Source organism: Zingiber officinale, chromosome 10A (assembly GCF_018446385.1).
Source record: "Zingiber officinale cultivar Zhangliang chromosome 10A, Zo_v1.1, whole genome shotgun sequence".
NCBI lineage: Eukaryota > Viridiplantae > Streptophyta > Magnoliopsida > Zingiberales > Zingiberaceae > Zingiber > Zingiber officinale.
The window spans coordinates 31,676,657-31,748,745 of NC_056004.1; the positions used below are offsets into that span (position 1 = coordinate 31,676,657).

Sequence of the window (72,089 nt, forward strand, 5' to 3'; positions counted from 1 at the left end):
GCAGTACATATTGTGGAATTTGTTTCAATTGCAAAATTAGAGAACTAAAATGGTCATTGATTTTAGTACCCTTAGAAATTTTAGTTATATTCAAATGAATTTTACAGCATTTGGCTAATTTATTGTACAATCAGTTCCATGACATAAATCCAGGAATTTTCCAACATGGATTTACGATTAAAAGGATTCAACATGAAAGACTTTTTAAGTTGATCAAATGATAACCAAAAACCAGTATTTTCATTAAGTTTGCTGGCACTTCAATCATGAGCTACTGCAATCACTATTCACTGCTGAAGGCATTAATAAGACTGACTGATCTCACTAGAACTAGAATGAACATGCATTTTATTTGGAAGTTTCACTGACAAATATCATTTACAAAGAGTTTAAAATTTGCTCTAAAAAAAAATTTAAGCATTGTTTGGAACAGATCAACTCGGCACTTTATTAGTTTGAAGCATGATTTCGGTCCACGTTGCAATTTCATGCTAAAAAAATTGGTGACAAAAAGGTTGTGGTTCAAGAGAATCACAATCCAGTACCTTTTATTTTGCCAAAGTTTATGACATCTGGGGAAGGAAAATCTTGACCAATTGCAAGAAACAGATTGGCCAAAGTAACAAAGGATAGTTATGCCCAAAGCAAGGTCAATCCAAAGAAGAGAGAAAGAGCCAACCCAAAGCATACACATGCAATTGCTGCGAATGCCTGAAGAATATTGATGAGAACATGAGTCAACAAGACGCATCTAGTAAAACCAAAGAACGTTCATGGTTTCGCATATCCATCTTTACCTTTCCTTCCGATTCAAAGTTAAACTTCACCGTGAACCATGATAATCCTCGGTCTACAACAGGAGCTAATGCAAGAGCCCTGAGCATGGAATAAACAAGATGAAGGCATTAAAAACCAGGTTCACAACTATTCATGTAAACAACTAATTCAGATTCATTAGTGTGATCCAGCTATTTCCAGAAGGTAAGCCCTTATTGGGGAAACTGAAAATAACATTAATTACTCATTAAAAGCTAATATTGTAGTTCAGTAAACAGAATTTACAGGAAAACAAGTTTAATATTAAATATCATTTAGGGAAAAGTTTACCCTCCAGCTCTTATGATCTTGGTAACTTGGCTCCCAGCCCAAACCATCGCCATCATTTTCAGAAACCTATTATTGGATGCAATGCCAATAGTGTTCACAAATGCTGATGTAAAGAGAAGAAACTAAGCAATCATTATGATCATTGCCTTTTAACTGCTGCAGGATAACCCATTTTTCCAGGCGCAGGTGAGAAATAAAACCTGAAAGGTGCTCAGTGGTTATTTGCACAATTAAGTCCAGCAGCTTAGGGAACAAAAGGCTATTGGTTCTTTATAATTTACACAAGTACACTGAACATCAGAAAATTGAGATTATTCAACTGAATGAGTCAAGCTACCCTGAAATAAAAGATTACAGTATCTCCTCTCATGATAGAGGATAAAACTTTGCAGCTAGTTAAGCCACCTGTAGTAGCCTTTAGTTCCCTGCATATATGCAAGCAAGTAAACCGAGCCACACTGACAATAACCAATATCAAGATTATCAAAAACTGGAAGCAATACGTTTGTTTGGGGATAAATTTGTGAGAGGAATGACCAAAAAGGAACAAACAATTACATAAATTCTGAACTAAAATGACAGATGCCCAAGTAGCAGACTGATATCAAAAAAATTTAACCATTGGATATCCTTTAGTAAAAATAAATAAAGCATATAAAAATAAAGACTTATCCAAAAAACAATCTCAAACGAAATAATTCAACAATGAATGAAATCACAATCTTCCATTACATTTATTTATTCATCTCAAAAATAAAAACTAGAAGAAATTGGCTAGCTATTTAAAATTGATTTCCAGATAAGCAAATCTTTAGTTTAATGCATTAAAAAAAATTATCATTCACATTTTTCCACTAGAAAATCATACTTTTCAAGTACATTTTACAGGGAGTACGCAAGCCAGGATATGAAAAAAGAAAGAAAAACTAACCAAACCAACAAAAACGTTGTCAGATAGTATACGGTGTTAAGTAGCCCATAGGAGAGTACTCCTGCAACTCCATATCTCTTTAACCTCTGCATTATCCTATGTAATAAATACCATAGTTGATATAAAGAGAAGAAAACATGTGCATGAAAAACACTTGGAATAATAAACATACTAGAAAAAGGATTGAATGAAACACCATTGAGATGATAAACACATGATGTGCATAAAAATTTATTCCATCATCTATTTAGTTGAGCTAAGAAATTGAATGTGACACCATCAAATAGAAGATAAACGGTATACACAAATTGTCAAATTATATAGCTGGACAGGCAGTGCAATTGATCATTTTTTTGTCAAAATTTTTTGCAGCAGTTCCTGTGGAGTGAAGCTGCATTTAGCTTTAAAATTTACTTGCACTTCCAGAACAAAGAGGAAACCCAGGACAGAGATAATTCATTGCAAACAACAGAATTGGCAAACATGGAAAAAATGCAAGGAAGCTAAAGAAGCTAGTATGTTTTGTATCAGACCTATTGGCACTAGTATGAATCCAAATGTTATATTATATTGGTTCCATCAGAGGAAGTCAAAATTTGATCTAGAGAAATACAGCAGATTAATTGGGTAAATAAAGACCTGATGTTTCCTTTGATGCTACCTTGCATAGAGCTTAACGGAGGGAAAAAATTAATATAAATGACCCCATATACTGGGCGCAAACATGTCTTAATCATGATGATGAGTAGCTACTGCTTCCTTTGCTCTATGTGTAAAAGAAAGATAGCCCGGTACACAAAGCTCCCGCCAATGCCGGGAAGAGTCTATTGTACGCAGCCTTATTTTACTTTGCAATAGGTTATTTCTAAGACTTGAAGTCGTGACCTCTAGATTACATGGCAACAACTTTTCCTTTGCTCCATGTGTAACCAACTAATTTATTGTGTCTCAATATCATGGTCATTAAGATGTACGTCAGAGTTCTTTGGTACCTTGAGGTTTTCTTAGATACATGTTTTTTAATCGTGATTTAGGTCACCTTCATTAACTAAATATGATAACGCAAATTAGGTAGGCTGTCTTATAGACTGATGATCCACAGGTTATTATTCTGGTCTTTTAGAAAAGACTCGCATATGGGAAAAGTGAAAGGCATGAGACCAAGCATCAAAGACAAGTTAGAGATAGAATATAGAGCTACCGCTTTTCATCACATATGAGTTTATTGGTTCAAAAAGCTAATGACTAGGCTAGGTATTCGTCCTACTAATCAATGAAGTTATATTGTAATAACAAAGTTGCTATGCATATTGACTCCAACCAGCATTCCATAAGAGGACAAAATAAAGAGATATTAGCATTATGTTGTTAGAGAAAACGTACGATCTAAGGAAATCATTGCATTTTTTTATTAGTTCCAATCACCAGATGCTACATCTTTGAGATGTCTTATAATTCAATATATTTTGTAACTAAGGTGGCGTTTGATTTAGGGGTTTGGGAATGAAAAAATGGATTCATTCCCAAACCTTATGTGTGGTTGATGGGAATGGAATCAAGATTTTGGAATGAAACCCAAAAACTTGGGTATTGATAAAACCCACTTCTTCCCTTGAATTTTGATAAGAATGAGAATGAAAATTAAGTTTTAGATAAAAATACCCTTAATATATTTGTTCAATTTTTCTTTCATTTCACTCTCTCCTTGTTCTCTCTCATCATATTTTCTCTCTCCTCATTCTCTCAACATACTTTCTCTCTCCTCATTTTCTCTCATCACACATTTTCTACTATTTTCTCCCTATATTCTCTCCCATCACATACTCTCTCTCCTCATTTTCTCTTTCTTCATTCTCTTCTATCACACTTTCTTTCCCATTACACACTCTCTCCTCATTTTTTTATCACACTTTCTCTCTCCTCAATCTCTCCTACCATACTCTCTCCTCATTTTCTCTCATCATACTTTCCCTCTCTTCATTCTCTCCCATCACACTCTTTCTCTCTTCATTTTCTCTCATTACACATTCTCTATCATTTTCTCCATGTATTCTCTCATCACACACTCTCTCCTCATTTTCTCTCTCTTCATTATCTTTCATCACACTCTCTCTCCCATTACACACTCTCTCATTTTTTTCATCACACTTTCTCTCTCATCACATTTTCTCTCTCCTTAATCTCTCCTACCATATTCTCTCTCCTTATTTTCCTCATCACATTTTCCCTCTCTTCATTCTCTCCCATCACATTCTCTCTTCTCATTTTCTCTCATCACACTTTTCCTCTCTTCATTTTTCCTATCATACTTTCTCTCTCAGCATTCTCTCTCATCATACTTTCTCTCTCCTCAATCTCTTCTCATTTTCTCTCATCATACTTTTTTCTCTCAATCTTTCCTATCACGCTCTCTCTCACCACAGTTTCCCTCTCTTCATTTTTCTTCCCATCACACTTTCTCTCTCATCATATTTTTTTCTCACATCTTTTTTTTCTCTTATTTTCCTCTAAGGGTAAAAAAGAAAATTTAGGTTTATTCCGATTGAAAATATTCAACTACCAAACATTATTTTTTAAAATGATACCTAAGCTCATACTCATTCTCATTCCATAATACTATGATATCCATTCCCATTCTGATTCTTAGGAGTGAACCAAACGCCACCTAAGGTAATATGATATATATGTACCAGCTTAAGGGGATATTCAAATGTATAAGGGCCCATAGGCAAATAACCTTAACCTAATCAATGTATAGATAGAGGGGGCTCCCTAATTGACTATCCCTTAATCAACACTCACTAAATTGTAGACAACATATCTATGCTCAATCATAAATAAAAAATCACAAAGAAGATGAAGGAACGATACCCAAAATGACAAATTTCTCATAGACTTGTTAGAAAAGAGAAATCCTCATATATTCATGAAGAAACTAGGTACTTCAAACACAAGGAGTTATGAGAACTGCCTCGCATTAGATGAAACTGATACTATATTCTCTATGAAGCTTTGCTCGAGTTATCAAGTTGAAACAACAACCTAGATCGGATTATCTTTTGCTAATTCTTTTGTTCCTTTATGTTTTACTATTAGCATTCTCTTTTTCTTCAAACTAACGCCATTGTCTTGCTAAGGTGGCTCTTATAGGCAATACAACTCTATTTTGTGGACAACACCTCTAGTCATTCCTTCGTGGGAGAACATCAATATTTTCATAAAAGTAAAAACAAATTTTCTTAATTAAAAATTCTTTCACAGTGAAATTAAATATCTAAATGATGATAGAAATTTTTCATTCTTTTGGAAATTATTATAAAAAGCAATTGACTCATTTTTTGCTCATGGCCTCCACCTTTCTTTCTTTGATTTTCTTTTGATGAATTAAATATAGTTGAATTTATTAGAATACAAAATGTGGGGTATTGAGGGAAACAAAATAAAATCAAAACATTAGTTAGTATTATATAATAGGCAAGAGTTCTCACACCATAGGACCGCTACATCTCCATGAGAACTTGGGTGTAGTGTTAAATAGACAAGAGTTCTCACACCATAAGTTGGATAAGAACAAATATGATAGGAAAACTAATAATCTAAGATTTGAAACATGGAACATAGGAGCTCTCACTGGTAAATCAATGGAGGTAGTAGATATGATGATTAGGAGAAGAATTAGTATTTTGTGTGTACAAGAGACAAAATGGGTAGGTGAGAATGCAAAAATGATAGAGAACTCGGGTTTTAAGTTATGGTACACTGGAAAGAGTAAAACAAGAAATGAAGTGGGTATTATTGTAGATAGTTTGTTAAAGGATGAAGTTGTAGGAGTAGTTAGAAAAGGGGATAGAATTATAACCCTTAAGATAATAGTGACAAAAGAAACTATGAACATAATTAGTGTATATGCACCACAAGTAAGATTAAATGAAGCTACCAAATCAAGGTTTTGGGATGACTTAGATGAAATATTACAAAATATTCCATCAAATGAAATGATTTTAATAGGAGGTGATATAAATGGACATGTCGGAGTGAAAAATGAGGAATATGAGAGGGTACATGGGAGTTATGGGTTTGGAACAAGAAATGAGGAAGGAAAACTATATTAGATTTTACGATAGCATATGAACTTATATTAACTAATACGTTTTTTAAGAAAAGAGAAAAACACTTAGTCACATTCAAAAGTGGGAATAATAAATCGTAAATTGACTTTCTTATGGTTAGGAAGAAGGATAGAAAGATTTGTAAATATTGCAAAGTCATCCCTGGAGAAATTTTAACTACCCAATATAGGTTAGTAGTGTTGGATATACGCCTCAAACATAGTATCAATAGAAAAAAATATATATGATTCCTAGAATAAAGTGGTGAAAGTTAAAGGATGGGAAGCAAAATATATTTAAGGAGAAGGTATAAGTACAAGCATTAGGTGAAATATACGATGACTCTAATACAACATGGGAAAAGATGGTATTAAAGTTGAAAATAATAGCTAAGAGTGTATTCGGTGAGTCAAAGGGACATGCACCACTAAATAAGAAATCTTGGTGGTGGAATGAGAAAGTACAAGAGAAAGTGAAGGAAAAAAACGAATAGCTTATAAAGAATTATATATTTGTAAAAACGAGACAAACTTAAAAAAATACACAATAGCCAAGAAAGAAGCTAAGAAAGTAGTGAGTGAAACAAAAAATAAAACTTTTGAACTATTATATCGAAAATTGAATACAAAAGAAGGGGAAAGAGACATTATAGAATAGTTAAAGTGAGAGAAAGAAAAACAAGAGATCTTAGCCAAATAAAATGTATTAAAGATGAATGTAATAGGATATTAGTAAACGATGGAGAAATAAAAGAGCGGTGGAAGAGGTATTTTCATCAACTTTTTAATGAAGGTTTAGATGACCAACTTAACTTAGGTAATTTAAGTAGGTCAAATGAGTATAGAAATTTTAATTTTTATCGTAGAATTCAAACTTTATAAGTAAAACAAACTTTAAATAAGACGCATAATGAAAAAGCTGTTGGACCAGATGATATTCCGATAAAGGTATGGAAGTGGCTAGGGAAATATGGTATTGAATGACTTACTAAAGTATTTAACATGATATTGAAAACGAAAAAAATACTTGATCAATGGAGGATAAGTACTCTAGTTCCCTTATATAAGAATAAGGGAGACGTACAAAATTGTGCAAACTATAGGAGTATTAAACTAATGAGTCATACTATGAAACTTTGGAAAAAAATAATAGAAAAAAGATTAAGGTTCATGCCTTGAAAGTCGACAATAGAAGCTATACATCTTTTTAGATAACTAATTGAAAAATATGCAAAAACAAGATTTACACATGGTATTCATTAACTTAGAAAAAACTTATGATAGAGTCCCAAGAGAAATTATATGGAGAATTCTAGAAAAGAGAGGTGTTAGCATAATATATATTAAACTAATCAAGGATATGTATGAAGATATAACGATCAAAGTAAAGACTTCAGGCAGAGTAACTGAAGCATTTCCAATAAAGATATGGGTTACACAAAGGATGAGCTCTAAGTCCTTATCTTTTTACACTAATTATGAACGAACTCACTTCGCACATTCAAGACATGATGCAAGTTGTTGGCAAATGATATTATTTTGGTAGATGAAACACGTGAAGGAGTAAATGCTAAACTAGAATATTGGCGGGAAGCACTATAAGGAATGGTTTTAAGCTTAATAGATTAAAGACAGAATATATGAAATTTAAGTTTAGTAATATTAGAAGTAATGAGACAATTGTTAAGATAGGAGAGGACGAGTTGTCCGGAACCGAGAGAGTTAAATATTTAGGATCAATTTTGCAAAACGGTGGAGGGATTGAGAGAGATGTCTTCCATAGAATACAAGCAGGATGGTTGAAATGGAGGGGAGCGTCGAGTGTTTTATGTGATCATAAAGTACCTCTCAAACTTAAAGGTAAGTTCTATAAAACCACAGTTAGACCTGCTATGTTATATGAAGCTGAATGTTGAGCTATGATTGGAGCACATGAGCAGAAGATGAGAGTTGCAGAAATGAGGATGTTAAGGTGAATGTGTAGACATACGAGGATGGACAAAATAAGAAATGAGAGCATTAGAGAGAAAGTCGGAGTTGCATCTATTGAGGAAAAACTCCGAGAGACACGTTTAAGATGATACAGACATATACTTAGACGACCAATAAATGCTTCAGTTAGGCGATGTGAAATTATGATAAGCATGCATATCAAACGAGGAAGAGGAAGACCAAAAAAGACTTGGTTAGCAACAATAAAATAAAATAAATTTTATTTAAATATAGATGATGATATAGTAGGAGATAGAGCTCAATGACGTAAAAAGATTCATATAGCTGACCCCACCTAGTGGGAAAAAACTTGGTTGTTGTTGTTAGTTAGTATTATAAAATAATTTAATTGATTGAAATATTACTAATGATATTATCTTGCATAGAGGTCCATAAGCTCAATGGAGTGGTTAGATCCATATAGCTCATCCAAATTAGTTGGGAAATTTGTGAGCCCACTTCATAATTTCACAATGAGTAGATAATCAAAACCCTTATTTTACTCTCATGATCGACCCAAAGTGAAATTTAAATTGCCAGACTGTACTTTCAACACACTTTAAGAATAAACTACACAATAGGTGGACAAATTTGAAATAGTCATCTCTAAGTGTAATTCAGTATCGAAATAAGTTTCGTGATATACGCATGCACTGTAATCCTAGACTAATCCTGAACAAAACCTAATTTAATTTACAAATGGATTTACGCTAGAAATTAGAGGACAGATTAGGTCATTTTCTCCTAAAACCATAGTAGTGGTTTGTCATAAGACTGTTGAAATCAAGCACTACCTAGGGTCTCCTATATTTAGACAGTCAACTACTTCGAATAAAATTGCAACAACCTTTAAAGGGAAACCATTATTACGGAAATCAAGTAGCTCAATTTGTCTTGCAAGTGTCATCCAACGATTCAAAACTACAAAACAAAGAAATGAGAAAGACCTAATTCTAATTGTAACCTTAATTTCAGCATACAATGTTGTAATTGTCATCATACAAAACACCTGGTGTCAAAATGTCCATATCATAATCATCAAACCTAAACATGAATCTCATGGAGAAGATTATTTTGGAAATCCAGGAAGTGATGAAGATTTTGATACCCTTGATGAACGCCTATTGATTGAGGAAGGTGCTCAACATCCTACCCACACTCACATCTTATCACATATGGAAATATTCAAGCATGTTAACAAAAATATGCATCATGTAGAAACAAAAAGGATGCATGTTAAAAAATTTAATATGATTAGTTAAATTATAGTAAAGTTGTAAAGAAGCTTATTCATACCAGCATGTATTGTATTTTGGCACAAAAACAATTACATTTTATTTAGATCTTTGATCAATTTGTTTAGCTTTTCAACCATAACACGACGTATCACATATTAATATATATTAACCATTTCATCTTAGTTACACTTGTATGCAGGACCTCTCAATTATATATATATATATATATATATAAAAGATTTACCCTATCAATTAACTAAACTTTTACCTTATCATGCCTCTCTCCCCCACATGAGAACCAGCTTCATTTCCCTATCCACATCTTCCTATCCTTTGCCTCTAGCACCACTCTCTTTATCCTTCGGCTCACTCCACCCTCTACTCTCCAATCTCCACCCGCCCTTGCGTCCATTTGACCTCACCCTTCTCCAAAGTCCACCATCTACTCTTTGTGATGGAGACAAGTGGCAAGCTCCATTAAAAGTTTATAACATCCAAATAAAGATTCCAAAGCTCCAATTTTAATTTGGCATCCTTTGCAAAATGATGAGTCTATTTGGGAAATAATATAAAGTTATTCTAAAGGGTTTTGAAAGACAAAAGTCGGCTATAAATTTCTAGCAATTCCAATGTGTTTTAACATCCAATGCTTGAAAATTGCAACATAAATTAAGAGTTTTTATATTTGCTGTGAGTTTTACGAGTCCTTTATATTTCCTATGTGAGTTTCTATAAGTGCTTTATGTTTCCTATGTGAATCTTTTACGAGTCCTTTGTGTTTTCTATGAGGCCATTGATAAGTATGAAATATATAGGGTTTTCATCATGTTTTTGCACTACATTCGACCCACTTTTGCATGCATAATTTGGTATAACTTGGTTTTATGCTTCATTTTCATATTTTATTGTTCCTAGATACTGCTCATGTATATTTTTGATGATAGGAGCGAAACGGGGAGTGAAAAGACCAAGCCAAAAGTCATGCCCTACCATGGGCGGTCGTGGCTAGTGCCACAGCCCGTGGCTCTGACGCCTTGCCATAGGTGGCCGTGGCCAACGCCTCCGCCCGTGGCAGGCTCTGTCGCCACGCCATGGCTTGCATGTGGCCAGCGCCATAGGTCATGGCCGCTAGATCTGAGCTTTCTCACCGACACAACCGCTCGTGCCCAGCGGCACGGGCCGTGTCACGCGACTGACCTTAGCACCTATAAAAGGGGATTCGATCAAATCGGCCCGAGGCTGGGACTAGGGGATTTCGTCCCCCTCCTTGGGAGAGGGTTTTCCCCTCTTGGGGAAACCCTAGAGCCATCGTGATCTGTCCATCTCCGGTGCAAGGAACTACTCCAAAGACAACGAGAATCTTTTCCCTAAGCATCTCTCTATCTCTATTAATTATTTTCATCTATATGAATGCTTTCATTTGTGTCTTTGGATTGTAATGCCTTTGTTATGGAGTAGTTCTCATGATTCTAGGATGTAGGGAGTAGCTCTTTTGTTATGTGAACATTTTTTCAGGTAATCTTTATGTTTGTATGTTTCTTGTTCGATGAAATGTATGTTTATGATCTAGATCTACCGTGTTAACACGATCTCGATACCAAAAGTACGAGATTTGTATCCCACAAAGGATTGGGGATGAACCGAAGGGAGAACCTGACCCTTCGACCGTATAAAATCGAGACATGGAAAGTTGGATATGAAAGTGCAACCCGATTTGCCGGGAGGAACCCTAGGCAATCATAGAACTTAATGGATCATACCTAATACGTTAGTTGATTAGGGTTGATACGTCATTGTAGAAGCAAAAATTTACATCGAATACCATAGGATGATCTATCTATATAAATGCACATTGAGGAATGGAAACCAAACATAAATTAAGTGTTTACAATCATTTAGGTGAAACTGAAATCCTAGAATTACCTTCATCACTGCCTTCTCTTGGTGATCTCACCGTCATTTCCTGTGATAACCCTCTGTTCTCTCTCTCTTTGTGTGATCACCACTGTTGTCACCCACTGCCTTCTCATTGAGGTCTTACTGCCTTTCTATTGTGATCTCTCTGATTCCCTCTTCTCTGCCTCTCTAGTCACACTCTTTCCCTCACTTCTCTCGCTCTTTCCTTCACTTTTTGCTCTCAATTTCTAGTTTTCAAGCGCTCGTAAACCAACCTCCAATTGTCTAAATAATTTGCTATGTGAAGTTAACTAGTGCTTAATCAATAATCCCCGTGGATTCAATTTTATCAGTACTTGACGATACTTTTGTGCACTGTGGATTTGCCACAACATCAAATTTTTGGCACCATTGTCGGGAACTGTTTCGATTAACATTAGTTGATTAACATTTAAGTTACTCTAGACTTGTTAATAGATTTTTCATTTACTTATTTTTCTTTATTTCTGCATTTTTATTTCTTACAATTTAAATTCTGCATTTCAGTTTTTCTAATAATTGTGATTTTCTAAGATTCAATGAGCACTAACCTTTCAACTAGACCTTTAGGAGAATTTTTCGTACCCATTTCTAGAAGATTCAGATCTCCCATTGTGCAATCCCAAATTGAAGCAGACAATTTTCAACTTAACCCAGAATTAATTTTCATGATACAAGGTCACAAATTTAGAGGAGAAAATTTAGAAAACCCTTATGAACACCTGGAGATATTTCTTGGATATATGGTGAATTATGAGGGAGTCTCTACTGATGTTGTTCGGTTGATTGCATATTTTTTAGCATCAAAGATAGAGCAAGGACTTGGTTTTATTCTCTCTCTCCGCAAAGCATAACAAGTTGGGAATAATTGGAGCAACGATTCTTGAATTACTTTTTCCCTCCAAGAAGAACAGTGTACATGAGGAATTACATTACAAATTTTACTCAGGAAGATGGAGAATCACTATTTGAAGCATAAGATAGATTCAAAGGGTTATTAAGGCAGTGTCCTCACTATGGGTTGGAAAGATGACTAACAGTGCACATATTCTACATAGGGATTTTTTTTTCAAGTAAGAGATTTTTAGATTCAACGAGGTTCCTTGATAAACAAAAGTTTAGAAGAAACATATACATTAATTGATCTAGTGACAACGAACCTCTAGGGATGGTCAAGTGAAAACTTAGTGACATCTCCCTCGAGAATTCTAGAAGTGTGATCCATGAATGCAACTGTGTCGATTGAACAAGATGCAATGTAACTTTCCATGAGACTTGAAAATAACAAAACACAGAATGAGAAGTCGTAAAAAAAGAGAAGTCCAATACAGATTGTAATGCTTTCAAGTTTAGATGTGACGAGAATCTTGAAGAATTTATGAAAGATTTGTATAGAAATGAGGGGGAGAACAAAGGGAAATCACAAAAACTCAATTTCAACACTCCAGAAAATGTCTATAGGCCACAAGTACCCTTCCCTCAACGGTTGGTCACACTATAACATTGGACAAGCAATTTGGATCTCCGCCACTTGGTAAAAAAGGGGACTGAGGATAGGAATCAGAAATCCACTCTAATGACGCAGCAAGATAATTTTGTACTATAAATCCCTTTCTCACAAAGGCAAGATATAATTATGAGCGAAGACAAATTGCGTAGATTATGTGATAATAATTTAGTTGCATGCAAATTGGTTGAATTAAATCAGGATGATGAATTTTCAAATGATGATGAATTAGTCACTTGCAGCCAAGATTTAAAATCTCGATATGTGCCAAGGTTTCGATCATAGACCGAAACGATACGGTTTGGGTATCGTATTGTGCCGTGCCGATACAGTTTCGATATTTTTTTTATTTATATATAGTAATTATTAAATAAATATGTTTATGGTATATTAATAAGTTGTATATTGATTTTATACAAGTTTTTGAACAACCTAATATGATTAGAAAAAATAATTAAATATAGTTTTCTTTAAAGCTATATTATTAACTCGAATTAAAATTGATATATCATAATTATATAAATTAATTGTTTATGCATTTAATTAATTATTAGTTTAAATCTTATATATTTAAAATAGTAAAAAAAAAATCAAAATATCAATTAAACAGAAACAAAATATAAATAGTAACAAAAAATTATCAATATAAATATGATTTATTAGAATTTTTTTTAGTAAAATTTAAAACAGTAAAAAAGAATTTTATAATATCAATTAATATTTTTTTATTTTAAATATATTTATAGGGATAATTTAATTAGGCTTTATAAAAATCTATTCAAAATATCACATTTTAGTTGGAAATTGTTTAAATTAATTAAATCTTTTTTCTTTTTAACAGTACGACATAACAGTACGCACCGTCCCGTGAGAAGCGCTCACGTGGCGCTTCCGACGGCGGCGTCACTTCTAGTGCCGGTGGAGGCATCCCGCGGTGCTTCCAGCGCCACCGGAAGCGTTGCGAGACGCTTCTGATGGTGCCGGAAGCGTCGCGCGACACTTCCAGCTCGCCTCCGCGCCACTAGTGTCTTGCGACGCTTCCGGTGGGGCGGAGGCGTCCCGCAGTCGTCGATTGCGTGCAGATGACGCACACGAAATTTATTACGTGCGGTGTCGATTTCGCTTCCACACCGGAATGGTAAATTCTAGCGGTTTCGGGCGGCATGGCTCAGCACTTCAAACCTTGCTTGCAACTTTATTGGACTACTTAATGATGAAGATTTTTATGATAAGATGATCATTTTGAAGTTTCTTATGGAATTATTGATTCTCCTAGTGATGAAATTGATCTTAGTAAATTATCTAACGCTATATGTGATGAAGTTAATGTTTTAGAAGGAAGTGTAGGGAACCGTGTTATGGAAGCAGTATCTCATGAATCACTTCCGGTGTTCCCACAACCACTCGATATTATGGAAATTGTAGAAAATGATCAAGTTGTGGATATAAGTGTGGGGACTCATGCAGAGAATCACCACTTTTGGTGTACTACCACCTGAGCCAGAACCATCATTTCATCCAAAAGAAGCCTCATCCACTTGTTTAGTACTCCTCAGCAATGCAAGGTCAACATTTCTTGTGATCTTTTAGAAAATTTCATAGAGATACCTATAATTGATCTTGTTGGATGTGACTCAATTTCTGATGCATGTTTCATCAAATTCAATATAGTTCTAGCTCTATCTTATATAATATGCATGTGGGAGGTATATTTTCCCTGTGAGTGTGTAGATTTTCACAAAGCCAGGATTTAGATGCTCACACTAAACCGTCTCCGACCACTAGAAAGAACTCGCAAGGAGACGAAGATAGTTTGACCATTACACATGCCTACTTGATAGTTGCTATCATGTTGATTTGTTTCCGAAAGGTTGACGTAGTACAACATAGTAATGATTCATTTTGTTAGACTAGTACCATGGTGACCATAAGTGACCCCTTTCTCAATATTTTAGTTACTGAATCATGTTCAGTTTGTGAAAGCTCATTTGGAAAAATTGAATTCCTAAATGAGAAGGAAACATTTGAAATACAATAAAACACTTGAGTGACAAAAGGAATAAAAATTAAAATGAAAGAAAATGAATAGTGGAAATAAAGGGATAAAAAAAAAGCTGTCATGAGTGGAAATGATAAGATGCCCCTCTAAGACCGAGTTAGGTGACTGGGGTTATCTATCCATTTCTCTCAATACTGAGCATACTTTTGAGACTTTGTGTTGGGAAGAGAGGACGAACCTTGCGTATAGCAGGTATGTGCCTAATGCTAGAAACTATGGAAACACACTTGAGTTACAGAGGAACTTGAAACCTTAGGAACAAATTATATACTGTGCACCTAAGCTAGCTCGTTAGGCTTGATGAAACTAATTGAATACCTTTGCTTAAAGATGATACTACCTGATAGGATTAGATGAACTTATTAAAATTTAGGAGATATGAACTCACATGCATTCTTGATATTGATATTTGCTTGAGGACAAGCAAGGGTTAGGTCTATAGGATTTTCACACTACATGTAACCCACATTTGCATGCATAATTTGATATAACTTGGTTTTATGCTTCATTTCATGCTTTATTGTTCCTATATACTACTCTTGTGTATTTTGGATGACAGGAGCGAAACGGGGAGCGAAAAGGCCAAGCCAAAAGCCATGCCTTGCCACGGGCAGCCCTGGCTATCGCCATGGGTCGTGGCAGGCTCGACCACCAAGCCATGGGAGTCCGTATCCAGCGCTAGGGGTCATGGCCGCTAGATCTGAGCTTTCTCACGTGACACGGCCCCTGGTGCCCAGCGGCACGGGCCGTGTCATGCGGCCTACCTTAGCACCTATAAAAATGGATTCGATCAAATCGGTCCGGGGTCGGGACAAAGGGACTTCATCCCCCTCCTTAGGAAAGGGTTTTCCCATCTTGGGGAAACCCTAGAGCCATCACGATCCATCCATCTCCGGCGCAAGGAACTACTATACCGGGAATCTTCTCCCTAAGCATCTCTCTATCTCTATTCATTGTTTTCATCTATATGAATACTTTCATTTGTGTCTTTGGATTGTAATTCATTTGTTATGGAGTAGTTCTCATGATTCTAGGATGTAGGGACTAGCTCTTTTGTTATGTGAACAATTTTTCAGGTAATCTATGTGTTTGCATGTTTTTTGTTCGATGAGATGTGTGTTTATGATCTGGATCTACCGTATTAACACGATCTCAATACCAAAAGCACGAAATTTGTATCCCACGAGGGATTGGGGATGAACCGAAAGGAGAACCTGACCCTCCGATCCTTAGAAAACTGAGACGCGGAGAGTCAGATACGAAAGTGAAACCCGATTTACCGCAAGGAACCCTAGGCAATTATAGAACTTAATGGATCATACCTAATGCGTTAAACAATTAGGGTTGATATGCTGTTTTAGAAGAAAAAGTTCACATCGAATACCATAGGATGGTCTACCTATATAAATATACATTGAGGACTGGAAACCAAATATAGATTAGGTGTTTCCAATCATTTGGGTGAAACCGAAGTCCTAGAATTGCCTTCACCACTGCCTTCTCTCAGTGATCTCACTACCATTTCCTGTGATAACCCTCTGCTCTCTCTCTCTCTCTCTCTCTCTCTTTGTGATCACTGAGGTCCTACTGCCTTTCAATTGTAATCTCTCCGATTCCCTCTTTTCTGCCTCTCTACTCATCATACTCTTTCCCTCACTTCACTAGCTCTTTCCTTCTCTCTCTACTCTCAATTTCTAGTTTTCAAGCACTCGTGAACCAACCTCCAATTATCTAGATAATTCGCTGTACGAAGTTAACTAGTACTTAATGAACAATCTCTGTGGATTCGATCTTATTATTACTTGACGACACTTCCGTGCACTTGCGGATTTGTCGCACAACAACCATCTACTAGTATAAATATGTATGTTGCTATATTGCTCGGATAAGAAATAGAAATTTTTGAGGATTCTCTTTAGATTGTGTAATGCAATCTCCCTATGGTGTGATGCCAAGGAACCTTAAGTGGGAAACCTATGTTTTTACAATCCTTCTACACTTCTTTCCCACCTAGTTTCAGATTCCCATTCCACAATCCTTCCAACACTCAATCTTGCTTCTTGTGCTGCATCACTTGTCCTTACCCTTCTCAATCGTTTGCAATCCAACCTCCCCTTGCCTTGCCCTTATCATCCGATTCACTCTCTATCCGATCATTGTTCTTCCTATACTCTCTGGATACCCAAGTCCATGGATGCATTTTCTATAGTATCTTTATAGTATGATAATAATTTTAAGAACTTGAAAATAGAAAACTCATATGACTTTCTTGAAGCATTTGAAAATAGAAAGCCTTACAATTAGCTGAATTTGATTCATTATTTCTTATTCCTGATATCATAGAATTGGATTGTTAACTGGTTATTCACATTCTTGGCATGCATTTAATTAGTGACTTTAAATAAATAAATAAATGATCTTGCTACTGAATTGGTCCAGAGACAAGCATACAGCTGTCTTCTAGTTTATTTACTCATAAAGCAATAAATAGCATTGGTTTTTCCAGTTATTCTAGCAACCATGGAAAAATATTTCCAACTACAAATATTATGAGGAACTACTTATGCAACTTATTGAACGCTAACGAATGGTTGTTTGGTTACTTATTCAAGAATGATGTATTTGATGGTAAATACAATAATATTCTTTTACAATTATTTTGAAATATGAAAATGTATCAAAGATGGTCATAAAAAGTCACACTTATATGACAAAAAGTAAAAAACATCATCGTCTTCCTTAAGTATGCACATTATTATATCTCATATCTTTTTAGATCTTATTGTTGCATTACTTTAAAATTTCACTCATTATTTCATTCAAATTAATTTTAATCTATGTCACTGATCAGATGAGTTGATTTACATCACTACTACTGATATCTAGTAAGGTAATTAGGGAGTGCTTTCCGCCTGCGGATTAGGTAGGCTTGTGACTTTTTTTTTATGAACAAATCTGTTAGAAGAACTTTAACTACAAGGATCATTGACGTTGTTGAAAGTCCTCCAATAATTATTTTTTTTAAAAAAAAAAATAGAACCTGAATCAATATTTATCAACCTTAGTTATAAATAGCAGCAGGTCAGTTACCCATATATTTAGGTTCTATTCAAACCCTAACCTGAATCAATTAGGCAATTAACACTTAGGATGATAAGCATATATCTGAGACAGCAGGTGGTGCCCAATCCCTTCGCCTACGATCTAGTGGTGGGTCCCTTCATCGCATGGCGGTTGTCCCATGAGAATCTTAAGATATGTTATTATTTGTACACTGTATGTAAGTATAATAAAAGTGCAACCGTGTTTTACTAAATTAATGCACCATTTTTACTAAAACAGTGCATCTTGAAATACAGAATTGGTGCACTTATAATCTGCAAAACTTTCCAACTGTAGACAAGTCTGCAAAACTATCACATACGTTTACTAAGCTAGCACACCTTGCAATATAGAACTGCAGCACTTATAATCTAGTAGAATACTCCTATCTCATTGTATACAAGCCTACAAAATTACGATACCTACATCTGCTAAACTAGCGAACCTTGGTATATTAAACTAGCACACCTAAAATTTGAATAAATAACCATGCATTTTATAATTGTTTCTTTAAGATTCCTGCACAAGTATAACATGGTGAGGATGAACGGTGCCTTCACTGAAGTTTTGTCTTATTCAAAGGTATCGACTTAAATGGATAAAATATGAGGGCAATGGCTACTTTGAATCCAACCAGGACCTGATTATGAAGCACAATTGAACACCGAAAATATACTTAGATGGTTGGATACTTGCGAGCACTTGATTATTAGGTACCCATTGCCATCCATATCCTTCATGCTTTATACGAAGTAGATTATGGAAGTCATACAAACTTTCAAAGCAAATGGTCAATTTGGTGAATGAAAGACTATTATGATTTAGCACAATGAGAAATTAATAGGGAAAAGGATAATCTGGTTGCAAATAAATGTACTATTAGGCCTTTCTCAAAATAATTCTAGGATCGGAGGAGTGTTTGTTATCTAGCATGGAGAAATAACATAACACTAATTGCTGCAAGAGAAGCCACAAACTAAGAAAAAACAATTAAAGCTACAATTTAGCAATCTTCCATGCAGTTGAAACAATGCGTACCATGACACGACTCAAAAGACAAAACAAGATATGAATCTTAAAATCCATCAATTTCTTGAAAATTCAACATTTCGAGAACAGTAAATAGGAAGTACCCATTCAACGAAAATCCTTTCGATGCCTTGCTATTTCTCTCTGGAAATGAAATTATTATCATAAGCTCCCATCAAACATGAATTAGGAACACCCAAATCACAGTAAAAAAAAAACAAAGAATGGAAATTACCGTCCAAATTACAAGGCAATTCCTTTTTGTCCTCACAATGAATGGCCTCCACCTGATCACGCAATCAAATGGCGATGAAGTTTTTTTTAATAGAAAAAAGATAACTAAAATTTCAAGATCCCATTATCTAAACCTCGGGCTGCTCATTCTTGGAGCATAGATTGACGGTCAAGAATCTCCCCGTCGCAGGCGAAATGCTCGGTGTCGTCCTGGGGGCAGCAATTTGAACCCTAGAAACGTTCCGCTGAGATGATCGAACGCCTTGTAGCGCGAAAGGATTGGCTCCGGAGAGAGATGAGAGGATGAAGGTTCCAGGACAAGAATTTGAGGTGGTTAGGGGGGCGAGGGAGCTCATGAAGGCCGGCAACGCGAGGCGAGCGTCGAGGGAACGTTTGCCAACGTAGCCAGCTCAAACGACAAACCTCTGGGTCTATATATATCGTTTTATAAAAGCAATGATATACTTAAAAAGAAAAAAATCTCAGAAAAATTTCACATATGAATATATGATCCATCATTTTATTTTTTATGGATTTCATTATTTATGTATCTATTTTTAAGACTTTCATTAAAAATTTTTCCTTAAACGTATTATTTTATATATATATATATATATATATATATATTTTATGAACAATAACTATGAATAATCACCAGGATAACCCATTTTTCCAGGCGCAGGTGAGAAATAAAACCTGAAAGGTGCTCAGTGGTTATTTGCACAATTAAGTCCAGCAGCTTAGGGAACAAAAGGCTATTGGTTCTTTATAATTTACACAAGTACACTGAACATCAGAAAATTGAGATTATTCAACTGAATGAGTCAAGCTACCCTGAAATAAAAGATTACAGTATCTCCTCTCATGCTAGAGGATAAAACTTTGCAGCTAGTTAAGCCACCTGTAGTAGCCTTTAGTTCCCTGCATATATGCAAGCAAGTAAACCGAGCCACACTGACAATAACCAATATCAAGATTATCAAAAACTGGAAGCAATACGTTTGTTTGGGGATAAATTTGTGAGAGGAATGACCAAAAAGGAACAAACAATTACATAAATTCTGAACTAAAATGACAGAGATGCCCAAGTAGCAGACTGATATCAAAAAAATTTAACCATTGGATATCCTTTAGTAAAAATAAATAAAGCATATAAAAATAAAGACTTATCCAAAAACCAATCTCAAATGAAATAATTCAACAATGAATGAAATCACAATCTTCCATTACATTTATTTATTCATCTCAAAAATAAAAACTAGAAGAAATTGGCTAGCTATTTTAAATTGATTTCCAGATAAGCAAATCTTTAGTTTAATGCATTAAAAAAAATTATCATTCACATTTTTCCACTAGAAAATCATACTTTTCAAGTACATTTTACAGGGAGTACGCAAGCCAGGATATGAAAAAAGAAAGAAAAACTAACCAAACCAACAAAAACGTTGTCAGATAGTATACGGTGTTAAGTAGCCCATAGGAGAGTACTCCTGCAACTCCATATCTCTTTAACCTCTGCATTATCCTATGTAATAAATACCATAGTTGATATAAAGAGAAGAAAACATGTGCATGAAAAACACTTGGAATAATAAACATACTAGAAAAAGGATTGAATGAAACACCATTGAGATGATAAACACATGATGTGCATAAAAATTTATTCCATCATCTATTTAGTTGAGCTAAGAAATTGAATGTGACACCATCAAATAGAAGATAAACGGTATACACAAATTGTCAAATTATATAGCTGGACAGGCAGTGCAATTGATCATTTTTTTGTCAAAATTTTTTGCAGCAGTTCCCGTGGAGTGAAGCTGCATTTAGCTTTAAAATTTACTTGCACTTCCAGAACAAAGAGGAAACCCAGGACAGATAATTCATTGCAAACAACAGAATTGGCAAACATGGAAAAAATGCAAGGAAGCTAAAGAAGCTAGTATGTTTTGTATCAGACCTATTGGCACTAGTATGAATCCAAATGTTATATTATATTGGTTCCATCAGAGGAAGTCAAAATTTGATCTAGAGAAATACAGCAGATTAATTGGGTAAATAAAGACCTGATGTTTCCTTTGATGCTACCTTGCATAGAGCTTAACGGAGGGAAAAAATTAATATAAATGACCCCATATACTGGGCGCAAACATGTCTTAATCATGATGATGAGTAGCTACTGCTTCCTTTGCTCTATGTGTAAAAGAAAGATAGCCCGGTACACAAAGCTCCCGCCAATGTCGGGAAGAGTCTATTGTACGCAGCCTTATTTTACTTTGCAATAGGTTATTTCTGAGACTTGAAGTCGTGACCTCTAGATTACATGGCAACAACTTTTCCTTTGCTCCATGTGTAACCAACTAATTTATTGTGTCTCAATATCATGGTCATTAAGATGTACGTCAGAGTTCTTTGGTACCTTGAGGTTTTCTTAGATACATGCTTTTTAATCGTGATTTAGGTCACCTTCATTAACTAAATATGATAACGCAAATTCGGTAGGCTGTCTTATAGACTGATGATCCACAGGTTATTATTCTGGTCTTTTAGAAAAGACTCGTATATGGGAAAAGTGAAAGGCATGAGACCAAGCATCAAAGAAAAGTTAGAGATAGAATATAGAGCTACCGCTTTTCATCACATATGAGTTTATTGGTTCAAAAAGCTAATGACTAGGCTAGGTATTCGTCCTACTAATCAATGAAGTTATATTGTAATAACAAAGTTGCTATGCATATTGACTCCAACCCAGCATTCCATAAGAGGACAAAATAAAGAGATATTAGCATTATGTTGTTAGAGAAAATGTACGATCTAAGGAAATCATTGCATTTTTTTATTAGTTCCAATCACCAGATGCTACATCTTTGAGATGTCTTATAATTCAATATATTTTGTAACTAAGGTGGCGTTTGATTTAGGGGTTTGGGAATGAGGAAATGGATTCATTCTCAAACCTTATGTGTGGTTGATGGGAATGGAATCAAGATTTTGGAATGAAACCCAAAAACTTGGGTATTGATAAAACCCACTTCTTCCCTTGGGTTTTGATAAGAATGAGAATGAAAATTAAGTTTTAGATAAAAATACCCTTAATATATTTGTTCAATTTTTCTTTCATTTCACTTTCTCTCCTTGTTCTCTCTCATCATATTTTCTCTCTCCTCATTCTCTCAACATACTTTCTCTCTCCTCATTTTCTCTCATCACACATTTTCTACTATTTTCTCCCTATATTCTCTCTCATCACATACTCTCTCTCCTCATTTTCTCTTTCTTCATTCTCTTCTATCACACTCTCTCTCCCATTACACACTCTCTCCTCATTTTTTTATCACACTTTCTCTCTCCTACCATACTCTCTCCTCATTTTCTCTCATCACACTTTCCCTCTCTTCATTCTCTCCCATCACACTCTTTCTCTCCTCATTTTCTCTCATTACACATTCTCTATCATTTTCTCCATGTATTCTCTCATCACAGACTCTCTCTTCATTATCCTTCATCACACTTTCTCTCCCATTACACACTCTCTCATTTTTTTCATCACACTTTCTCTCTCATAATATTTTCTCTCTCCTTAATCTCTCCTACCATATTCTCTCTCCTTATTTTCCTCATCACATTTTCCCTCTCTTCATTCTCTCCCATCACATTCTCTCTTCTCATTTTCTCTCATCACACTTTTCCTCTCTTCATTTTTCCTATCATACTTTCTCTCTCAGTATTCTCTCTCATCATACTTTCTCTCTCCTCAATCTCTTCTCATTTTCTCTCATCATATTTTCCCTCTCATCATACTTTTTTCTCTCAATCTCTCCTATCACGCTCTCTCTCACCACAGTTTCTCTCTCTTCATTTTTCTTCTCATCATACTTTCTCTCTCATCACACTTTCTCTCTCATCATATTTTTTTCTCACATCTAATTTTTCTCTTATTTTCCTCTAAGGGTAAAAAAGAAAATTTAGGTTCATTCCGATTGAAAATATTCAACTACCAAACATTATTTTTTAAAATGATACCTAAGCTCATACCCATTCTCATTCCATAATATTATGATATCCATTCCCATTTTGATTCTTAGGAGTGAACCAAACGCCACCCAAGGTAATATGATATATATGTACCAGCTTAAGGGGATATTCAAATGTATAAGGGCCCATAGGCAAATAACCTTAACCTAATCAATGTATAGATAGAGGGGGCTCCCTAATTGACTATCCCTTAATCAACACTCACTAAATTGTAGACAACATATCTATGCTCAATCATAAATAAAAAATCACAAAGAAGATGAAGGAACAATACCCAAAATGACAAATTTCTCATAGACTTGTTAGAAAAGAGAAATTCTCATATATTCATGAAGAAACTAGGTACTTCAAACACAAGGAGTTATGAGAACTGCCTCGCATTAGATGAAACTGATACTATATTCTCTATGAAGCTTTGCTCGAGTTATCAAGTTGAAACAACAACCTAGATCGGATTATCTTTTGCTAATTCTTTTGTTCCTTTATGTTTTACTATTAGCATTCTCTTTTTCTTCAAACTAACGCCATTGTCTTGCTAAGGTGGCTCTTATAGGCAATACAACTCTATTTTGTGGACAACACCTCTAGTCATTCCTTCGTGGGAGAACATCAATATTTTCATAAAAGTAAAAACAAATTTTCTTAATTAAAAATTCTTTCACAGTGAAATTAAATATCTAAATGATGATAGAAATTTTTCATTCTTTTGGAAATTATTATAAAAAGCAATTAACTCATTTTTTGCTCATGGCGTCCACCTTTCTTTCTTTGATTTTCTTTTGATGAATTAAATATAGTTGAATTTATTAGAATACAAAATGTGGGGGATTGAGGGAAACAAAATAAAATCAAAACATTAGTTAGTATTATATAATAGGCAAGAATTCTCACACCATAGGACCGCTACATCTCCATGAGAACTTGGGTGTAGTGTTAAATAGACAAGAGTTCTCACACCATAAGTTGGATAAGAACAAATATAATAGGAAAACTAATAATCTAAGATTTGAAACATGGAACATAGGAGCTCTCACTGATAAATCAATGGAGGTAGTAGATATGATGATTAGGAGAAGAATTAGTATTTTGTGTGTACAAGAGACAAAATGGGTAGGTGAGAAGGTAAAAATGATAGAGAACTCGGGTTTTAAGTTATGGTACACTGGAAAGACTAAAACAAGAAATGAAGTGGGTATTATTGTAGATAGTTTGTTAAAGAATGAAGTTGTAGGAGTAGTTAGAAAAGGGGATAGAATTATAACCCTTAAAATAATAGTGACAAAAAAAACTATGACATAATTAGTGTATATGCACCACAAGTAAGATTAGATGAAGCTACCAAATCAAGGTTTTGGGATGACTTAGATGAAATATTACAAAATATTCCATCAAATGAAATTATTTTAATAGGAGGTGATCTAAATGGACATGTCGGAGTGAAAAATGAGGAATATGAGAGGGTACATGGGAGTTATGGGTTTGGAACGAGAAATGAGGAAGGAAAACTATATTAGATTTTACGATAGCATATGAACTTATATTAACTAATACGTTTTTTAAGAAAAGAGAAAAACACTTAGTCACATTCAAAAGTGGGAATAATAAATCGTAAATTGACTTTCTTATGGTTAGGAAGAAGGATAGAAAGATTTGTAAAGATTGCAAAGTCATCCCTGGAGAAATTTTAACTACCCAATATAGGTTAGTAGTGTTAGATATACGCCTCAAACATAGTATCAATAGAAAAAAAATATATACGATTCCTAGAATAAAGTGGTGAAAGTTAAAGGATGGGAAGCAAAATATATTTAAGGAGAAGGTATAAGTACAAGCATTAGGTGAAATATACGATGACTCTAATACAACATGGGAAAAGATGGTATCAAAGTTGAAAATAATAGCTAAGAGTGTATTCGGTGAGTCAAAGGGACATGCACCACTAAATAAGAAATCTTGGTGGTGGAATGAGAAAGTACAAGAGAAAGTGAAGGAAAAAACGAATAGCTTATAAAGAACTATATATTTGTAAAAACGAGAAAAACTTAAAAAAATACACAATAGCCAAGAAAGAAGCTAAGAAAGTAGTGAGTGAAGCAAAAAATGAAACTTTTGAACTATTATATTGAAAATTGAATACAAAAGAAGGGGAAAGAGACATTATAGAATAGCTAAAGTGAGAGAAAGAAAAACAAGAGATCTTAGCCAAATAAAATGTATTAAAGATGAATGTAATAGGATATTAGTAAACGATGGAGAAATAAAAGAGCGGTGGAAGAGGTATTTTCATCAACTTTTTAATGAAGGTTTAGATGACCAACTTAACTTAGGTAATTTAAGTAGGTCAAATGAGTATAGAAATTTTAATTTTTATCGTAGAATTCAAACTTCATAAGTAAAACAAACTTTAAATAAGACGCATAATGGAAAAGCCGTTGGACCAGATGATATTCCGATAAAGGTATGGAAGTGGCTAGGGAAATAAGGTATTGAATGACTTACTAAAGTATTTAGCATGATATTGAAAACGAAAAAAATGCTTAATCAATGGAGGATAAGTACTCTAGTTCTCTTATATAAGAATAAGGGAGACGTACAAAATTGTGCAAACTATAGGGGTATTAAACTAATGAGTCATACTATGAAACTTTGGAAAAAAATAATAGAAAAAAGATTAAGGTTCATGTCTTGAAGGTCGATAATAGAAGCTATACATCTTTTTAGATAACTAATTGAAAAATATGCAAAAACAAGATTTACACATGGTATTCATTAACTTAGAAAAAACTTATGATAGAGTCCCAAGAGAAATTATATGGAGAATTCTAGAAAAGAGAGGTGTTAGCGTAATATATATTAAACTAATCAAGGATATGTACAAAGATGTAACGATCAAAGTAAAGACTTCAGGCAGAGTAACTGAAGCATTTCCAATAAAGATATGGGTTACATAAAGGATGAGCTCTAAGTCCTTATCTTTTTACACTAATTATGGACGAACTCACTTCGCACATTCAAGACATAATGCAAGTTGTTGGCAAATGATATTATTTTGGTAGATGAAACACATGAAGGAGTAAATGCTAAACTAGAATATTGGCGGGAAGCACTATAAGGGAATGGTTTTAAGCTTAATAGATTAAAGACAGAATATATGAAATTTAAGTTTAGTAATATTAGAAGTAATGAGACAATTGTTAAGATAGGAGAGGACGAGTTGTCCGGAACCGAGAGAGTTAAATATTTAGGATCAATTTTGCAAAACGATGGAGGGATTGAGAGAGATGTCTTTCATAGAATACAAGCAAGATGGTTGAAATGGAGGGGAGCGTCGAGTGTTTTATGTGACCATAAAGTACCTCTCAAACTTAAAGGTAAGTTCTATAAAACCACAGTTAGACCTGCTATGTTATATGAAGCTGAATGTTGAGTTATGATTGGAGCACATGAGCAGAAGATGAGAGTTGCAGAAATGAGGATGTTAAGGTGAATGTGTAGACATACGACGATGGACAAAATAAGAAATGAGAGCATTAGAGAGAAAGTCGGAGTTGCATCTATTGAGGAAAAACTCCGAGAGACACGTTTAAGATGATACGGACATGTACTTAGATGACCAATAAATGCTCCAGTTAGGCGATGTGAAACTATGATAAACATGCATATCAAACAAGGAAGAGGAAGACCAAAAAAGACTTGGTTAGCAACAATAAAATAAAATAAAATTTATTTAAATATAGATGATGATATAGTAGGAGATAGAGCTCAATGACGTAAAAAGATTCATATAGCTGACCCCTCCTAGTGGGAAAAAGCTTGGTTGTTGTTGTTAGTTAGTATTATAAAATAATTTAATTGATTGAAATATTACTAATGATATTATCTTGCATAGAGGTCCATAAGCTCAATGGAGTGGTTAGATCCATATAGCTCATCCAAATTAGTTGGGAAATTTGTGAGCCCACTTCATAATTTCACAATGAGTAGATAATCAAAACCCTTATTTTACTCTCATGATCGACCCAAAGTGAAATTTAAATGGCCAAACTGTACTTTCAACACACTTTAACAATAAACTACACAATAGGTGGACAAATTTGAAATAGTCATCTCTAAGTGTAATTCAATATCGAAATAAGTTTCGTGATATACGCATGCACTGTAATCCTAGACTAATCCTGAACAAAACCTAATTTAATTTACAAATGGATTTACGCTAGAAATTAGAGGACAGATTAGGTCATTTTCTCCTAAAACCATAGTAGTGGTTTGTCATAAGACTGTTGAAATCAAGCACTACCTAGGGTCTCCTATATTTAGACAGTCAACTACTTCGAATAAAATTGCAACAACCTTTAAAGGGAAACTATTATTACGGAAATCAACTAGCTCAATTTGTCTTGCAAGTGTCATCCAACAATTCAAAACTACAAAACAAAGAAATGAGAAAGACCTAATTCTAATTGTAACCTTAATTTCAGCATACAATGTTGTAATTGTCATCAAACAAAACACCTGGTGTCAAAATGTCCATATCATAATCATCAAACCTAAACATGAATCTCATGGAGAAGATTATTTTGGAAATCCAGGAAGTGATGAAGATTTTGATACCCTTGATGAACGCCTATTGATTGAGGAAGGTGCTCAACATCCTACCCACACTCACATCTTATCACATATGGAAATATTCAAGCATGTTAACAAAAATATGCATCATGTAGAAACAAAAAGGATGCATGTTAAAAAATTTAATATGATTAGTTAAATTATAGTAAAGTTGTAAAGAAGCTTATTCATACCAGCATGTATTGTATTTTGGCACAAAAACAATTACATTTTATTTAGATCTTTGATCAATTTGTTTAGCTTTTCAACCATAACACGACGTATCACATATTAATATATATTAACCATTTCATCTTAGTTACACTTGTATGCAGGACCTCTCAATTATATATATATATATATATATATATATATATATATATATATATATATAAGATTTACCCTATCAATTAACTAAACTTTTACCTTATCATGCCTCTCTCCCCCACATGAGAACCAGCTTCATTTCCCTATCCACATCTTCCTATCCTTTGCCTCTAGCACCACTCTCTTTATCCTTCGGCTCACTCCACCCTCTACTCTCCAATCTCCACCCGCCCTTGCGTCCATTTGACCTCACCCTTCTCCAAAGTCCACCATCTACTCTTTGTGATGGAGACAAGTGGCAAGCTCCGTTAAAAGTTTATAACATCCAAATAAAGATTCCAAAGCTCCAATTTTAATTTGGCATCCTTTGCAAAATGATGAGTCTATTTGGGAAATAATATAAAGTTATTCTAAAGGGTTTTGAAAGACAAAAGTCGGCTATAAATTTCTAGCAATTCCAATGTGTTTTAACATCCAATGCTTGAAAAATTGCAACATAAATTAAGAGTTTTTATATTTGCTGTGAGTTTTACGAGTCCTTTATATTTCCTATGTGAGTTTCTATAAGTGCTTTATGTTTCCTATGTGAATCTTTTACGAGTCCTTTGTGTTTTCTATGAGGCCATTGATAAGTGTGAAATATATAGGGTTTTCATCATGTTTTTGCACTACATTCGACCCACTTTTGCATGCATAATTTGGTATAACTTGATTTTATGCTTCATTTTCATATTTTATTGTTCCTAGATACTGCTCATGTATATTTTTGATGATAGGAGCGAAACGGGGAGTGAAAAGACCAAGCCAAAAGCCATGCCCTACCATGGGAGGTCGTGGCTAGTGCCACAGCCTGTGGCTCTGCCGCCTTGCCATAGGTGGTCGTGGCCAACGCCTCCGCCCGTGGCAGGCTCTGCCGCCACGCCATGGCTTGCATGTGGCCAGCGCCATAGGTCATGGCCACTAGATCTGAGCTTTCTCACCGACACGACCGCTCGTGCCCAGCGGCACGGGCCGTGTCACGCGACTGACCTTAGCACCTATAAAAGGGGATTCGATCAAATCGACCCGAGGCTGGGACTAGGGGATTTCGTCCCCCTCCTTGGGAGAGGGTTTTCCCCTCTTGGGGAAACCCTAGAGCCATCGTGATCTGTCCATCTCCAGTGCAAGGAACTACTCCAAAGACAACGAGAATCTTTTCCCTAAGCATCTCTCTATCTCTATTAATTATTTTCATCTATATGAATGCTTTCATTTGTGTCTTTGGATTGTAATGCCTTTGTTATGGAGTAGTTCTCATGATTCTAGGATGTAGGGAGTAGCTCTTTTGTTATGTGAACATTTTTTCTGGTAATCTTTATGTTTGTATGTTTCTTGTTCGATGAAATGTATGTTTATGATCTGGATCTACCGTGTTAACACGATCTCGATACCAAAAGTACGAGATTTGTATCCCACAAAGGATTGGGGATGAACCGAAGGGAGAATCTGACCCTTCGACCGTATAAAATCGAGACATGGAAAGTTGGATATGAAAGTGCAACCCGATTTGCCGGGAGGAACCCTAGGCGATCATAGAACTTAATGGATCATACCTAATACGTTAGTTGATTAGGGTTGATACGTCATTGTAGAAGCAAAAATTCACATCGAATACCATAGGATGATCTACCTATATAAATACACATTGAGGAATGGAAACCAAACATAAATTAAGTGTTTACAATCATTTAGGTGAAACTGAAATCCTAGAATTACCTTCATCACTGCCTTCTCTTGGTGATCTCACCGTCATTTCCTGTGATAACCCTCTGTTCTCTCTCTCTCTTTGTGTGATCACCACTGTTGTCACCCACTGCCTTCTCATTGAGGTCTTACTGCCTTTCTATTGTGATCTCTCTGATTCCCTCATCTCTGCCTCTCTACTCACACTCTTTCCCTCACTTCTCTCGCTCTTTCCTTCACTTTTTGCTCTCAATTTCTAGTTTTCAAGCGCTCGTAAACCAACCTCCAATTGTCTAAATAATTTGCTATGTGAAGTTAACTAGTGCTTAATCAATAATCCCTGTGGATTCAATTTTATCAGTACTTGACGATACTTTTGTGCACTTGTGGATTTGCCACAACATCAAATTTTTGGCACCATTGTCGGGAACTGTTTCGATTAACATTAGTTGATTAACATTTAAGTTACTCTAGACTTGTTAATAGATTTTTCATTTACTTATTTTTCTTTATTTCTGCATTTTTATTTCTTACAATTTAAATTCTGCATTTCAGTTTTTCTAATAATTGTGTTTTTCTAAGATTCAATGAGCACTAACCTTTCAACTAGACCTTTAGGAGAATTTTTCGTACTCATTTCTAGAAGATTCAGATCTCCCATTGTGCAATCCCAGATTGAAGCAGACAATTTTCAACTTAACCCAGAATTAATTTTCATGATACAAGGTCACAGATTTAGAGGAGAAAATTTAGAAAACCCTTATGAACACCTGGAGATATTTCTTGGATATATGGTGAATTACGAGGGAGTCTCTACTGATGTTGTTCGGTTGATTGCATTTTTTTTAGCATCAAAGATAGAGCAAGGACTTGGTTTTATTCTCTCTCTCCGCAAAGCATAACAAGTTGGGAATAATTGGAGCAACGATTCTTGAATTACCTTTTCCCTCCAAGAAGAACAGTGTACATGAGGAATTACATCACAAATTTTACTCAGGAAGATGGAGAATCACTATTTGAAGCATAAGATAGATTCAAAGGGTTATTAAGGCAGTGTCCTCACCATGGGTTGGAAAGATGACTAACAGTGCACATATTCTACATAGGGATTTTTTTTTCAAGTAAGAGATTTTTAGATTCAACGAGGTTCCTTGATAAACAAAAGTTTAGAAGAAACATATACATTAATTGATCTAGTGACAACGAACCTCTAGGGATGGTCAAGTGAAAACTTAGTGACATCTCCCTCGAGAATTCTAGAAGTGCGATCCATGAATGCAACTGTGTCAATTGAACAAGATGCAATGTAACTTTCCATGAGACTTGAAAATAACAAAACACAGAATGAGAAGTCGTAAAAAAAAGAGAAGTCCAATACAGATTGTAATGCTTTCAAGTTTAGATGTGACGAGAATCTTGAAGAATTTATGAAAGATTTGTATAGAAATGAGGGGGAGAACAAAGGGAAATCGCAAATACTCAATTTCAACACTCCAGAAAATGTCTATAGGCCACAGGTACCCTTCCCTCAACGGTTGGCACACTATAACATTGGACAAGCAATTTGGATCTCCGCCACTTGGTAAAAAGGGGTCTGAGGATAGGAATCAGAAATCCACTCTAATGACGCAGCAAGATAATTTTGTACTATAAATCCCTTTCTCACAAAGGCAAGATATAATTATGAGCGAAGACAAATTGCGTAGATTATGTGATAATAATTTAGTTGCATGCAAATTGGTTGAATTAAATCAGGATGATGAATTTTCAAATGATGATGAACTAGTCACTTGCAGCCAAGATTTAAAATCTCGATATGTGCCAAGGTTTCGGTCATAGACCGAAACGATACGGTTTGGATATCGTATTGTGCCGTGCCGATACAGTTTCGATATTTTTTTTATTTATATATAGTAATTATTAAATAAATATGTTTATGGTATATTAATAAGTTGTATATTGATTTTATACAAGTTTTTGAACAACCTAATATGATTAGAAAAAATAATTAAATATAGTTTTCTTTAAAGTTGTATTATTAACTCGAATTAAAATTGATATATCATAATCATATAAATTAATTGTTTATTCATTTAATTAATTATTAGTTTAAATCTTATATATTTAAAATAGTAAAAAAAAAAAAATCAAAATATCAATTAAACAGTAACAAAATATAAATAGTAACAAAAAATTATCAATATAAATATGATTTATTAGAATTTTTTTAGTAAAATTTAAAACAGTAAAAAAGAATTTTATAATATCAATTAATATTTTTTTTATTTTAAATATATTTATAGCGATAATTTAATTAGGCTTTATAAAAGTCTATTCAAAATATCACATCTTAGTTGGGAAATGTTTAAATTAATTAAATCTTTTTTCTTTTTAACAGTACGACATAACAGTACGCACCGTCCCGTGAGAAGCGCTCACGTGGCGCTTCCGGCGGCGGCGGCACTTCTAGTGCCGGTGGAGGTATCCCGCGGTGCTTCTAGCGCCACCGGAAGCATTGCGAGACGCTTCTGATGGTGTTGAAAGCGTCGCAAGACGCTTCTGATGGTGCCGGAAGCGTCGCGCGACACTTCAAGCTCGCCTCCGCACCACTAGTGTCTTGCGACGCTTCCGGTGGGGCGGAGGCGTCCTGCAGTCGTCGATTGCGTGCAGATGACGCACACGAAATTTATTACGTGCGGTGTCGATTTCGCTTCCACACGGGAATGGTAAATTCTAGCGGTTTCGGGCGGCATGGCTCAGCACTTCAAACCTTGCTTGCAACTTTATTGGACTACTTAATGATGAAGATTTTTATGATAAGATGATCATTTTGAAGTTTCTTATGAAATTATTGATTCTCCTAGTGATGAAATTGATCTTAGTAAATTATCTAACGCTATATGTGATGAAGTTAATGTTTTAGAAGGAAGTGTAGGGAACCGTGTTATGGAAGCAGTATCTCATGAATCACTTCCAGTGTTCCCACAACCACTCGATATTATGGAAATTGTAGAAAATGATCAAGTTGTGGATATAAGTGTGGGGACTCATGCAGAGAATCACCACTTTTGGTTGTACTACCACCTGAGCCAGAACCATCATTTCATCCAAAAGAAGCCTCATCCACTTGTTTAGTACTCCTCAGCAATGCAAGGTCAACATTTCTTGTGATCTTTTAGAAAATTTCATAGAGATACCTATAATTGATCTTGTTGGATGTGACTCAATTTCTGATGCATGTTTCATCAAATTCAATATAGTTCTAGCTCTATCTTATATAATATGCATGTGGGAGGTATATTTTCCCTGTGAGTGTGTAGATTTTCACAAAGCCAGGATTTAGATGCTCACACTAAACCGTCTCCGACCATCAGAAAGAACTCGCAAGGAGACGAAGATAGAGAGAGTGGCGCTACACCATATTGATCGGATGATGACAACTCTCTTCATTATAACATGGTTAATTTGAAGGAAAGTCCGGAAGTATTCATAGTAATGATTCATTTTGTTAGACTAGTACCATGGTGACCATAAGTGACCCCTTTCTCAATATTTTAGTTACTGAATCATGTTCGGTTTGTGAAAGCTCATTTGGAAAAATTGAATTCCTAAATGAGAAGGAAACATTTGAAATACAATAAAACACTTGAGTGACAAAAGGAATAAAAATGAAAATGAAAGAAAATGAATAGTGGAAATAAAGGGATAAAAAAAAGCTGTCATGAGTGGAAATGATAAGATGCCCCTCTAAGACCGAGTTAGGTGACTGGGGTTATCTATCCATTGCTCTCAATACTGAGCATACCTTTGAGACTTTGTGTTGGGAAGAGGGGACGAACCTTGCGTATGGCAGGTATGTGCCTAACGCTGGAAACTATGGAAACACAATGAAATGATGACTTGAGTTACAAAGGAACTTGAAACCTTAGGAACAAATTATATACTGTGCACCTAAGCTAGCTCGTTAGGCTTGATGAAACTAATTGAATACCTTTGCTTAAAGATGATACTGCCTGATAGGATTAGATGAACTTATTAAAATTTAGGAGATATGAACTCACATGCATTCTTGATATTGATATTTGCTTGAGGACAAGCAAGGGTTAGGTCTATAGGATTTTCACACTACATGTAACCCACATTTGCATGCATAATTTGATATAACTTGGTTTTATGCTTCATTTCATGTTTTATTGTTCCTATATACTACTCTTGTGTATTTTGGATGACAGGAGCGAAACGGGGAGCGAAAAGGCCAAGCCAAAAGCCATGTCTTGCCACGGGCAGCCCTGGCTATCGCCATGGATCATGGCAAGCTCGACCACCAAGCCATGGGAGTCCGTATCCAGCGTTAGGGGTCATGGCCGCTAGATCTGAGCTTTCTCATGTGACACGGCCGCTGGTGCCCAGCGGCACGGGCCGTGTCACGCGGCCTACCTTAGCACCTATAAAAATGGATTCGATCAGATCGGTCCGGGACCGGGACAAAGGGACTTCATCCCCCTCCTTAGGAAAGGGTTTTCCCATCTTGGGGAAACCCTAGAGCCATCACGATCCATCCATCTCCGGCGCAAGGAACTACTATACCGGGAATCTTCTTCCTAAGCATCTCTTTATCTCTATTAATTGTTTTCATCTATATGAATACTTTCATTTGTGTCTTTGGATTGCAATTCATTTGTTATGGAGTAGTTCTCATGATTCTAGGATGTAGGGACTAGCTCTTTTGTTATGTGAACAATTTTTCAGGTAATCTATGTGTTTGCATATTTTTTGTTCGATGAGATGTGTGTTTATGATTTGGATCTACCGTATTAACACGATCTCAATACCAAAAGCATGAAATTTGTATCCCACGAGGGATTGGGGATGAACCGAAAGGAGAACCTGACCCTCCGATCCTTAGAAAACTGAGACGCGGAGAGTCAGATACGAAAGTGAAACCCGATTTACTGCAAGGAACCCTAGGCAATTATAGAACTTAATGGATCATACCTAATACGTTAAACAATTAGGGTTGATATGCTGTTTTAGAAGAAAAAGTTCACATCGAATACCATAGGATGGTCTACCTATATAAATATACATTGAGGACTGAAAACCAAATATAGATTAGGTGTTTCCAATCATTTGGGTGAAACCGAAATCCTAGAATTGCCTTCACCACTGCCTTCTCTCAGTGATCTCACTACCATTTCCTGTGATAACCCTCTGCTCTCTCTCTCTCTCTCTCTCTCTCTTTGTGATCACTAAGGTCCTACTGCCTTTCTATTGTAATCTCTCTGATTCCCTCTTTTCTGCCTCTCTACTCATCATACTCTTTCCCTCACTTCTCTCGCTCTTTCCTTCTCTCTCTACCCTCAATTTCTAGTTTTCAAGCACTCGTGAACCAACCTCCAATTGTCTAGATAATTCGCTGTACGAAGTTAACTAGTACTTAATGAACAATCTCTGTGGATTCGATCTTATTATTACTTGACGACACTTCCGTGCACTTGCGGATTTGTCGCACAACAACCATCTACTAGTATAAATATGTATGTTGCTATATTGCTCGGATAAGAAATAGAAATTTTTGAGGATTCTCTTTAGATTGTGTGATGCAATCTCCCTATGGTGTGATGCCAAGGAACCTTAAGTGGGAAACCTATGTTTTTACAATCCTTCTACACTTCTTTCCCACCTAGTTTCAGATTCCCATTCCACAATCCTTCCAACACTCAATCTTGCTTCTTGTGCTGCATCACTTGTCCTTACCCTTCTCAATCGTTTGCAATCCAACCTCCCCTTGCCTTGCCCTTATCATCCGATTCACTCTCTATCCGATCATTGTTCTTCCTATACCCTCTGGATACCCAAGTCCATGGATGCATTTTCTATAGTATCTTTATAGTATGATAATAATTTTAAGAACTTGAAAATAGAAAACTCATATGACTTTCTTGAAGCATTTGAAAATAGAAAGCCTTACAATTAGCTGAATTTGATTCATTATTTCTTATTCCTGATATCATAGAATTGGATTGTTAACTGGTTATTCACATTCTTGGCATGCATTTAATTAGTGACTTTAAATAAATAAATAAATGATCTTGCTACTGAATTGGTCGAGAGACAAGCATACAGTTGTCTTCTAGTTTATTTACTCATAAAGCAATAAATAGCATTGGTTTTTCCAGTTATTCTAGCAACCATGGAAAAATATTTCCAGCTACAAATATTATGAGGAACTACTTATGCAACTTACAGAACGCTAACGAATGGTTGTTTGGTTACTTATTCAAGAATGATGTATTTGATGGTAAATACAATAATATTCTTTTACAATTATTTTGAAATATGAAAATGTATCAAAGACGGTCATAAAAAGTCACACTTATTTGACAAAAAGTAATAAACATCATCGTCTTCCTTAAGTATGCACATTATTATATCTCATATCTTTTTAGATCTTATTGTTGCATTACTTTAAAATTTCACTCATTATTTCATTCAAATTAATTTTAATCTGTCACTGACCAGATGAGTTGATTTACATCACTACTACTGATATCTAGTAAGGTAATTAGGGAGTGCTTTCCGCCTGCAGATTAGGTAGGCTTGTGACTTTTTTTTTATGAACAAATCTGTTAGAAGAACTTTAACTACAAGGATTGTTGACGTTGTTGAAAGTCCTCCAATAATTATTTTTTAAAAAAAAAAAATTAGAACCTGAATCAATATTTATCAACCTTAGTTATAAATAGCAGCAGGTCAGTTACCCATATATTTAGGTTCTATTCAAACCCTAACCTGAATCCAATTAGGCAATTAACACTTAGGATGATAAGCATATATCTGAGACAGCAGCTGGTGCCCAATCCCTTCGCCTACGATCTAGTGGCGGGTCCCTTCATCGCATGGCGGTTGTCCCATGAGAATCTTAAGATATGTTATTATTTGTACACTGTATGTAAGTATAATAAAAGTGCAACCGTGTTTTACTAAATTAATGCACCATTTTTACTAAAACAGTGCATCTTGAAATACAGAATTGGTGCACTTACAAACTGACAAAATCTGCAAAACTTTCCAACTGTAGACAAGTCTGCAAAACTATCACATACGTTTACTAAGCTAGCACACCTTGCAATATAGAACTGCAGCACTTATAATCTAGTAGAATACTCCTATCTCATTGTATACAAGCCTACAAAATTACGATACCTACATCTGCTAAACTAGTGAACCTTGGTATATTAAACTAGCGCACCTAAAATTTGAATAAATAACCATGCATTTTATAATTGTTTCTTTAAAATTCCTGCACAAATATAACATGGTGAGGATGAACGGTGCCTTCACTGAAGTTTTGTCTTATTCAAAGGTATCGACTTAAATGGATAAAATATGAGGGCAATGGCTACTTTGAATCCAACCAGGACCTGATTATGAAGCACAATTGAACACCGAAAATATACTTAGATGGTTGGATACTTGCGAGCACTTGATTATTAGGTACCCATTGCCATCCATATCCTTCATGCTTTATACGAAGTAGATTATGGAAGTCATACAAACTTTCAAAGCAAATGGTCAATTTGGTGAATGAAAGACTATTATGATTTAGCACAATGAGAAATTAATAGGGAAAAGGATAATCTGGTTGCAAATAAATGTACTATTAGGCCTTTCTCAAAATAATTCTAGGATCGGAGGAGTGTTTGTTATATAGCATGGAGAAATAACATAACACTAATTGCTGCAAGAGAAGCCACAAACTGAGAAAAAACAATTAAAGCTACAATTTAGCAATCTTCCATGCAGTTGAAACAATGCGTACCATGACACGACTCAAAAGACAAGACAAGATATGAATCTTAAAATCCATCAATTTCTTGAAAATTCAACATTTCGAGAACAGTAACTAGGAAGTACCCATTCAACGAAAATCCTTTCGATGCCTTGCTATTTCTCTCTGGAAATGAAATTATTATCATAAGCTCCCATCAAACATGAATTAGGAACACCCAAATCACAGTAAAAAAAAAAACAAAGAATGGAAATTACCGTCCAAATTACAAGGCAATTCCTTTTTGTCCTCACAATGAATGACCTCCACCTGATCACGCAATCAAATGGCGATGAAGTTTTTTTTAATAGAAAAAAGATAACTAAAATTTCAAGATCCCATTATCTAAACCTCGGGCTGCTCATTCTTGGAGCATAGATTGACGGTCAAGAATCTCCCCGTCGCAGGCGAAATGCTCGGTGTCGTCCTGGGGGCAGCAATTTGAACCCTAGAAACGTTCCGCTGAGATGATCGAACGCCTTGTAGCGCGAAAGGATTGGCTCCGGAGAGAGATGAGAGGATGAAGGTTCCAGGACAAGAATTTGCGGTGGTTAGGGGGGCGAGGGAGCTCATGAAGGCCGGCAACGCGAGGAGAGCGTCAAGGGAACGTTTGCCAACGTAGCCAGCTCAAACGACAAACCTCGGTCTATATATATCTTTTTATAAAAGCAATGATATATTAAGTAAAAAATCTCAAGGAAAATTTTACATATAAATATATGATCCATCATTTTATTTTTTTATGAATTTCATCATTTATGTATCTATTTTTAAGATTTTCATTGAGATTTTTTCCTTAAACATGTTATTTTTCATATATATATATATATGTATCTCATTTTTTGTAATGAAAACAATAACTATGAATAATCACTTAACAATAACAATTGTGAATAGCGACAGTAATGGTGAGCAAACGACCTAGTAGTGAACAATAATCGTAAATATTAATTAGTAAACAGTATTGACTAATAATAATTAGTGAACCGTAGTTGTTTTAGATGAATCTTGGCACTTTTGGGAATGGTGTTTTTCATAGATTTGAACAAGAATCATCTGTCTTGTTGTTCAAGTTTTAGCTTAATTTTTTTTAAGATCTTATAATGAGTTTTCAGTAGCTATCAGTAGCTCTTGCCGTTCAGCATAGGATTTACAAACTTAAATAACAAGACTAAGAATTCTTAAAGACAAAGGAGTTTTCAGTTAGCGAGCTACTATAGCATAGGATTTACAAGACTAAGAATTCTTAAGGGCAAAGGAGATGAAAACAAAGTATATCCTTAGGTCTAAAAAAATTTATTAAACTGTCACATGAATTTTATTGAAAAATTTACTAGCTAAGAAATTACAAGTATACAAACTAATTTAGATACTAGCTAATTACAAGATTACAAACAGAAATTAAAATAGTAAGGATATTACAGGAGCATACTTATAACAAACACATTTACGAACAAATTAGCACAATTTCTTCATCTTTCTTAGTGATGAACATTCAGTTAAAATCGAATCGATTGAATTGAATTAATGGAAACTAAATAAATCAATTTCTTTTAACAAACTGACTTGACCTAATTTTAGGACAAAAATCGAATAACCCAAATAAACTGAACTAATAAAATTTCGATTACTTCAATTTTGACTGAATTAATCGATTTCTAATGTTTTAAATTTTATAAAATCAATCTTGATTATGTCTTATTACAAAATTAATGTTCTTCCTCTAAAATTTCGACTAATTCAGTTCTGCACGAATTAATCGATTTCTAATATTTTAAACTTTCTAAAATCAATCTTGATTATGTCTTATTGCAAAATTAATGCCCTTCCTCTTAGTCTTTTCCTCCTGCTCCCACTAGCGGAGCCAGGTCGGGTGATCTACCCAGGTTGTGGGCTACGCCGATGCTGTCACACGGGCTGCTCTCTCCTTCTCTTTCGTTTGCTTTCTTTTTCTCAATGTAAACTTAAGTTTTTTTTTCTTGTTGACTGCCGTTGGCTACCCGAGCTACAACCCGAGTAGCTTAGAATGTGGCTCCGCCCTTGCCTGCTCCTGCTCACCATGAGATCTCAAAAGTAAAACAAAATAAAAAAATAGATTGGCACCCAAATCAACAAAAAATAATTGAAGAAACAAAATTTGCCAAAGTTAACCGAGAACAAACATGAGACTATAGGAGTTCGAATCCACCAATTTTCAGATACAATAGAAATCGACCAAGGTTAAGACGGTTAGAAGAAGAATAGGAAGATGATAGGAATATGAGAGCAATATTAAATCTTATTGTTCATTGCTATTTGCCCAAAGGACAACATAATATATAATATTTAAAAAGTATTTGATCAATTAACCAATTAATAAATAACAAAATTATTCTGAGAATTATTCTAATAATTATAATAGAATTAATTAGAATAATCCTAATACTAATTTGATTTGATTTAGTGATTTGATCTGGTAAATTCTGATGATCCTCTTTTACCCCCCCCCCCCTCCCGACAGACTTAACGGGAGATTTTTTTATATTGAGTTTACTTGCTAACTTGTTGAAATGTTGTCTGGATAATGACTTAGTAAAAATATCAGTGATTTGATCTTTAGCATAAATATAAGAGATGGATAACTGTTAAATTGTCACACGTTCACGAATAAAATAAAAATCAATTTCCACATGTTTTGTACGAGCATTAAAGATTGGATATGCTGTGAGATATGTTGCTCCAATATATTGTCACATCAAATTTTTGGTGCAATATTTGATGCAAGATGAAATTCAGAGAGAAGTGATTGAAGTCAAATAATTTTAGACGTATTTGTTATAGTTTTATATTCTGCATCAGTGCTTGAACGAGATATCATAGGTTGCTTTTTCGAATTCCATGAGATAAGATTTCATCTAAGAAATATTGCATATCCACTAGTAGAGCGCCTATCTTCAAGAGAACTTGCCTAATCCACATTACTATAGATGTAAATCTTGAGACGATTGGCAATATAAAAGAAGATCATGTAAAATAAAATCTTTGAGATAGCGAAGTACTCTTTTTACATTATTCTAATTTTGTTCAGTTGGAGCAGATAGCCATCCTCATATGGAATAAGCTCAATACCAAAAAAAAAATGAGCAATATCCAAATCTCAAGTAGGAAATTCTTGATTGAGAAGACTTAATAAAGTTGTGATACCCTTGTGATTATTGCCGGTTATCAGGATGTAATCCACATAAATAAGAAAAAATATCATAGATCCATCATTATATTTATGAAATAGAGACGAGTCAATCTTTAATTAAGAAAATCCTTGAGCTTGTAACCAATTAGATAGTCGATGAAATCATGCACGAGGAGCTTGTTGAAGACCATATAAGGATTTCTTAAGTTGGCAAACATGAGACAGAAATTGTGGATGAATGAATCTAGGTGGTTGCTCTATAAATATAGTTTCCTCAAGATGACCATGGAGAAACGCATTTGAAATGTCCAATTGACGTATAGGCCAATTAGAACTAACAACTATCGATAATAATAGTCTGACAAATGTAATTTTGATGACAGAGATAAAAGTATCATTAAAATCAATACTTGGTTGTTGACTAAATCTTTTAGCTACAAGTTGAGCTTTGGACCATTAAAGAGAACCATCAGCTCAATACTTAAGATGGAATATAATACCCATTTAGAGCCCACAACATTCATGGAGGGAGTACGCAGAACTAGACTCTATGTTCCATTGCAAAGAAGTGCATCAAATTATGTAGTCATTGCATTACGTCAATTTGGATCCTTGCTCGCTTGTGTAAAATAAGTTGTCTCAATAGATTTTGAAGAGACCACTAGAGCTCGTGGAAGGGGATGACGAGTTGTTATTGGTGAACATCATGCATATATGCCACTCAAGGAAAGCATGTGATGAGGAGGATTATCATCTAAATCACTTATTGATGGCAATGAGGAAATAGATTGACATAGTGATTTTGATGATGGACTTGTATTATCTTCGAATGGTGAAACTTTAGATTGGATTAACAGTCTGAGGTGATTCTGATGGTATATGGGAGTTATCAGAGATCTCTGGAGTAGTACCTAGAATGCCATCACTTCTGACAATATTAGGAGACATCAAGAAGGTGTCACCTGTATCTGGAGAAGAGATCGAAGAAGCTACTGAAAAAGGGAATAGACAATTCCTTAGTAGATACATTATCTAGACTTTTACATTAACATTACATTTTTGTAAGAATTATGTGTTGGTGCAATCATGCTTAAGTCAAGGTTAAACAGTGTTACGTACTGCAAGTATACAGTTACGTTGTCAGTAATACAAAAGATATTAAACCCACAGAGATTAGTTATAAGCACTAGCTATCATTTACGTAGAATTATCTAAACTATCAATGGTCGGTAGTTATCTATTGAGAAGGAAAGACGAAACCTAGAAGGAAGATGAAAGAGTTAGAGGTAAAGTTGTTTATCTTGGTTTGAGGAGTATTTTAGGAGTTTGGTTTCGTTGTGGTATGTACTAATGTGTCACAATCTACTATTTTACTATCTTCAATTAACGTACCCTTATAGGAAGTTAGAGTCATTATCTCTAAGTATTAAATAGAGATGATCCCTGTGAAATCCGGTAACGGTTAACCCTTGTCACTAGGGCATCTTAGTCATAGATCACAGGAACACATGACTAGTTAATAACAATAAAGATAAAGATATGAGTTCAGCACGGTTTCCTACTTCCTTATGAAGGGGTTGCTTCTCTTTTCAAGGGAATATCCTAGACATTCGTGAATGGGTTACCCCTATCACTATGGTCCCTCAGGTATACGATCTAAAGTACTCTCTCTACGAGATTTACAATCCCTATACAAATATTCAATCTACATGTCAATCAAACGCGAGCAATTCTCATGCATGTTAAATAGAATAGATACAAGAGCAAGTCAATATTACATAATAGGTAAAAGGCATAAACATGAATTGTTACATCGTATCCTTAACCACAACTACTCCCTAATCCTAGAACAATGAATCTACTCCATAGACGAAAGAGGAGAACCCAAAGATATCATGCTATACAGCATTCAATTCCAAATTAAGAGAAGGAACGAAGAGAAACGCTTATCCAATGGCGTCGAGTGATTCTTTGGTCCAACCCTTTGCTTCTGGAGTTGATGTGATTATGACACCCTTGGATCGTCGAACGGAGGTCTGAGATGGCGTGGAATGACACTAAGGTGATCTTTCTTCGAACGCTCGCCTCCTCCTCTTGAGAAGAAGTTTAGAACCCCTTTTATAAGGTAGGGCAGGGGTGCGACACGACCCGTGCCATGACCGTGCGGGATCGCATGGTCAACTCCTTCTTGGCTGCGGGTTAAGTGACATGGCGGTGTGAGATCCACACGATCGTGTTCTTCTCTAGCTTTAGATGCTTCACACGGTCGTGTAGGGTCGCACGGCTATGTTCTCCTTCTCCTCTAGATGTGTTGCACGACCGTGTAGGGTCACACGACCAGTGTCGATTAGCCTTCTGGTTTGCTCCCCGGTACGTTGACGATCACTGTTTTTTCTCCAAAAGTTATCCCTGTCCACACAAATACACACAAAGAGCAGATCTCCGAAATAGAAGAGTAATTATGTTATAAATATGATAAGGAAAGTAAGAATGCATAAATCCATCATGAATAAAATATGTGAATGTGCGTCGAAACATGCATAAAAGATTATAAGATCTACGCACATCACACACCCAGACTTGAACCTTTACTTGTCCTCAAGCAAAATGTTGCAATCTAAATTCATGAGTCCTTTAGTGTTTCATAATCCCTAGTGCACTCGTCTAACTCTATCAACTAGTTTCATTGATAAGCATGATTGTGGAGTAACCTAAGTATGGCTTAAGCATAAGTTCTTTGTGCTCAGTTGTTACGCAACTGTAAGTGCACGGTTTCGTCGTTAGTAATAAAAAAAGATCGAATCCATAGGGACTGGTTATAACCACTAAAGATATCTCAAAGCGAATTAGCTAAACAACCAAACAAGTAGTTATACAAACTAAGATGTAACTAGAAAAAAATGTAAAAGGTAAATGCAGAAAACTAGATTTTAATGAAAGTTCTAGAAGATTTGGTTTCTTTGTGATACTTATCAATGTAATATGATCTACCAATACTGTCCTCAATTGTCCTGCATTTGTAAGAAGTCACCTGTAATTTTCTGCAAAAAACACCGGCAAGGGACTTTTATTTACACCTTAAGCAATCAAATAGTTATGATCCCTACGAAGTCCGTTAGAGGGGCGGCCCTGTCACGACGCCCCTCGGTCATACGACATAGAAACACATCACTAATCAATTCACAACAAGATATAGGGCATAGCACATCTATTTATCCCTCTTCTTTGTAAATTCTTGCTTCACCCTTCAAGGTAATCCCCTTGACGTTCGTTAACGGGGCAACCCTGTCACAACGCCCCTCGGTCATACAATCTAAAGAATTCCTCTACAAGATCATCAAGATTTATAAACAATCAATCAAGAATGATAATTAGATCCAAACACAACAATCCATACAAGATAGAATTGATACAAAACATAACAACATCATTAAATCAAGAAGTTGACAAATTCTTAAGATCTTACATCAATTTACATCACAAATACTCCCTCCATCCTAGAACAAGGAGATCTACTCCATGATACAAAAGAAAAGATCCGAAGATAAGAAGATCATAAATATTTTGATCCCAATCAAGAAGATACAAGGAGTGATCTTCGAAACTAATCCTTGCTATCGGAGTCGATTCAAGAATGGAAACGTCTTGAGATCACCGGATCGATGCCCAAAAGGTGAAGAAAAGCCTCAAGATTCGATCTCCCCAAAAGGAGAGCCTCCCCTCTTTCAAAGAAGGAGAACCCCTTATATAGAGCGAGGGGTTTGGGTGCCACACGGCCCGTGCCACGGCCGTGTGGATCTCACACGGCCTGGCAATGTTTCTTCTCGCCCAAGGTCACACGGTCATGTGGCTCTCACACGGCCGTGCCATGCTCTGTCACTGGATGTCTTGCACAACCATGCAGATCCACACGACCTAGCAATGTTCTGCCTCTGGAAATGCCACACGGCCGTGTGGTACACATGACCTGGCAATGCTTTGGCTCTGTAAAGGTTGCACAGCTGTGTGGCACACACGATCTGGCAATGCTTTGGCTCTGGAAAGGTCGCACGACCATGTAGATCTACACGGCCATGTTTTGGAATTGCTTCAGGGATGGCACAGTCGTGTGAATCCCAATGGTCATGACATGCTTCTCCTCTGCTGATGCTGCACGGGTTGTCTGCTCCACACGGCTAAGGTAATTTTCCCTTGGCATGGTCGTGTGGCTCACATGGATGATATTGTCTTCCTTTACTTGCTTGTAGAGTTGACCACGAACATCAATTCTTCTCCAAATTCGATTCCTATAGACAGAAAATGCACATGAGCAAATCTCCGAACAAAGAAGAGTAAATATGCTAAAAGTAAAGTAAGGAGTATGAAAATGCATAGATAAAGCATGTGTAAAACATGTGAATGTGCGTCAAAACATGCTAAACAAGTGTATACAATATATGCACATCACACCCCCAGACTTAAACTTTTGCTTATACTCAAGCAAAATGTCGCAATCTAGATTCATATGTTCTATAATGCATCATAATTCCTAATGCACTTTCCTATCTCTCCAAAAGTTTCATTGATAAGCATGATCATGGAAATAACTCAAGTATGGCTTAAGCATAAGTCTCTTTGTGCACAGTGCAAATAAGTGACCCAAATTCTTCAAGTTTCAAGTTTCATCCTAGTCAAGTCATCCAATTGAGTTCCTAATATTTCCGGTGATATGCACTTACTAGTCACACACTTGGTTCATATTTCTCAATCAACCCAAGGTCTCAAATGCGTGCTCGATATCAAGAGAATCATAGCAGTTATTTCCCCAATAACCTAACTCGGTCTCAAAGGGGTGACTTGCTAGTTTCCACTCATGACAATTATTTTTTATATATCTTATTCAACATTTTTTTTCATTTCCTTTTTGCTTTTTTTTTTTCATTTTTTTCTAAGTGATTACAAGGTGCAACACTTAAACACAAATGTACATAAGCACAAATGTTAGGATATTTTAATTTTTCTAAATGAGCTTACATGATTCGAGCCTTATCCAGTAATCAAAATGAAGTTTGAGAAATCACCATGGAAACCAAGTATTAAACAAATAGGATGAATCATGACTATTTCAATTATATCAACTATTCAAGCTCAAGTAAAGTGAAAGTAAGATTCTTAAGGTTAAGTCAAACCTCAAACTTATCTCCATACAATACTTAGCTCATATCATGCTACTTAAGATAGAGAAAAGAAGTACACTAAACATACTAGCATCATTTACAACATCATGAATCAAGATAAAAACATGCTAACCATTTTACTTAAAAATAAGAAAACATAAAAGTGAAGATTGATGTTCTCAATATGTATATCACAATGTTTCAAAAGACAATCAAATGAAAGTCAAAAACAAACTCAAGAAATCAAACAAACAAAACAAAATGCATGATGAAATAGAAAAACTGAAAAATGCAAAGAAAAATCAGGTTGTTGCAAAGGCCCCCCAGACTTAAATTTTTCATCATCCCGATGAAATCAATATGGTGGTGGAAGAGGAGGTGGGGGTCTACATGGATGACCAATAGGAAAATTAGGGAACCCGGAGTTTCACTCACGAACTTATGATATTCATAGAGGGCACTAACTTGTTGACTAGTAATATTCATGCCCTGTATGAATTCACTCATCCTAGCTTGATCAATATCATAGTCTTGAACAAACTCGGCCACTTGACCTTGAAAATTCCTCATAAACTGAAAATGATCTTACACCTCTTTAAACTGTTCATCTGATAAAGAGAAACGACCCTCCAATATCACACATTGGACCTCCTTCTTCTCATGAAGTGAGTCTAGAGATGTGCGGAAATCAGAAAAATCAAATCTGGAATGACTCGTACCATAGGCAAAAGAATGCCTAGCAGGTTCCAAATGTCCGGAGGGCTGCGGGTGTCTAGATGACGAGGACTCAAGGTGGGGCTCAGTATCCTCGAATAAAGAAGGGGCATTCTCAGGATCTACATCAGTGATCACCCAATTAGCAGGGTTGCGAACAGAAGTCCGCTCAGGATAAGGAAGAGATAGTGGAAAACCATCCCTCCTAGAAAAAGTAAAACCATTCTCATCCCGACAAATCATTTTTATAGCAAGACATGCATCAATATCGATCATATTATTACCATGAATGATCTCTAGTTCATCTATATCACAACCCAAATTTATAGCTACTTGAGTAATCAAACTACCAAAAACAATCGATCCTGAGGATGCCTTCCCGGCTCTCACCAAGGTTTGCAAAAAATGGAAACCAGAATCAAAATCAATCTTATGTAAGATAGCCCACAGAGCATAAAGCTCCACTTTTCTAACAACTCCATCGCTTTACCCTATACCAAAAATAGTTTTACTCATAACTCGATGTAAGTACCTAAAAATGAGGTTTTGCATATGGGAAGCTTTAACTCTAGAGGGCTCATAAGATTGATCCAAACCAATAATCGAATTCCAAAAATGGTTCCAATTGAATCTTGAGTCAAACCTTCGAGAGCTACCGGTGGACAATCCAAAACAATTATTGAAGTCACTAAATGTCCACTAAAATTTTTGATTCATTAATCTAAAAGTTATTTTTCCAATGTAGTGATCTTCATTAGCAAAGTGAGCATCTAGTAAACTCAAAAACTCCAGTATGATACGAGGATATATAGGTAGATGTGTGTACATGATATCATTCTAATCAAGAGACTCAATCATCCAATCTACATCATCTCTAATTTCTAGAATATTCAAAATAGTTGGGTCCATATAATGTGTACACACAATCTTTCTATTGACAAGAATATCAAATCTAGATTTATGATCTTCATTTCTAAAAATAATATTGAATTCATTGTTGTTACCTTTGTCGTGTGAAATCCTTTTTCCTTTGCCCTTTGTGACCTTTTCCTTTCCTTTTTTCCTTTGTTGGCTCTCTTCCTCCGCTTGATCCACCGCTTCCTTTACGAAGTTTCTTCAAAAGATTAAACATGATGTGAAGTTCAAAGCAGGGAAAGGCTTTGTGATTTGAAAAGTGAGATCTCAAGAGAATAGATCTTGAGAAATGAGATCTTAGGAATGGAGGTAATTAGATCTTGAAGATAGGAGAAGGAAATTACTATTTAGATCTAGATGTAAGATAGTTTGTAGAGAAAAATAGGATAGAGATCTAGATCTGAGAGTTTGAAGAAGATAGGTTGATGATTAGAAAGGGTTGAGAGAGGAGGGTGTGTAGCCGACACGACCCAGACACGGTCGTGTCTTATAGACACGGCCAAGGTAGGGTTGCTTCGCACGACCGTGTAGATCTACACGACCCAAGGTGCCTCCTTCTCAGGTATGTTCACCCGGTCGTGCCAAATGGCACGGGCAATGCAGGCTCCCTCTCGGCTTCTTTTGCACGACCGTGTGTGATGCATGGCCGGATTCTTTTCCTTCTTGATTTAGCCTTACACGGCCGTGTCTGAGACACGGCTGAGTCCTTCTTCTTCTTGAGAATTCTCACACGACCGTGTATGGGACACGGGCAGTGCAGCTTTCTTCACTGGAATCTTCACACGACCGTGTCTGGTACACGACCGAGCATGACTCCTCCTCGGGTAAATTCACACGGCCCGTGTATGGTACACAACCGAATGTTCCTTCTTCTCTGTAAGTCTCAAATGGCCCGTGTATAGCACACGACCGAGCTATTTCAAGATCCATAATGTTATATTTCTTCCTTTCCATCTTCTCCATTGCTTCCATGCCCATGAAATGATCATGGCCAACTCATGGAAACTAATTTCAACCTGAAAACAAACAACAATAATGAAATAAAAGCACTAACTGATGAAAAGAAAATTTGAATTGAAACTAACTAAAGAAACCCTTGGGTTGCCTCCCAACTCCCAAGAAGCACTTGTTTAAGGTCTTTAGCTCGACCGATCTCCATTTTCTTTTCGTTTTCTTGCTCTCAGAGGACAGATGTAATTTTCATTTTTATTGGGAGGTCTTCTCCCAACATCACTTGTCGGATCATAAACCTCGTCCAACGGCCTCCCGTGAGGATGGAAATTCCAATCCTCTAGCTCGTAAGCGTCCGCCCCGCTATAAACACTTACTAAAAGAGAAGAGACATGGTTAGAAGAATTAGACAAATCATACTCCAACCTTTCCTTACCAATTATCAATGAAAAGCTTATGGTTTTTGACATCAATTATTGCTCCAGCTGTAGCAAAGAATGGTCTTCCTAATATGGTTGAAATCTTTGGGTCTTCTTCCATGTCCAGTGTCATAAAATCTATGGGAATAACACTCCCACCAACCTCTATCGACACATCTTCTACAATACCCATAGGGTACTTGCAAGAATGGTCAGCTAATTACAGTGTCATAATAGTAAGTTTAAAATTTTTGAGACCTAATTTATTACAAATTGAATATGAAATGAGGCTAACACTTGCCCCCAAATCACAAAAAAAAAAAATTCTATAAATTCAGCTCTTATATTGCAAGGAATATAAAAGCTCCCTGGATCTTTAAGCTTTGGGGAAGTATTCTGTTCAAACAAAGCACTACATTCCTCAGTTAGAGCAATGGTCTCAATGTCTCCTTGTGTCGGAACCCCAAGGTTGTTTTGGTGTGATCAACAAGTTTTAAGCTCAGGTCCTGTGTGTTTAAGCTTTAAGATATGTTGGAACCCCAAGGTTATTTTAGTGTGATCAACAAGTTAAGTTAGGTCCTGTGTGTTTTTAACCTTGTGTCTAAGTGTGCAGGAGCTTAGGAGCACAGGTAGTCGAGCGAAAGACGCAGCTAGCGAGAAGGACGGCACGAGGTGCGTCCGAGGGACGAGGCGCTATGGAAGAGTACACCGGCAGACGAGAATGAAGCGTGCGGTGGTTTCGAGGGATGAGAAGCCGGAGCGGAAGACTACTCGAGGAGCAAGAGACGCAGCTAGTGAGAAGGTCAGCACGAGGTGTGAGTGAGGGACGAAGACCGCGGATGAGTACGCTGGCGAACGAGAAGGAAGCACGCGACGATTCTGAGGGACGAGAAGCCGGAGCGGAAGTTTGTTCGAGAAGACCGAAAGTTGGGTTCAGGTGAGCCCTATTCCGGATGGCAGAGATCATCCAAGTGAACGGAAGACTCGATCTAAGGTGAACGGAGCCGGAGCAGAAGACCTGGGTTGAAAAAAGTCAATGGGGTTAATTTTCCCAATCGGGGCACCCGAAACAGTCTGGGGGCCTCGAAACCCTCCGGGGTGCCCGGAACCTTCCGGGCACCCAGAGTTGACTTTTTGACCAGATCGCATCAATCGCGATCTGAACGTTGGGGGATAAAGTTTTATCCCCCCAGGGCACCCCGACCAAGACTATAAATACAGCCTTGGTCCAGAAGCTTTCAATTAATACAAGCAATTCATTTCCAACACTTGTACGCTCAATTTCTAGATTAGCTTCTTTGTTTTGCGCTTCAACATTGTACGAGGTTTTTCCGCCTGAAGGAATATTTAGTACTACATTATCCTTGGATTAACAGCCTCCCCAGTTATAACCAAGTAAATCCTGGTGTGCCTCGTCTTTTCTATTTTTCAGTTTTAATTTATTGCTTTCTTAATTTATGCAAGTGTTAGTTTAAGAAAGATCGAGAAGGGTTGTGTTTTAATTTTGCAGGCTACTCAACCTCTCCTTCTAGCCGACCCAGCGGTCCAACAAGTGGTATCAGAGCCAAGACACCTCAAAAGGACTAACCGTCGACTGAAACAACAAAACGATGGCCGGAGCTAAAGTCTACACACCAGCATTTGAGGGGGAGTTTGCTTTTTGGAAGCAACAAATGGAGGTATACCTTAACACAGATTTTGATATTTCATTAATAATTAAATTTGGTTATGAAGCACCAAAGACAACGAATGGAGAAGAACTCAAGATTCACCTCTCGACCAATAAACAACGTGACGAGTCTATGGCAAACGCTTGGGCAGAATTTTACCTTCTAAGCGTGATACCAGATCAAGATCTCGACAGAATCGGAGAATACAAAAGAGCAAAAGAACTTTGGAAAAATTCTTGAAGATTTATGAAGAACCAACTGAAGTCGAATCCAACTCCTCGACGGACACCAAGTCACCGTCAGAACAGTCCAAGAACGAGGAAACTATTGACATAGCCGAAGTCCATCCCTAGAACACAGAAAGCTCATCCTAGATGAGCATCAATAAAGGGAGAGAGTCTTCAGAAGAAAGCAACTCAACAGGAAGAGAATCAACAGCTGATAAGGTAAGTCAGGTATGGTCTTCACCTCCTGATCAATTGAGTGATTCAATAAAAATATCATCAAAAGAGTTTTTCGAATTAAAAAATATTTTGTCAAATGAATTTTGTAAATTAGAAATATTGGCGAAAGATTTCTGTGAATTACAAATTATGTTGTTGAAAGAACTTTGCGAACCTAAAAAATTATTAACTAATAGTGAATTAAAAGAAACTCAAGCAATAGCTTGTCGATTAAAGAATCTCGACAAACTAATAAGAATTAACATGATACAATTCTCTGCATGCTTAATATTGTTTGATTTAAATCTGGAAAATTATGATTTAAATTATGATAGACTAAAATGAAAATTTAGATATCATAATGATATTAAAGAAATGACAGTAACTTGAGAACGGATTTTTTTTAATAAAAAGAAAATAAACTAGTATTATTCTTTTATAATTTGTTAAACTATGAAAATTTCATTTGAGTTATCCTTTCCCATAAATTTTTTGGTTAAAAATTTTTTCTAATACTTATATAAAGGCAAAAAATTTTCTTGAAAATGCATGCTCTATTCTTTCAAGATCTCAAAAATTACTTTTGACTTAGAAATTTTGAAATTTTCTTTTACTTAGAAATTGTTTAACTTAGAATAATATTTTTTGCTGAAAATTATTGCAAATTCTCTAACTTAGAATTTATTCAACTTAGAAGTTTTTAAGAAACTTAGAAACCTTGTTGAAAATTATTACAAATGTTTAAAATTATTTTAAAAAATTTTCTAGGTTTGAACCCTTAGAGTTTTTCTTTGAACCTCATTTTTTATGTGATCAAAGGGGGAGAAGGAAAAGTATAAGTTTAGGGGGAGGTAGACTAATATTTAAATTTTCTATCTTTTTTTTACTTTATTGTAAAATTAGTTAGTTTATTTTTTATGTCTATTTACCCTAGCTTAACTTGGGTTGCTCACATCAAAAATGGAGAGATTGTTGGAACCCCAAGGTTGTTTTGGTGTGATCAACAAGTTAAGTTAGGTCCTGTGTATTTTTAACTTTGTGTCTAAGTGTGCAGGAGCTTAGGAGCACAGATAGTCGAGCGAAAGATGCAGCTAGCGAGAAGGACGGCACGCGGTGCGTCCGAGGGACGAGGCGCTACGGAAGAGTACACCGGCAGACGAGAATCAAGCGTGCGGTGGTTTCGAGGGATGAGAAGCCGGAGCGGAAGACTGCTCGAGGAGCAAGAGACACAGCTAGCGAGAAGGTCGACACGGGGTGCGACCGAGGGACGAAGACTGCAGATGAGTACGCTGGCGGATGAGAAGGAAGCACGCGGTGATTCCGAGGGATGAGAAGCCGGAGCAGAAGTTTGCTCGAGAAGATCGGAAGTTGGGTTTGGGCAAGCCCTATTCCGGATGGTAGAGATCACCCAAGCGAGCGAAAGGCTCGGTCTGAGACGAACGGAGTAGGAGCAGAAGACCCGGGCTGAAAAAGTCAACGGGGTTGACTTTCCCAACCAGGGCGTTCGGAATAGTCCGGGGCGCCCGGAACCCTTTCGGGCGCCCGGAGTTGACTTTTTGACCAGATCACGTCAATCGCGATCTGAACGTTGGGGGATTAAGTTTTATCCCCCCAGGGCGCCCGGAACCCCTTCGGGGCACTCCGACCAAGACTATAAATATAACCTTAGTCCAGAAGCTTTCAATTAATACAAACAATTCATTTCCAACACTTGTACGCTCAATTTCTAGATTAGCTTCTTTGTTTTGTGCTTCAACGTTGTACGAGGCTTCTCCGCCTGAAGGAGTATTTAGTGCTACATTATCCTTGGATTAACAACCTCCCCGGTTGTAATCAAGTAAATCCCGGTGTGCCTAATCTTTTCTATTTTTCAATTTTAATGTATTGCTTTCTTAATTTATACAAGTCTTAGTTTAAGAAAGATTGAGAAGGGTTGTGTTTTAATTTTGCAGGTTATTCAACCCCCCTTCTAGCCGGCCCAGCAGTCCAACATCCTCTTCATCTTGAATCTGAATAGGTTCAAGTGCTGGAGGAGAGAGCTCTTCTTCAGTTTTCATCCCTTTTGGAGCAGTCACTTGAGAATTCCCAAGGTTCGTCCGCTCCTAAGTTCAATTCGATTGCAGTGCTCCATTGGATTAACATCAGGTTTTTCAGGAAATTATCCTGGTGCTCTTGAAGATGATGAAGCTAACTGGGCAATTTGGCTATCTAAAATCTTTTGATGCTTGTCAGAATTATCCATTCTCTGAGTTAACTTCAAGATATCTTGCTTCATTTCCTTTTGACTGGAAATAATTTCCTCAAGCATTTTCTCAATTTTAGAAGATTGATAGCCTTGAGAAGGTAGTTGTTGTTGGAAATTTTGTTGCCCAAGCTAGAAACTTGGTTTTGCCCCCATAGATGGTCCTTGTTCTTGATTGTTCTTATAGGAAAAATTAGGATGATTCTTCCATCCAGGGTTGTATGTGTTTGAATATGGATTGCTCTGTCTCTGATTATAGCTCATGATATTATCACATTGTTCTAATTAATTGATTTGTGCTGAGATAGCTCCTAGAGGACATGAGTCTTGAGCATGATCAGAACTCCCACATGTTTCACAACAACATATAATGGCATTGACTGTACTAGTACTTGTTCCCATATTTTCTAGCTTCAAGAGCATCCAGTTTTGTAGACATCATAGTGATTGTATCTATATCAAATTTCCCTGATGCCTTTGTTGGGTTTGAATAAGAATAACCTCCACTTCTTTCAGTTGTCCATTGATGATGATTTTGTACTACACTTTCAATGATATCTTTGGCCTCATCTAAACTCTTATTCATAAGTGCCCCTTTAGCAGCTGAATCTAGGGACACCTTAGTATTGTAGTTGATGTCGTTATAAAATGTGTACAACACTAACCACTTCTCTAATCCGTGATGTGAGCATTGTCTGAGTATATTATTGTATCTATCTCATGCTTCAAATAAGGATTCTGAGTCTGATTGTCTGAAGCTTGCAATAAGATTTCTCATATGAGTTGTCTTGCTTGGAGGATAGAACTTGTCTAAGAATTGCTACTCACATTGCTCCCAAGTGGTAATGCTATTTGGAGCTAAAGAATTCAACCATTGTTTAGCTCTATCTCGTAAAGAAAACCCAAATAATAATAATCTCACTGCTTCTGAAGGTACACCATTCATTTTCATGGTACCGCATATTTCATAAAAAAACTTCTAAGTGTTGATTTGGATCTTCATGCGGTCCTCCACCGAATTGATTCTGTTGCACCATAGTGATTATTGCAGGTTTTATCTCAAAATTGTTGGCTTCAATAGATGGTCTAATAATACTTGAACAAAGCCCTCTAGCATATGGTGTTGCATAATTTTTAAGTGATTTGTTCGCCATGTTTAAGTGTTCTTGTTCTTCTTGTTGTCTTTGCGAGGTTTTCCTTCTATGAAAGGTTCTATCAATTTCAGGATCAAGAGGAAATAAATCCCCTACAAAGTTAGATCTTTGCATACACAAGAACAAGATTGCAAAATTTGATTTACAAAGAAAAGAATAAAGAACAAAAAGAATATGATTCACAAACAAAAAGAATAAAAGAATGCAATAAAGGAATGCAAAGAAAAATTAAAGAACAGAATTAGAAAACTAGTTACAAGTTAGATGTGAGAAAAACAAAGAAAAGTTTAGTCTAAATCAAATGATAATCTCTAATGTTATAGACGCAGTCCCCGACAACGACGCCAAAAACTTGTTACACAACCGCAAGTACACGGTTTCATCGTCAGTAATAAAAGAATATCGAATCCACAAGGACTGGTTATAATCCTAAAGATGTCTCAAAGTGAATTAGCTAAACAACCAAACAAGTAGTTATACGAACTAAGATGCAACTAGAAAAGAAATGTAAAAGGTAAATGCAGAAAACTAGGTTTTAATGAAAGTTTTAGAAGATTTGGTTTCTTTGTGATACTTATCAATGTAATATGATCTATCAATACTGTCCTCAATTGTCCTACATTTGTAAGAAGTCACCAGTAATTTCCTGCAGAAAACACCGGCAAGGGACTTTTATCTACACCTTAAGCAATCAAATAGTTATAATCCCTACGAAGTCCGTTAGCGGGGCAACCCTGTCACGACGTCCCTCGGTTATACGATATAGAAACACATCACTAATCAATTCACATCAAGATATAGGACATAGCACATCTATCTATCCCTCTTCTTTGTAAATTCTTGCTTCACCCTTCAAGGTGATCCCCTAGACATCCGTTAATGGGGCAACCCTGCCACAACGCCCCTCGGTCATACAATCTAAAGAATTCCTCTACAAGATCATCAAGATTTACAAACAATCAATCAAGAATGGTAATTAGATCCAAACACAACAATCCATACAAGATTGAATTGATACAAAATATAACAATATTATTGAATCAAGAAGTTGGCAAATCCATCAGATCTTACATCAATTTACATCACAAATACTCCCTCCATCCTAGAATAAAGAGATCTATTCCATGATACAAAAGAAAATATCCGAAGACAAGAAGATCGTAAACATTTCGAACCCAATCAAGAAGATAGAAAAGAAATGCTTATCTAGATATGACGAGTGATCTTCGGAACCAATCCTTGCTACCGGAGTCGATTCGAGAATGGAAACGTCTTGAGATCGTCGGATCGACGCCCAAAAGGTGAAGAAAGGCCTCAAGATTCGATCTCCCCAAAGGGAGAGTCTCCCCTCTTTCAAAGGAGGAGAAACCCTTATATAGAGCAGACGGTTTGGGCGCCACACGACCCGTGCCACGGCCGTGTGGATCTCACACAGCCTGGCAGTGTTTCTTCTCGGCCAAGGTCACACGACCATGTGGCTCTCACACGGCCGTGTCATGCTCTGTCACTGGATGTTTTGCACAGCCATGTAGATCCACACGACCTAGCAATGTTCTGCCTCTGGAAATGCCACACGGTCGTGTGGCACACACGGCCTGGCAATGCTTTGGCTCTGGAAAGGGTGCATGGTCGTGTGGCACACACGGCCTGGCAATGCTTTGCCTCTGGAAAGGTCGCACGGCCGTGTAGATCTACACGACCGTGTTTTGGAATTGCTTCAGGGATGGCACGGCCGTGTGAATCCACACGGCCATGCTATGCTTCTCCTCTACTGATGCTGCATGGGCTGTCTGCTCCACACGGCTAAGGTCATTTTCCCTTGGCATGGTCGTGCGGCTCACATGGTTGATGTTGTCTTCCTTTACTTGCGTGTAGAGTTGGCCACGAACATCAATTCTTCTCCAAATTCGACTCCTATAGATAGAAAATGCACACGAGCAAATCTCCGAACAAAGAAGAGTAAATATGCTAAAAGTAAAGCAAGGAATATGAAAATGTATAGATAAAGCATGCGTAAAACATGTGAATGTGCGTCAAAACATGCTAAACAAGTGTATATAATCTACGCACATCATCAATGTAATAAGTGACTTAAACTTTTCAAGTTTTAATTTTCTGTCCTAGTCAAATCGTCATACAATTGAATTCCTAATGTTACCTGCCACACACTTTGTTCATTTTCCTTAAATTACACAACGTCTTAAAGGACGATTCGGAATCAAGAGAAACATAACATTTATTTCCCCAGTAATCTAACTCGATCTTTAAGGGGTAAATTGTTAGTTTCCACTCACGACGACTATTTTTAATCCCTTATTCAAATGATTTTTTTCTATTATTATTAGAAGTGTGGCACTAATCACAAATGCATGTAAGATAAATGTAAATGTTTGGGATTTAAATTTTTCCAAATGAGCTTCCATGATCCGAGGTAGTCTAGTAACCAAAATGCAAATAAGAAATCACCATAGGAACCATGACCCGAGGTAGTCTAGTAACCAAAATGTAAATAAGAAATCACCATAGGAACAAAAGTATTAAGCAATTTAGATGAATCATAACTATTCCAAAATGCATCTACTATTCAAGCTTAAGTGAAGTGAAAGTAAGATCCTTAAGGTTAGGTCAAAACTCATACTTATCTCCATATAATACTTGGCTTATTTCATGCTACTAGAGATAGAGAAAAGAATTATACTAAACATACTAGTACTACTATCTCTGCAACAATATGAATTAAGAAATACACGTGCTAATCATTTTACTATCGGACAAGTCAACAGATAAAGTGGTCAATATGATGCTCTTAATAATGCCTCAAAAACAAACAAACTAAAAAACTGGAAATCAGAATAGAAATGCAATTAGAAAGAAAACAAACTAAAAGTGCAAGTAAGTAAAACAAACTAAAACTGTAAAAGCTGAAAAGAAAAGAAAAATGAAAAGACATGACTTAGATTGTGTAGACACAACATCTCCCCTTCCCCAGACTTGAACTTTTCATCGTCCCGATGAAACTAATATGGTGGTGGGAGAGGGGGAAAAAGAGGTCCTTGTCATGCGCCAGAGGGGAAACAAGGCATTATCAGAGCAGGTGATAAGATGTCACATTTGATCCACAATTTCTTCTTTCATTAGAAATATGTTCGGTATTTGTACATTAGATGAGCATTATGATGGGTTATTATGCTTTCTATTTTTTTTTTCCATGATGGGTTATTATGCTTTCTACTTTTACTTTAGCTCCAACCACTAACCACTTGACAAAGGTACTTAAGCATGAAGTAACGTTAACTTGCTCATCTGCACATACTTATTTTTTAATTTTATTAGCCCGCATATTTTCTCCTATTTGAAAAAGTATGACCATTTATAATATTTAGAACTTTCTTTCCAAAATTAGCTTACTCTATTCTATATCTCCTTATCTCAACTTTTCTGAGATAGTCTTGTATTTCAACTAACAACATTTAGTTTAGTTTATCATTGTGCTAAGGGTGATAGACATTTATTGAATTTGGATTTTTAATAAGCAAATCAATTAGGTTCATTTTCTGATCACCTAAAAAGTTATATGTGGAATATACATAATGTGCTACTCCAAATTCTTGTATACTGATTTAAACTACAAGTGTGTACTGCACAATGAGTTAGATTATATATTTCTATGTATTTTCAAGTGGCACTACAAAGTGACTGCCTTTGCTAATATTGATTGCTCTAATTCCGGTGGATGTTTGCTGGACATGAAGTCTCATGCCATAGGCTACAAAAAGACTAATTTGTCAACTTAATAATCTTATACTGGTCAATTTGAGGACTTGCCATACCAAGGCCATGTTAACTTTTCTCACTTTTTATTTACATCGTAATTTTTTATCCACTTTGAGTAATGGTTATTACATTGTGATATAGTGGTTTCTCCTTTGAATTGTATGCCACTTTGTTCTCATGTGGGGTCAATTAAGATATTCAATTTATTAATTGCTGACACTAATAGTTGAAGTTTTACTTTAAGGGGCATATGCTACCAATAGCAGGAGTTCTGAGTGCACACATGTCGTTGAAAAATCTTCTCCGGTGACACCTGAGCTTGCTTATTCAAGCTATTTTGGCAAGGAATCCAATTGTTCTTAGTGACTGGCTTAAGGTATTTAGTGCTTTCTCTTGATTATGGTATTATTCCTATACATTTGACATGTTACTACATCTTACATCTTCCCTCTAGTTTGTATTTTGAAGTATTCATTTGTCAACTATTTTTATTAGGAATTGATAGAAATGAATTAGGTCAACTGAACTTGTTATGAGTATCTGACATGGGCGTGGATGCAAGTTCAAGATAGTTGCTTATAAAAATTATTACACATGATTAGTAGAGGTATTTGAATGTTGCCTCATAAAAATTTGGAGTAGCACAATATGTATACAACACATCTAACTGTTTAGGTGATTAGAAAATGAACCTACCTAATTTGCTCATGAAAATTGTTACACATGATTAGTAGAGGTATTCATTTTCTAATCACCTAAAAATTGTTTCTTATTTATGTTTGTATTTTTCTTGCTCATGTTAATATCTTACTTGTCTTTCTTTGTAGTTGGGGGGCATCAAGCCGATCAAATTTTAATTGTAAAAGCACAGAAGGTTAGTAAGTGTTTCTCCCTGTCAAATATTTTTCTTTTATCTTATTAATGTGTTTCTAACTCCCTTTGTTTCATAATAAGAAAACTATCGTTTGTTATATTATCAATGTATTTCCAACTCTCTTTGTTTCAGAATAAGAAACTATCGTTTGATTATTTTTAGACACATGAATCAGTGGTTGGTTATCTAATGCTAACTTATGTCGTTTTATTCTTGTAGAACTAGTCTCATGAATGTTAGCTTCTGAGAACAGAGTGGTCTATTAATGTTGTGACTGTTTTATGTATTCCAATGCAAGAGAGTTAGAAGAACCAACGCAGCAATCAGAAATCAATATGGACTTTGAACTACTTGCACTACTTCAGAGAGGCATAGAAGGAGAGAAAAGACTTGCTGCTCATAATTTTTTTACCTTATCAACTTGTAACATAGTTATTCCTACTGTAAAGAAAACTTATATGATATTTTTTTTTTATATGCTTATAATACAGTTATTCTTTTAGTGAGAATTGTACGATATTGATAATTATATGTGTGATATTTTTTTATTGTATATACAATTAACAGCAGCACACAGTTACACGCTGCGAATGATATTAACTACAGCGCGCAGCTGTGGGCTACAAATGCAATTTACCTTAGCATGCAACTACGCGCTACAAATTCCATTTACCATAGTGCATGGACACGCGCTACAAATTCAATTTACCGCAGCGCATGGTTGTGCACTTTGAATGCAATTTGTCGTAGCGCACTACCGCGTATTGCGAATGTGTTATGACTTTTAACAACATAGAGTTGTGCAACATGCGATGCGCGCTGTGGATAGCATAATTGCACGTTGTGAAAAGTTATTTTTTTTTGTAGTGATCACGAGACAAATACCTAGATATGAGACTTGATTTTCACGGGCATATTTAGTAGTAAGAATTTTACCCTCCACCCCCTCTATCTTCAAAACCTCCTGGGACTAGTATGCCATCTGTACTCTGTAACAAAAGATTGTTAACATTGCTGAAAAAGTAAACTATATTGGTGTGAAACAAAAGTTAAGAAGATGAAAATGCACTTTAAGATATTTGGCATCCATTTCTTAAGTAAAAATAAGTTCACCTTCAAAATCCTCCATTCTGCTTTGTATGCATCAGGAGTCCGTGCCGATAAGAATTATTATAAATTTTGAAACAAGAAAAATGCTAACAAGAAATTCAAGGGAAGAGATTTTAGACTATCATGAAAGCATACGTCTTCTGTAGAAGTTTGTTCAAGATCTGATAAGGGCACCCAATTTATGACAAGTTTTTTTCAGCAAGCAATAAAAGCATGTAAAAGAGCCTGCAATTTTACAAAGGAGACTATAGTTAGCAAGGGATAGTACACATGATGCTCACAAAATCAATGAAAACACTCCTTTTTTTATGAGAACACACACTAAAGGGTTTCCCATCCCAACAATGACAATCCTAAAGTGCACAAAGCTACAAGTATAGATGGAAATTATTGTCCCTTAGAAGAAAAAATTGACATCAATATTCACTTTTAGTACAGAGAGATAAGAATCAAGAAGACCAATATACTTTCCCACAATAGCAATCTTCACTTGAAAAAATAATTCATTTAATTAGTAAGTATTTTTTAACTCCCATTGGAACAAATAAAAGAATCAGAGAGAAAAGAAGATGACTCACAGGATCAAGCAACATATCATAGAGTTTAGCTATAGCCATCATCCATTCTACCAATAGAGGTTCCTTAGTGCATCTATACAAGTTAAAGTTGCCTTAAGAGAGAGGGAACAAGTGACCATATTGCAATAGAATAAGCTTTATAATAAAATGACCTTTGAAGGTTTAATAACTCCAGAAGAGCTTCGTGGGTATTTTGCTCCTATAGAGATCATGAAGGATGTTCATATGAATGCTATAATAACTAGAGACAATTTTTGAAACAAAGAGTATTCAATGGTATTGTCAAAAAGAAAAAAAATTACACTACCCTCAAAGCCAATGGAATGTGCCAGATGTTTGTAACATTATGGTGTGTAATAATATTTGTCACCTAAAGGAAACAAATAGTTGATTGATACAATAAAATTAGCACACTCATCCTAGAATAAACAATAGAGAAAATATCTTGATGAGTAAAAGTGTAAAAGATTACTGGAATGTGCCAAACAAGTGAATGTTTTTCTTTAACATTTGCTTCAAGGGGCAAAAAACATCAAATTGAACTTTGGTATATGAATAATTGTAAAGGAAAAGAAATTAGTGGAAAATACAAGAGAGCTAAAAATGATGAAATGAGAGTTTAATAGGAACCTTCTGGGGTCGACAAGTCAAGAGAAGGCCGACCGACGATCTAGGGGGAACCCCTTAGAAATAATAAAAATAAAGAGATAAAGATGAAAACCCATAAATTTTATTACTTCTGAAGAGATTACAAGGCACCCCTGAGTAGAGACTAAGGATCGCTTATGTCTCTGCAAAGGGTTTGTTTCCTCCTTATATAGAAGAAGTAAGAGATGTCGGGTGCTCATTGGGCCCCATCGACACATACCCTTACATGATAAGGAAGAACGCGTGTTATCCCCTTTACAGCTGGAGGATGTCCTTATGATAAGAAGGAATCTCCTTTACAGCACATATTCATGTGGTTATCCTCTTTACAGCTAGAGGATGCCCTTCGGATAGGAAAGGTTCCCATCTTACAATATTCCTACTTTAATAATTTACAAGACAAGAACTAGTGGGTTGAGTTGTTGGGTTCTGATGGGCCCACTACTTCCGCAAAAGAGTCATTCAGAGCTGGAAGGAATCCATTCGTCGAAAAGCATCGTGTAACAGGTTGGCAGCCGTCTCCAGTTGTTCATCAATTTGTTTGGTAGTTGGGTACCAATCTGACCACTAATTATCAGATGTGCTCCTCCTCTCGCACTCCTGCTTTTTCAAGGCGTGCAGCAACCTAAGCTGTTGGAGGGATTTAGTTGCTTGTACGGCAGCCTGTTGTTGTAGTTGATGTAGTTGCTGTCGTCTTTCATCATACTCGTCGAGACATATTGGGTATTGTTGATGGAGGTCCTATAGTAGTTGTTGGTATCTCCTAATGAGGTTGACAGGGTCAGGAGAGTCTGGGTCATCCAAGCTTGAGATTCCGAATTGGGCCTTTCCTTTATCTCCTGAAGGGCAGGTGCTACTAGCTCCAATTTGTCGAGTTCTTCCTCCGGCCATTCTGTAATAATAAGACAGTTAATTAGTCTTGATAAGGCGTCGGCTAATTGATTATCCCTTCCCTCTATATGCGTAAATTGAACGGAAATGCCGATGCCGGTAATATAATCCGTGAATGCCAACCATCTGACTCTAGGTTTATTATTGGTTGATTTTCCAAAGAAGCTAATGATATCTTGGCAATTCGTCCTGATGATTAAACTTTCTTTATCCGAGAAATAGATTTTTAATGCTTCAATTGAATTCATGATTGTGTGTATTTCGGCATCAATGGTTGATTTTGGCGGATTGAACTTCCCACTAGCATAAGCACAGACCTTTTCTGTTGTTCTTGGGTCAAACTTGACTTCTTCCATTTACAAACTCTACCCCAACCTTCCGTGCAACCATCAGTTTCTAAAACAATGAAACATTCTTCAGGTGGAACTTTAAGATCTGGTAACGTCAGGATTAGCCTCTTAATTTTCTTAACCAAAGCCCAATCTTTGTTATTCATCCTCTTATCCCCAGTTGGGCTAGTTTTTGCATAAAAGGGGCTTAATAATTTTCCCAAGTTGGGAATATAGTTTCTGGCGTAATTGAGTAACCCTAGCCAGGATCACTTCCCCTTTGTAGTCTTTAGCTCTTCTTCTTTGAAATCAACAATCTTAGAAATGATGTGGGGTTGGAGTTTGATCTTGCCATTACCCAGTATTGCACCAAGAATTCTATTTCCGGAACAACGATCTTTATTTTTATTGTGCTTAATACAAGCCCATTTAATCTGCAAATATCTAATAATTTTTTTGGGTGTTTTGCATGGTCCTCTTCACTGCGTGAGAAAACTAATATATCATCAATGTAAACAACAATAAATTCCTTTGTCCCTTTGAAACAGGTGTCCATCTTTCTCTGAAAGATTGCTGGCGCATTTTTTAATCCGAATGGCATGACCAACCATTCATTAAGACCATCAGGTACCCAGAATGTAGTCCATTCCACCGAGTCGGGGTGCATTGTGACCTGATGAAAACCACTTTTGAGATCAAATTTAGAGTAGATGTTACTATTACTAACCTTCCTCAAAATGGTGTTAATTCATGGGAGGCTATATTGGTCTTTGTTTGTAAGATCATTCAATCTTTTGTAGTTGAAGACCATCCTTTCTTTTCCTTTTACTTCTTTTCCGATCTTCGGATCAACTGTAGTTTCCAAATTTACTATAATAGTTGTCATTCTGCGTCTGCTTTTTCTAGGACGAATGACTATGATCTCTAGTAATGCCTTCACATGTTTAGAGAAGGCTTCCTTCTGTTGAGGGGTTAAGTGCTTGAGGGGCCTGTCTTCTATTGTGAAATCTGGGTTTTTAATATCCAGCTGGCATACGACTTTATTTTTGACCCAATGCTTTTGAGGATTATCACCAATATATCCTTGGTCTTGTAGTTCCCTTAGAAGGGGTTCAAATTTCTCTTTGAATTTTTGCTGGGAAGCTCCGGTAAAATAATGTACTATTTCTTTTATTTGAATATATTCTTCTTCTCCCAGCTCAAGTTCTTCAATTGTTGCGGCTGTGATGGAAGGCAAAGTGTTAATAGTAGTAAGGTTCTTATAGAAAGTTACCACATTTCCTTCGATGCGTAGTCCTCCATGCATAGCTCGTATGAAGTTACAGTCGATTATCATTTGTATGTTGTAGCCAAGGATCATAGGGAAGCTGTTGGTGAAGGGGGTTCTGAACACATTTTCCCCTATGAACATCCTTCCTTGCTTCATTTTCATGTTTGCAGTCTGTTGCGAATTTATGCCACTAAAGTTGACCGCAAAAGTATTTTTTTCAAGTGATTCTGCAGGCACTGATTTTTTATTTATGCAACATGTAGTGGCCCTAGTATCTAATATAGCTTTGAGGGAAAACCTTGGTATTTTTGGAATGTCAATTTCAATTGTTAAGTTTTAAAGTATATTTTTTACTAACCTTGAATCTCTTATTTCTTGGGCCGCAATCCTGTGTGTTGTTTCTTCCAGGAGGATATTGGTGGTTTCTTCCATTTCCTTTCCCCTTTTAATTATCTGAGGTCCTCCCTTAACTCTTTTTCTAAGAGTAGCTCCTCGTACTAGGACTTATAATAGTGTACCTCCTTTCGAGGTCTTTTAATTTCTCCTTCACACCAGGAGATATAATATTGTTGTTCTCTGAGTAGTTGCCTGGGGAAGAAGGGTACTGGTGTTGCAAGAGCCACAAGAACTTCTTTATTAAAGTAATATGGTCCACATAGATTACATGCGATTATTAGGCATCTTGGGCAATGAATCCTTGCCCTCTGGATAGTGGCTCTTTTACAGCAAGTGCATATGCTTGGCTGGGGAGGAAAAACTTGCTCATTATGATGCCAATCATGTTCACAGTTTAATTGCTCTTCAAGCACATTTATCTGTGGTCTGCATCCTCCGCTAATCTGCCCCAGCATAAAAATAGTGTTAGAGTTAAGATGAAGGGTTGGATTGACCTTTGAAAATCCTCATCATCTTCTTCTCCTGCAGAGATGCTAAAAATGGCATCACTCTGTTCTTCCCCTTCCTATACTGATATGATATCGCAATCTTTTGGAAAGTGAAGTTGTTCAAAAATGGCAACTCTTTTGATATTGCGGCGTTCATTAGGTCATTCCCTAGCAAAATGACCCTCTTGCCCGCAAAGATAACACTTACATTTTTTGTTTTAGACCAAATGCTTTCTTTTCTCAATTCTTGCATGTGTCTCGTGAGGCTTTCCTTTATAAGTTTTTGATCGCCTAGGACCATACTTCTTCTTCTACCCTTGGTTTTTATAGTAGCCCGGTATAGGTATTTGACTACAAAATGATAGATTCTTCAGGGCTCGTTTAAATGCGACATCTTTGCACTCTTATTCCAGGAATTTGTAGGCGAACAAAACTTGAGGGATTACCCCCACCATTAGCCTTGGATATTTTTTGTCGAATGCTGCTTTGACCCTATTTCCAAGGTTGCTTGACATTTTAAGCCAAAATTTCTCGGATAATTCTGGCCCTGCATACATTCTTCCTATTTTTGCCGCAACCCTCATGTAGTCATTCATGTATTGAATAATATTTTTGACATTGTCACATGAGAGTTTTTTCGGATCTCTATAGGTTGCGTCTTGAATTGTTGTAGATCCTTGGGCAAGGTCTTCTAACGAGAAAACCCTTTGCATTTGAGATATTATATTTTGAGACCCTTCTCTTCGATCACCAATAATGACTAGGGCTTCATATTCTACTAGATAACTCATCCTCCATTGGATCCATGTGATCTTCTCAATTTCTCCAAGTAGATTTTTCATATATTCTATTTTATCTCTTGGATCCATAAAGACTTGCCATGCAATATGATTTTTTGTAATGGATTCCCACCTTGAAAATGAGTCATCAAAGATGCCTCGCTGGTCTAGTATAATAAACATAGCTCCTCTTTGTTGTTGTGCAGATGGAAGTGTCCATAATTCATTATTGTTCCCTCCCTTGAATCTTATTTTAGGTAGTTGTTGTTCATATATAGGTTGTGGTCTGGATGGCTGGGGATCCACTCTTGCAGGTGGGTGTCCAGGTGGCCCCATAGCAGTGTCCTTTGGTGTCATATACGGAGATATTACTATACTAGTTGAGTAAATTTGTTGTTATCACTCCTCAATTTATACAGCTTCCTCTAAATAGTTGAGGGTAGGGTACTCTAGTCCTGATGCTATCAGGTGGTGGTGGTGATTTCTTCGTATCCCACCACCTTTCGCGACGAATGGATTAGTCCATTCGTTCTCTTCGTCGTCGCTATAGGAGTCCCATTTTGAAACATTATTGTTATCATCTGAGGATTCTGGATAAGGCTCTATTAGACTGGCGAGGAATTGTATATGTTCAAGAAAGTTATCCTCGGAATCATCTATGGAAAGGTCCTTGGACCAGAGTGTAGAGGCCAATGGGCTTGCATCTCTTGCAAGGTTTTCTATAGGATCATCTGGTGAGTATCCTTCCTTGAAAAGCATTGCAATGACGTGCTTCTCCTTTGGTAGTAATTTGTCAAATATTGCCAAGTCTGGTACGAGTGTCATATTGGTTGAGCCAAATCCTGCTGTGCCTCGTTGGGTCCTTGATAAAATTGGGACTAGTATGATGTCTAGGAGGATGATTTTTTCAAAGATTATTTGAGCAACACGGTCTCCTTGATAAATGTAGACCTTTTGATCTGAATGATTAAAAAAAAAGAATTTTGATTTCACCTCTATAGTCGCAGTCAATTACTCCTGCTCCGACATCAATTCCTAGTTTATATGCCTCTCCAGATCGTGCGATTGGGCATCCGTAGGTTCCCCAGGAAATTTCTAGGCTAAGCCCTGTTGAGACTAGGGCTCACCCTCTGGACTCTATGACGCATGTCTTATCAACTGCTAGGTCGAACCTGGCTCCACCAAAAGTTTTCCTCTGTAGCATCGTTGCTATTTCTGAGAGTTTGTGTATTAATATATAAGGAAATTCTTTTGAAGTGGAGGCTTCTTGCTCCTCTTGTTCTTCTTCTTCATAAGAGAAAACGTCAGGTTGTCTTTCCATTAATATGGCTAGAGTGTGGAAAGAGCAAACTTCCTCTTCATCACTTTGGGTTTCATCATCCTTTTGATTATAATGAGGAGGTCGGTTGGTACTAGCTGCCACATAGTTAGAGAAGCTTACGAAATTCTTCTATCCATAAGATTACTACTATTCATCTCGGATAGTTGCAGAGGGAAGGGGGGTGGGGGTTGTAAGATCCAATTTGATCCTTGAAGAGTTGTTGTGGAATAACGCCTTCTTGGGAGAGCCCGAATACCATGGCTTGTTAAATAGTCAATGACTCCCTGTACTTCATATGCGAAATCTACGTTTGGTGTGTTAGAGAGTCTCCCCACCATGCCCCTTGTAATAAGAAGATTTGCTTCTCCGTGTTGCCATTTCTCATATCCTCTTGTAAGAATAGAGATCTGTATATTTCTAAAGAAATCTCCAATTGTTAGCATGATATCTGGAATAATATATACTAATTAGCTTCCCTTAGTTAGATCAACCTCCATTGTGGCAAGGATAGACTGATCTCCAAGCCATCTATTGTCTCTAAAGATAATTAAGGCCATTATGCCTTCCTCCTGCTTGTGCAGAGTTTGTATACGCACTTGGAGGATGCCCATATGAATATATTGCATGTCGTTATGTTGGAGTTGATAAAAACTATCTTCTTGTATAAAGTTTCGGTCCACTTGGCTTCCTTCAGTCACGATCAGTGATTCTTCGGAGCGATGTACATAAACTCTTCTTGAATGATAAAGGACTTCTGCCAGTACAATGGATGCTCGCTCCTGCATAGACAACTGTAATTGTGCCTGAGGATCAATTTGTAGTTCTAGAGTTTACACCAGTGTTGATCCTCTTGTTAGGTACCTGCCTAACCTTCTTGCTGCTTGATGCGCATTATGAAGCCTCATTTGGTTCTTTCAGTACTCCTTAATTTGATCTTCAAATAAAGGAGTTATGGAGGTAGAAGTAGATGATCTTGTAGCCATTACTACTTCAACTTCTCTTGTTCTTCCTTTAATATTTTATAAGGGTCTTTAAAGATGTGAAGTTTACCTCTAGCTTCCTTAGGCTTGTTTGCTAGGCCTAGGGATAAATTTTTGAGTTTGTCAACCAAGTCGTTTGGTATTGTTGTCGTCTATACACCTTTCTTAGTTTACTCCAGGATAGTCTTTAAGTCAGCTTGTATATCCTTTAAGACTTCCACCATATGGGTTAATAGATGAAGTTGTGTGTTATTCTATTTTATGATTGCAGAATTCCTAGTTGTTGGTCCTTGGAAATCATTGGGTCATGCGAATCCTATGGTAGGGGATTCGATTTGTTCTGTCACCTTTACCTCTTCTTTGTAAACAACTGTGTTCCTTTTTAGAACATAATTGCTCATGAAGTTGTCCACTTTTCAAGCCTTAAGAGCAAGGTCTCTGCTCTTTTAAGTTTCTTGCTGAGTTCTTCTCCAAATCTAAGGGCTTCTTTTTCAACAAGTTTGGGTTGCTCTGTTATCTCATCGACCAGCTCACGAACTTCCTGCTTTGTTAGGGGTTTATTCTCTATATATACAAGTGTTAGGTTTCTCAAAGAACTTTTTAACTCAAGAACTTCTTTTTCAAGGTTTTGGCACCTTTCAAGAAGTTACTTAAAGTGCTTTAGATTAACTTTTGAAGATAGGCAAGTCCTGTCTTAAATTACTGCAAGGTTATTAATATTAGATAATTGTTTTATGGTGATTTTATCAATAGAAGCAAGGTCAAGAAACTCTAGGTGGGATGTTCTAGAATTTTTGTACCAATCCTATATAGATTTTTCCCAAGTTTTAGATATAAATTACGATCATAATTTAGGGCTATAGGGCAGGGCAGTTCCTCCCTGAGTTTTGCTCACACAGGTGTGCCCTTGGACTACTTAGGCCTCCTTGCCTTACTGTCAAGTTAGGACCTGTTCTTTTGCATTACTCAGTTTGTATAATACCAACAACCCTAATTGCTATAAAAGTATAATCGTAAAAATTATTACCTGAAACAAGGGGGTACATGAAATTCTAGAAATCCTTCCCTTTGTATCTTGACCCTATGAGCTTAAGAGCTACCGCGGTCATCTTTCCACTTAGCTCTAATACTAGGATGGGGGTCGGCAAGCCGGGTCGACAAGTCAAGAGAAGGTCGGCCGACGATCTAGGGGGAAACCCTTAGAAATAATAAAAATAAAGAGATAAAGATGAAAACTCACATATTTTATTATTTTTGGAGAGATTACAAGGCACCCCTGAGTAGAGACTAAGGATCGCTTATGTCTCTGCAAAGGGTTTGTTTCCTCCTTATATAGAAGAAGTAAGAGATGTCGGGTGCTCATTGGGCCCCATCGACACATACCCTTACATGATAAGGAAGAACGCGTGTTATCCCCTTTACAGCTGGAGGATGTCCTTATAATAAGAATGAATCTCCTTTACAGCACATATTCATGTGGTTATCCTCTTTACAGCTAGAGGATGCCCTTCGGATAGGAAAGGTTCCCATCTTACAATATTCCTACTTTAATAATTTACAAGACAAGAACTAGTGGGTTGAGTTGTTGGGTTCTGATGGGCCCACTACTTCCGTAAAAGAGTCATTCAGAGTTGGAAAGAATCCATTCGTCGAAAAGCATCGTGTAACAGGTTGACAGTCGTCTCCAGTTGCTCATCAATTTGTTTGGTAGTCGGGTACGAATCTGACCACCAATTGTCGGATGTGCTCCTCCTCTTGCACTCTTGCTTTTTCAAGGTGTGTGCAGCAGCCTAAGCTGCTGGAGGGAGTTAGCTTCTTGTACAACAGCCTGTTGTTGTAGTTGATGTAGTTGCTGTCGTCTTTTGTCATACTCGTCGAGGGATATTGGGTATTGTTGATGGAGGTCCTGCAATAGTTGTTGGTATCGCCTAGCGAGGTTGACAGGGTCAGGAGAGTCTGGGCTATCTGGACTTGAGCTTCCGGATTGGGCCTTTCCTTTATCTCCTGAAGGGCAGGTGCTACTAGCTCCAATTTGTCAAGTGCTTCCTCCGGCCATTCAATAATAATAAGACAATTAATTAGTTTTGATAAGACGTCGGCTAATTGATTATCCCTTCCCTCTATATGCTCAAATTGAACAGAAATGTCGGTGTCGGTAATATAATATGTGAACACCAACCATCTTACTCTGGATGGTTTTATTGGTTGATTTTCCAAAGAATCTAATGATAGCTATCCGTCGTGATGATTAAACTTTCTTTATCCAAGAAATAGATTTTTAATGCTTCAAGTGAATTCATGATTACATGTATTTCGTCATCAATGGTTGATTTTGGCAGATTGAACTTCCCACTAGCATAAGCACAAACCTTTTCTATTGTTCTTGGGTCAAACTTGCACTTCTTTCATTTGCAAATTCTGCCCCAACCTTCCATGTAGTCATCAGTTTCTAAAACAATGAAACATTCTTCAGGTGGAACTTTGAGATATGGTAACGTCAGGATTAGCGTCTTAATTTTCTTATAAACCAAAGTCCAATCTTAGTTATTCATCCTCTTATCCCTAGTTGGGTTAATTTTTGCATAAAAAGGACTTAATAATTTTCCCAAGTTGGGAATGTAGTTTCTGCCGTAATTGAGTAACCCTAGCTAGGATTGCATCCCCTTTGTAGTCTTTAGCTCTTCTTCTTTGAAATCAGCAATCTTAAAAATGATGTGGAGTTGGAGTTTGATCTTGCCATTACCCAGTATTGCGCCAAGGAATTCTATTTCCAGAATAGCAATCTCTATTTTTATTGGGCTTAATACAAGCCCATTTAACCTGCAAATATCTAATAATTTCTTCAGTTGTTCTGCATGCTCCTTTTCATTGCATGAGAAAACCAAGATATCATCCATGTAAATAGCAATAAATTCCTCTGTCCCTTTGAAACAGGTGTCCATCTTTCTCTGAAAGATTGTTGACATATTTTTTAATCCGAATGACATGACCAACCATTCATAAAGACTGTCAGGTACCCAGAATGCAGTCCATTCCACAGAGTCGGGGTGCATTGCGACTTGATAAAAACCACTTTTGATGTCAAATTTAGAGTAGATCTTACTATTACTAACATTCCTCAAAATGGTGTTAATGCCTGGGAGACTATATTGGTCTTTGTTTGTAAGATCATTCAATCTTTTTTAGTTAAAGATCATTCTTTCTTTTCCTTTTACTTCTTTTCCCGTCTTCGGGTCAACTGTAGTTCCCGAATTTACTATAATAGCTAAAATATGTGGGGTTAGCCCAAGTCCTCTTAATCCCCTAGCGCTATATTGTGTCGGTTTAGTTTTCTATAGGAATAAAAAGAAAGTGTTAGCCGTGACAATTTGGAGAAATACAATCAGCTGTAAATAACTTTGTAGTCATTATTGATTCACCGACTGATACGAGCTCTAATGTCGTACTACGGGAGCTTATCAAATTACAATTAAAGTTACCAAATTCCTTCTACAGTAAGGAAGTATAGAGGTGACTCGGGTTGTCTCAGAAGGAATGTAATGATAGGATGATAACTTCAGGATTGATTATTTCTTTTGGGGTTTTGATATGAAATTTGGGGGGTTTGGATTTTGAATTCTAAGACTAAGAAATGAAATAGTAAAGTAAGTATGAAATCTAATCATAATAAATGAAAGACAATGCAAGTTAAAGGAATATATGCTAACCTAAGCTACGATTACAAGAAAATTAAAAGCAACATAAAGTAAAGCATAAATGAAACCTATACTAATCTAATCTAATTGCATTTGAACAAAAACAAGAACTTAAAACAATCGAAAGAGACAAGATATGCAAGAATCAAACTAACCTAATTGCAACAAATGAAAAATATGAATGATTGGGGAAATTCATCAAACACCTAATATGCATCTACCAATTCAAACCTAAAGCATGCAATTTTAAACATGGGGAGCAAATCCCATTATAAGCATTCAATCAATTACATGTTAACTCAAAGAAAGACAACTAACAATAGTTAACAAGCATAACAATAATGAAGAAATCGAGCCAACA

The 72,089-nt window shown here is 36.3% G+C and overlaps 2 protein-coding genes and 3 non-coding genes across 6 annotated transcripts; 1 reads left to right on the forward strand and 4 right to left on the reverse strand.

Annotated features, from left to right (window-relative positions):
* Positions 1 to 518: 518 nt before the first annotated feature.
* Positions 519 to 19,656, reverse strand: LOC122027985. Of its 2 annotated transcripts, XM_042586998.1 has the most exons (8): positions 19,377 to 19,656; positions 19,244 to 19,295; positions 19,113 to 19,152; positions 2,039 to 2,134; positions 1,254 to 1,307; positions 1,108 to 1,173; positions 798 to 876; positions 519 to 711 (listed from the first exon to the last, which is right to left on the reverse strand). In XM_042586998.1, exons 1-8 carry the CDS (start codon positions 19,596 to 19,598, stop codon positions 634 to 636), a joined length of 687 nt encoding a protein of 228 aa, XP_042442932.1. In that variant the 5' UTR covers positions 19,599 to 19,656; the 3' UTR covers positions 519 to 633. The 2 variants fall into 2 exon arrangements, with proteins under 2 accessions (XP_042442932.1, XP_042442933.1); XM_042586999.1 differs by lacking the exon at positions 2,039 to 2,134.
* LOC122028303 lies at positions 12,228 to 12,334 on the reverse strand. Its single transcript, XR_006124709.1, has one exon. It is a non-coding gene; the product is annotated as a small nucleolar RNA R71 (small nucleolar RNA).
* Positions 19,657 to 19,893: 237 nt separating the features above from the next.
* Positions 19,894 to 38,392, reverse strand: LOC122026572. Its single transcript, XM_042585309.1, has 6 exons — positions 38,114 to 38,392; positions 37,981 to 38,032; positions 37,849 to 37,888; positions 20,672 to 20,767; positions 20,076 to 20,163; positions 19,894 to 19,938 (listed from the first exon to the last, which is right to left on the reverse strand). The coding sequence occupies exons 1-6, from the start codon at positions 38,333 to 38,335 to the stop codon at positions 19,894 to 19,896; spliced, it is 543 nt and encodes a 180-aa protein (XP_042441243.1). The 5' UTR covers positions 38,336 to 38,392.
* LOC122028286 lies at positions 30,896 to 31,002 on the reverse strand. The gene has a single exon (XR_006124693.1). It is a non-coding gene; the product is annotated as a small nucleolar RNA R71 (small nucleolar RNA).
* A 15,723-nt stretch (positions 38,393 to 54,115) lies between the features above and the next one.
* On the forward strand, positions 54,116 to 54,222 carry LOC122028384. Its single transcript, XR_006124774.1, has one exon. It is a non-coding gene; the product is annotated as a small nucleolar RNA R71 (small nucleolar RNA).
* Positions 54,223 to 72,089: the final 17,867 nt, after the last annotated feature.

Excerpts from the sequence above, each read along its gene's own strand:
- LOC122027985 (XM_042586998.1), bottom strand. The coding sequence starts at position 19,598 with ATGAGCTCCCTCGCCCCCCTAACCACCTCAAATTCTTGTCCTGGAACC. Across the intron at positions 2,135-19,112 it reads AAAGGATTTTCGTTGAATGG|GATAATGCAGAGGTTAAAGA; the intron begins GTACTTCCTATT and ends TTTATTACATAG. Across the intron at positions 877-1,107 it reads AAGATCATAAGAGCTGGAGG|GGCTCTTGCATTAGCTCCTG; the intron begins GTAAACTTTTCC and ends TTCCATGCTCAG.
- LOC122026572 (XM_042585309.1), bottom strand. The coding sequence starts at position 38,335 with ATGAGCTCCCTCGCCCCCCTAACCACCGCAAATTCTTGTCCTGGAACC. Across the intron at positions 38,033-38,113 it reads CCAAGAATGAGCAGCCCGAG|GTGGAGGTCATTCATTGTGA; the intron begins GTTTAGATAATG and ends TTGCGTGATCAG. Across the intron at positions 37,889-37,980 it reads ATTGCCTTGTAATTTGGACG|AGAGAAATAGCAAGGCATCG; the intron begins GTAATTTCCATT and ends TTTCATTTCCAG.